Source organism: Spinacia oleracea, chromosome 2 (genome assembly GCF_020520425.1).
Source record: "Spinacia oleracea cultivar Varoflay chromosome 2, BTI_SOV_V1, whole genome shotgun sequence".
NCBI lineage: Eukaryota > Viridiplantae > Streptophyta > Magnoliopsida > Caryophyllales > Amaranthaceae > Spinacia > Spinacia oleracea.
The window spans coordinates 64,317,787-64,389,875 of record NC_079488.1 but is presented as its reverse complement, the minus strand read 5'-3'; the positions used below and the strand labels follow the sequence as shown (position 1 = coordinate 64,389,875).

The 72,089-nt window shown below is 35.4% G+C and overlaps 4 protein-coding genes and 1 pseudogene across 5 annotated transcripts in view; 2 read left to right on the top strand and 3 right to left on the bottom strand.

Annotated features, from left to right (window-relative positions):
- The window catches only part of LOC110780137 (thioredoxin domain-containing protein PLP3B-like), a 21,617-nt gene extending 13,687 nt beyond the window's left edge, over positions 1 to 7,930 (bottom strand). The window contains exons 1-4 of one of the 2 annotated variants that reach the window (XM_056836901.1): positions 7,738 to 7,930; positions 7,502 to 7,617; positions 6,303 to 6,412; positions 5,982 to 6,124 (exon numbers count right to left, since the gene is read on the bottom strand). In XM_056836901.1, coding sequence (XP_056692879.1) covers positions 5,982 to 6,124; positions 6,303 to 6,305 — 146 coding nt within the window. In that variant the 5' untranslated portion in view covers positions 6,306 to 6,412; positions 7,502 to 7,617; positions 7,738 to 7,930. Of the gene's footprint in view, positions 1 to 5,981; positions 6,125 to 6,199; positions 6,249 to 6,302; positions 6,413 to 7,501; positions 7,618 to 7,737 lie in introns of both variants that reach the window. The other variant, XM_056836900.1, reaches the window with a different exon arrangement.
- A 38,900-nt stretch (positions 7,931 to 46,830) lies between these two features.
- On the top strand, positions 46,831 to 53,756 carry LOC130467897 (protein FAR1-RELATED SEQUENCE 5-like). Its single transcript, XM_056836898.1, has 6 exons — positions 46,831 to 47,317; positions 48,072 to 48,530; positions 49,101 to 49,612; positions 49,898 to 50,456; positions 50,806 to 51,336; positions 53,292 to 53,756. The coding sequence occupies exons 1-6, from the start codon at positions 47,128 to 47,130 to the stop codon at positions 53,657 to 53,659; spliced, it is 2,619 nt and encodes an 872-aa protein (XP_056692876.1). The 5' UTR covers positions 46,831 to 47,127; the 3' UTR covers positions 53,660 to 53,756.
- A 101-nt stretch (positions 53,757 to 53,857) lies between these two features.
- Positions 53,858 to 59,373, bottom strand: LOC130467470 (uncharacterized). The gene is made up of 9 exons (XM_056835979.1): positions 58,332 to 59,373; positions 56,802 to 57,762; positions 55,914 to 56,298; positions 55,461 to 55,806; positions 55,206 to 55,383; positions 54,990 to 55,112; positions 54,210 to 54,347; positions 53,923 to 54,114; positions 53,858 to 53,869 (listed from the first exon to the last, which is right to left on the bottom strand). Exons 1-9 carry the CDS (start codon positions 58,691 to 58,693, stop codon positions 53,858 to 53,860), a joined length of 2,697 nt encoding a protein of 898 aa, XP_056691957.1. The 5' UTR covers positions 58,694 to 59,373.
- Positions 59,374 to 59,701: 328 nt separating this feature from the next.
- On the top strand, positions 59,702 to 62,931 carry LOC110796819 (uncharacterized oxidoreductase At4g09670-like; annotated as a pseudogene).
- A 30-nt stretch (positions 62,932 to 62,961) lies between these two features.
- Positions 62,962 to 71,275, bottom strand: LOC110796805 (isoamylase 1, chloroplastic). The gene is made up of 18 exons (XM_056836897.1): positions 70,756 to 71,275; positions 69,646 to 69,828; positions 69,387 to 69,479; positions 69,076 to 69,228; positions 68,611 to 68,702; positions 67,794 to 67,935; positions 67,610 to 67,717; positions 66,935 to 67,020; positions 66,524 to 66,595; positions 66,290 to 66,416; positions 65,613 to 65,699; positions 65,199 to 65,291; positions 64,730 to 64,888; positions 64,444 to 64,527; positions 63,976 to 64,056; positions 63,809 to 63,891; positions 63,601 to 63,718; positions 62,962 to 63,476 (listed from the first exon to the last, which is right to left on the bottom strand). The coding sequence occupies exons 1-18, from the start codon at positions 71,119 to 71,121 to the stop codon at positions 63,207 to 63,209; spliced, it is 2,397 nt and encodes a 798-aa protein (XP_056692875.1). The 5' UTR covers positions 71,122 to 71,275; the 3' UTR covers positions 62,962 to 63,206.
- Between the last annotated feature and the right edge of the window lie 814 nt (positions 71,276 to 72,089).

Here is a 72,089-nt window from a genome sequence, read left to right as displayed (position 1 = left end):
TGGATTTTTACCTGATGGATGGCATTGTTCATTGCTGCATCTTGATCTGTAAAGATTGATATTGGACTTTTTCCCCCCATTGACTTTTTGAAAGTTTGTAGAAGCCACACAAACGACTCAATCTTTTCATCTCCTATGAATGCACAACCAAACATGCAATTGTTCCAGTGGTTGTTTATTCCAACTATTGGAGCACAAATTAGGTTATACCTGTTTGTTCTATACGTCGTGTCAAAAACCACTATATCTCCAAAAATTCCATAGTCTTCCATCATCATAGAGTCCCTCCAAAACAAACTCCTCAATTTACCTTTTTCATCCAATCTAAATCTAAAAAAGAAGTTTGGGTCACCTTCAAGCTCTAAATACATTATGTCAGTTACTGCTTGTGCATCACCTCCTTCTATTTGCTTCATTTTTAACCTCGTGCAGTAATTTAGATGGTCTTTCTTCGAGTGTCCCAAATTTTCTTCACCTCCAGCTTCAATTGCCATGTAGTTAAAGGAAGCCGTGGATGACAGACCTGTCAGTTCAGCATAAAAGAATGTAAATAAAATAATAGTTTCGGCAAAATGTTTAACTTTTACTTCTTCAGACCTGACTTTTAGTACAAAAAGGCTAACTTTAACTTTTAAAACTTTAATTGTCAATAACTTAACTTTAACACCTTATAGTTAATTTTCTGTGTTAAAGTTGTTGTTATTTAGGTTAAAGTTAAGGAAATCGTTGTCAAAGTTAAAGACAGTCTTCATTCTACTCTAACCTAACTTTTACTTTAAAAAGCTTAACTTTAACCTCTAAAACTTTAATTGTAATTAACTTAACTTTAACACCTTATAGTTAATTTTTGTGTTAAAGTTGTGGTTATGTAGGTTAAAGTTAAGGAAATTGTTGTCAAAGTTAAAGACAGTTCTCATTCTACTCTAACCTAACTTTTACTTTAAAAAGCTTAACTTTAACTGAGATGAGTGTGACTTTTATATTTCCAACTTTTTTCATCTTAGAAGGTGATTGCAGTAACAAAAGGATGAGTATCAAAACAATAACTTTTACACAGAACATAAAAGTTTAACTATCAAAATGTAACTATTACCAGATTTTTGCATAGTTTCAATTGCCTCCCTCTTCTCTTCCGTTATTTGCCTTTCAGATCTATGCAAGTAGTGCCATTGACTTCTAGTTAAATCATGGTTGTGCATTATCACATGATTAACAACCTCATATCTGCCTTCAGAATTCATTTTCACTCTCAAGCAAGCCCTACATTGCGTTCTCGTGATCGAAACTTGCCTTGGTTTTCTCTCTTTTTTGGGCACTACAGGAACAACTGTTTGCACTTTTTTCTTTTTGTTCTTTCCATTGTTTGTTACTCCTGCTGCTGAACAAACATATGTCTTTTCAAGCACGATTCTTGTCCCAACTTTGAATCTCGTGTTTCCTTTCCTTATGGAAAATCCAACCTCACTAGCATGTTTTTCATAGAAACCTAGAAGTTCCTCCACTGTTTCAGCAGTGTATCCCATCAGTGTTCCAACAATATCTTGATCCGGTTCTGTTATTGCAATTACCAAAAATCAGCAGAAATTTTTATTATTAAACCCTAACTTTTACGCATAATACTATAACTTTTATTAAAACAAGGCCAACATTTACTAAAACAAGTTTAACTTCTATGCATAGAAATTTAACTTTTACTAAAACAAGGCTAACTTTTACTAAAACAAGCCTAACTTTTACGCATAAAACTGTAACTTTTACAACAATAAGTCTAACTTTTATGGATAACACTATAACTTTTACTAAAACAAGCCTTATATCTATTTAAACAAGGCTAACTTTTATGCATCAAAGTATAACTTTTATGCATAAAACCATGTAAATTCTTTATTAAAATCATGTTAAAAATCTAAGCAAATATTCTAAACTTTACATTTTACATACTTAACTTTTACTCTGAAATCCTCAACTTTAACTTTGATATCTGTAACTTTTTCAAACACCTATTTTTCAGCCAAACCAACACATTTACATAACTTTTACAGGAATATCTCTAACTTTTTCATTCATAACTATAACTTTAACTTTGAACGTATAAACTATAACTTTTATGCATAACTATATCTTTACATTTTACATACTTAACTTTTACTCTGAAAACCTCAACTTTAACTTTGATATCTGTAACTTTTTCAAACACCAATACTTCAGGCAAACCAACACATTTACATAACTTTAACAGGAATATCCCTAACTTTTACGTTTATAACCATAACTTTAACTTCAAACATATAATTAATTATTCATACCTTCAGAATCAGAAATAATATGTTGTTCTTCAGCTTCCATTGCCTCCTCTTCTTCACGTTCCTGTGCCAAAGCATTGTTTTCGATGCAATTGTTGAGAACGTCCTCCATTGTTGCATCTTGAATATCAGGTTCAACAGGAACTTGAATTCTTTGAGTGGATTGAATCACACTCCTAATTAGGTTTTCCATTATTTATCGATTTCACAATTTCGATCTCCTTGCTGCGTTGTTCTTCCTCTTCTTCAGTTTCGATTTCAATGTCGATCTCTTCCTTCCTTCTGCGTCCTTCTTCCTTCTTCAATGTCAATCGATTTCAATGTCGATCGATTTCAATGTCGATCGTTTTTGTTCTTCCTTCTTCCTTCCTTCTCTTTCTGCGTTTTTTTTTCTCTCTCCTTTTCTGCGATTTTTTCTGCGCGATTTCTCTCTCCTCTTTCTTTCTTTCTTTGCGTGATTTTTTTTCTTTCTTTTCGTGATTTTGCTGCGCGTTCACACGTGTGACAACTTGGTGCACATTAATATTAATGTGCACCTGTTGCACACAAGACCTTTTATTGTACACCAAGATAACTTTTATGAAGTTTTTTTGTAACTTTAACCTATTTTTTTGTAACTTTAATATTATAAAATTAAAAAGTTGATAGATAAATATTTTAAAGGGTTAAATGATTAATTTATACATTATTAGTGATTTTGAAGAAATAAATTTTATTCAAATGAAAAAATTTATCATTAAAAAATAGATAACTTTTACATATATAAATGTAACTTTTAAGCATTTTGAGTCAACTTTTACTCCGGTGTACAATATTTATTGTACACCCATTATAAATAAGAATTTGTGTATAAGAGGTCTTTTTGTTAAGGGGGTCTTACACAAAGTTGTCGTTTTTCTTGTTTCACAAAAATTTAGATTAGTGTTTGATTTTGGATTGACTTTTATTTTAGATTTTATTTTTTATTATTAGAGTTTTTGATTTTGGATAGAGTTGTATATATTAGTAATTAATTATTTAAAATATCTACCTGGCATACCCACTTTTTTTTTTTGGGACAATACTAAAAGTCTTGTATTTTTCAAGTAAATATGAAGATTTGTGTTTTTTTGGGGATTTTTTTTTTTAAAAAAAAAGATTAATATTTGATTTTGGATTGAATTTATTTTAGATTTTTTTTATTTTTTATCATTAGAGTGTTTTGATTTTGATGGATTGGTATAACTTGTATATATATTAGTAATTAATTAATTAAAATATCTACGTGACACGCACATTTTTTAATTCTAAAATAAATTAGAAATCTTTCTTTTCATTGGTCGAAACCATTAGATTTCCTACGCGGCTCTCTAAGAGCTCAGTAAATATGCATGGTCGTTTTTCAATGTGTTCTTTGAAAAATAAAATCAAAGATAATGTATGCCAAAATGAGATAAGCTCACTTATAATGAATGTGGCAGTTAAGGGTCTTATATTTTTAGTAGCGCTACACGATATATTGTATCAAGAGAATATTTATATATGATTTATGTAGTACAAGCTTATAAACTTTAAGTATGAATAAATAAATAAATAAGAGTACGGATAATAAAATACTACCATCTTCTAACGTCTTAGTTTGCTTGACTCTACCTAAATAATTTTGTGTATCCTTTATTTTATTAATTATCTCCATAATATCTAGAGTAAGTATTTTGATTATAAAATTTGTAATTCAATGTTTAAAATATACGGAGTATGTAGTAGGAGTTACTAAATATCATTAAGTAATTACAACTCTATAGGTTTCCGTATAACAATTATAAATCTATCTTTTGTTGTTCTATAATTTTACTAAAATATAAATATACCGTGAAGTTTCACTCCACGAAGTGTTTGTTGAAGAGTAAAAATAAATAAATTATACTACATAGTACCTAATGTGATAGGATAACGTAGAACATGTTATATTCTAAAATATTATGTTAATTTTACCACAAGCTTCTTAATATATATCTAGATATTTGATTAATTTGCTCAACATCTTAATACAAATGAAAAAAGTATTAGAAAAAATTTACAAAAATATAAATACATACGAAAAAAAAAGTTCTAGATTTCTATCACCTATCTTGATTCTGTAAAATATACTTCTGTCTTAAATTTTAATGTTAACCAAATCACTTACTATCACTGCATATATAGTTACATATTTCTATCTTAAATTTAATGCTAATTTTTTATAAAAATACATGAAAACCAAACGCACGGGCTTATATGTAGTACAAAGTAATTGGAACTTTTAAGATAAATTAAAAATTAAATTTTGAATACGGAGTAACTAATTTCGATTATTTTTCCTCAAATTCTCTTATGAAATTGTTATTCAAAATAGAAATAATTCCTATCGGTCTAGGCTTCATAAAAGAGGTGGATTAACCTTAAAGAGTTGAGAAGAGGGTGTGCTTTGACTTTCTTGTTGTCTCATTTATCCATGCATGATGCATGTTCGCAGCTTTTGAACAAATAAAATTAATCACAATTAGTAATTCCATAAGTACTCCGTTTTACATAGAATGAAAAATCATTTTGCAACAAATGAAAGTGGAAATATTGAGAAACAAATGCAAAATAAATCTATGAGTACTTTACGTTAATATTTAAAAAATTAGGTGTGGTAGAGAAGATTAGTACTATATATATCTATATATAGAGAGATGTTTATATGCGATATAAATTAGTGAATTTAATCTTATCCCAAATCAAATTCAATCTTCAATCTTATTCTTTTTTATTTGTGTGGAACTTAAATTTCAAAGGTCCAATTTCTTCTCTTACTACTCCGTATTCTCTAAAAGATACACTGAATTAATAGGTTTCTTTATTGTTGTAGTCTTCTAGATAAGTAGAGGAACATATAGACTTCCATTTTTTTTAAATACGTTGATATTGGTGTTAGTCTATCTTTTTACTTGCTTTGTAATTCCAATACAAGAAATTGTATCATTAATGACGAGAAATCCCGTCGCTAAAGATCAATAGTGGTGGGATTTCCAGTCGCGAACCCATTATAAAAGGGGATGAATTGATGAAAATCATCGTTAGCCTGTCGTAAAAGGGATTTGCGACGGTTGTTCCCGTCTTTATTTGATTATTACCCCCGTCGCAAAAGCCTTTTGCGATGAAATTTTTAATCCGTCGTTATTGGGTTGTCATGATACAAATTCTTGTGGTGCCCTTTTTTATTTATTAATCCTCTCTTATTTATATTGTTTTGCATATTCTTTTGAGACAAATAAGAAGAAATGCTCGAATATATTCTTGTTTTAACATAATCATGGTTGAATTAGGATGCAAGTTTATTTTTATCTATGACTTATGGGGTTGGTAATATATAATGAGTATCTTTTCTATATTGGATTTTGTACAGTACGTAGAGTACATGGAGAGGTTTGAGAATTAAAAGGAAAATCAGTTTAAATTGTTATGTTAATGAGATATTGATGGAGTATTTTTTTTATGTATTTTTCCATATTAGTTATTATTACCATAAAATACAATAAGTTAAATATGACAAAAAAAATTATATATTAATTAATTGATATTAAAAGAGAGGCCAATCAATGAGTGACATTTGTCATCACCACATTGATTTTCTCTCTTTTAGTATAATATATAGATGTCAGATTAGGGTTTTACTTGCATCGATAGAACTCCCAATGGTAGAAATGGCAGATAACTAGTTCGCTTGCAGTAACTTCACCCAAAAAATCCCCTTCAGTTATGTCTCTATATTCTCCATGGCCCTGTTTCTTCATTTCTTGTCGCTTCTCAGCTTCTTTCTGAGAAAATATATCACGCGGTGAATACTTTAAGGACTTCACATATCAGAAGCCAATATTGAAGGAGAATTTAACCCTGTAGTGCTGCAATTCTCTCAGCATGTAGTCTCTCTAGCTCTGGATCCTGGCATTACAGAAAGAAACATACACTCGAGCATTAAAGAAGATGCATAAGTACCATGCAACCAATAAGAAAAGTGTTCTACGACTTGCATCCATCAACTCATCAAGATCAATCTCTTCATTAGCTGAACTTGATGCCTGTGTCTTCTCTTGAACTATCATTTTCTGTAACACCAGTTAAGTGAACTGTTTACATGCCATACAAACATCAAAGAGAAGGAGGAACATGATTCTCCAACTAATAAACCATCGAGGCTTGAAACATCATCCCTAATTAACAAACTGCTTAAGGTTAAAGATATAGTATTGAATTTGTCTCTTATATCCGACTATAACGGGACTGTTATAGCATATCCACTGAAGATCGCGCTCTGAAGTACAACTCTCCTAAACCCAGGCCCATCAATTTCAAAACATGGATGTAAAATTAGAAGTCATAACAGCAAGGAGCATCTCTTTTAAGAAATCAAGCACAATGATATCTAGAATATGATAGTACTACACTATAAGTTTATTAGTAACACTAAAATACAAAGGCAAAACATCATACTCTTTAGATGACTACAATCCCAGCATTTCACAAAAGCAGATATGTAATTAGTTGTAAAAATCCATACTAACTAAACAACATTCGCAAATTAGATCACAGACACATATCCATGGACATAGTCCACACTTTTAACAACATTTCCATGGCCGAGCATGATAATTCAGTAAAAGCCCCCATGGTTTTGAACATACTATCCACCTTTAAAAACCCATGTACATGTTTCTAATTCATGTAACACTTTGAATAACATTTTCATGGCCGAGCATGGTTTTGAACATACTATCTACCTGTAAACACCCATATACATATTTCTAATTCATGGGCATGTCACTCTAACTCTTCATTTCATCTCAAGTCCAGTTAAATGCTCGGACATTGGTATTACACCTAGACAATTCATTTTAGGCATAAATCTCATAAAATGGTCTTGTCTAACACTTGGACACGCACCCATGTCTGGTATTTGAAGTCGCGTCTGAGTAACATACTTCATAGCTACAATGTCCAGTTGAAAATTATAACTACAACCAATATTCCATAAATTAAAAAAGCAGGCACTCACTAATCGATCAAAATTCAAGCTAAAAAAAAAAAACATTTACATGGCCAAGCCCTAGTTCAATAAAATTCCCTCGATATCACGAATACTACCAGCCTTTAATTGAATGATGAACAATTTAAAAGGGCAGAGAGAGTAAAATTACCTTCTGAAGATTGCGAAATTAGAGAAAGTTGATTTCACTTCATCTGGATCCTTTTTTTTTTTTTAATTAACTCAAAATCAACTCAATTGGCTTGTGCTACTATTGTGTGTGAGATCCTGAAATTCAAGTTTCAATTCTTTTGTTAAAATCTAAATCAAATTTCACAAAATAAGATGAGTAACCCTAATTTTTAAGTATTGACAAATAATTTATAGGGGATCAAATGGAAAACGTACTCTGTGATTAGTAGTACAAAGTTCAGATTGAAAGTGCAGATGAGAAATTGCTGAGCTTTAATTTACAGCAGCAATGGCTTTTCCCTTTTTTTATTTTGAGAATTTGAGTTGAAGTTGAAGGGGTTGTTTGGGCTGGGCTCATCTCTAGCGAGAAACTAAGCTCATCCCATCTATAGCATAAGCCTAAGTTTGATCTTACTTCGTATTATACAATCATACACTCATGCGATCATACCGTACCCTATATTGGGTGGAGCCGGCAAAATCTGAAACAATACAACATGACATGAATCGGACACGAGAAATGCGCGTTATTATCAAGGATTTACGACATGTCAACATGTTTAATTAAATGAATTAATACGCCACCACCCAACACAACACTGACACAATTATTTTAACGGGTCAAGTAGTATTGAGAATCCCAACGAGAAACTAACTCAACTTAACCCCACCTAGTAAAATAACCAATAACTTTACGCTGCTGGTGGTAAACCCTTAGACAAAGTCAAACTTTATTGGACAAACGTGACAGTACGACAATAAAAAAGAGTTAGTTTGATAATTTATGACATATTTAATTTAACGGGTCAACACAACATGACACGAAATGTTTAATTAAATAGGTCGAGTTAGTGTTAAGATTTTTAAACTATTTATATTCGACACGAACACGAGCCGACCAACCCAACCAGATATAATACGTTTTATAGCTCTAGCTATTACACTATGTTCAATTCTAAAAATGAGAAGAACAAAATCATCATCGGATGCACCTATCTTTAGGGACTCGAGGCACGCGGGTGTCAAATAGATTTGGTAGTAAGGGTACGTTGTTCTATCCCAAAGGCTAAATTGTATCTAGTGAAAATTGAATCCCCAATCATAAAGTTGAAAGATACAATCCTTATCATTAGACTAAATTTACCTGGTTAACCAAGTATATGGGGGTAACGCGTAACATCTATACCTATACTAAAACAAAAGTTCCTCTCTCCTCTTCTGTCCACATGTCGCTACCACAATTTTTGTACTTTTTTTTATTTTAATTTAAGGAAAATTTGTCAGAAATGACTTTTAAAACACAAAAATTGTGAGAAAGGACATTTTAAAAAAAAGTTGTGAAATAAAGCCCAATTGGAATTTTTTGTTGTGAATCAGGACCAAATGTGATTTTCCGGTAGTCAACGACTACTTTCCAGCGTTGACCGCCACGTGACACGCACGTGTTTCATTTGAAACGATTTTTTTAATTTATTTTAACAATATCCCTCTAATTTTTTTTCCCACCCCAACTAACTTATTAACTTTTTAAAAAAAAATTGAATCTCTCTCTCTCTCTCCTGCTCTTCCCCCCATTTTCTTCTTCATTCCAAGCACAAATCTCTTCTCCTCAGTTGAAATCAATCAAATACGCACAACCCAATTGCTTTTCGGCCCTTTTCGTACGAGGTAATACTAAAAGCCCCAATTTTTTTGCTGCCATTTCTCCAATTTTGGAAATCTTGAAATTAAGGTTCTTTAATAAGCTATGAACATAGCATTGTAGGACCAAGTATTTCTGTGAGGAATTTCATCGAACACCTTACGTGCATGAATGATGTTACCGGTTTTACCGTAGAAATTGATGAGTTTTGAAGCAAGGAAGTTATCCAGGGTAAAATTGAAGAGGATAATACGACAATGGAGTAGTTTTCCTTGGCGTATGAGACGATTGTTTGCGCAGAACTGAAGAAGATGGCCAAAATCGCCATTGGAGAGGATGGGTCGTTAACTAGGGTTTTAATGGCGAGTTGGATGGGGTTAAAACGTTTGATTAGTGAAGATGAGTGGGTGTATAATGGTGGGATTAAGATCTTTATACATTCTGCAATGTATGCTTCAAGTTTGCTGTAATGGATCGATTTTCATGATGGGTTTGATTAGGGTTCACCAAGAGTACTTGCCATTAATGAGGTGAAGAGGAAGGAGAAGCAACAGAGTAGTGAATAGAAAGTCCAAGCTATTTTTTTTTTGGGTTTCTGGGTAGTTTAAAGGGGTGGGGGAAAAAAGGAGGGAAGTGTTAAAAAAAAACGTTTAAAATAAAATATATGTGTGTCACGTGGCGGTCAACGCCGGAAAGTACTCGTTGACTACCGGAAAATCTCATTTGGTCCTGATTCAAAACTAAAAATTCCAATTGGGCCTTATTTCACAATTTTTTTTTAAAATGTCCTTTCTCACAATTTTTGTGTTTTAAAAGGTCATTTCTGACAAATTTTCCTTAATTTAATTACAAAATTTTAATTACAAAATACATGCATGGATTCTTATGTTGACAGCCGTATTCGTATATTGAAAATATATTAACTAAATCTTTGACATTGAAAACATTATGACTAAAGTTTCAACCGTTACCTTTTCCATTACTTAGAGAAAGGAACTTTAATCCAAAGAAGGAATGAAATAACCCACAGAATATTGACCACTACAAAATATCAAATTTATACCTACTTACCATATTCAATTTATTAAAAGTGAAATCGTTAAATATTTTGTTGATATTTTCAATAAAATAAAGTACCTGTAAACTGGTATACTTTACCGAAATGCAACTGATTCGAAAGATTTAATCAATATTTTACAAGTTTGTTATAAAAACATCTAGAGAAAATATAATCATCCAAAAAATGGAATCAAAATGTTCGCGAAGACCATATATATTACACCCATTACCCACCTTTCCAATACAATGGCGGCTTCTCTTCAATCTATCTATCTATACAGTAGAGAAGCCCTAGATGCAAAACTGACACTGTCGCTCTCACATTGATTTTTTTCCACTCTTTTTTCTTTCCTTAAATAAATGGGCTACAATTACATAATTAATTTAATAATATTATGTGTGTATCTTTTCCAAACTAAAATATTATTTGATTTGCGTATAAATATTACTTCAGGAAATATTATCATATATAAACTTAATAATAGAAATAATCTAATACGGAGTATGCATATACTAAAAGAGACATACTCCATAACAAAAATTGACATAGAGTATCTTTTCCAACATTATATCATAATATAAATAATACTATTTTATATTTAGGTACAGTAACTTCAAACAAAATTTTATCATGATCTAATATCATTTAATTTATAATAGAAATAATTATTATACCTATACTAAAAAAGTTATAATAAAATTGGCAGTGTATCTTTTCCAATATTATATCATAATATAAATAATATCATTTTTATATTTAGGTATAATAAATTCGAACGAAATTTTATCATGATCAAAGTATCATTTCTATTATAACTTCGAACGAATTTCTCTAAATGCTCTTTTAGATCATGGTAATTTTAAATTATTTTCTAGATCATGGTAATTTTTAGATGACTATGATCAACAGATTCTACTTTGAATGAAGTTTAAAGCAGAATTTTAAATCATATTATGATTTTTATGCTTAGGTACAATAATTAGATAATCTACGTATACACTATTTAGTGCATTATATAATGAGGATTATAAGCTGCTAACGATAATAAACAAACAACTAACTATTTAGGGTAACTATAATGAGGAAAGTTAACGATCTTCGCAAGAAGTAATATTTAACTAGAAATGGCTCTCGATTAAGATGATCCACGTTATATGTACATATCTCATTGCCATAGTGTATAATTAAGTTGTGGAGTATAACAACTCTTGACGAGTCTATTGTTGATATTTATAGGCATATAACATAAATCTTTTATATATCTATCTATATACTATACTTTGTACTAAAACGCACGAGGTACCTTCAACTAGAACTAACATACGGAGTATATCGGTTTCACATAAAAAAATCCTCCTGCCACCAGTTTGCCTACGTACTTCTAAATAAGACAATTTCACATCTCATTTTCTTATACTGCATATATAATTATAATTATTGTATGCCACATTGTTACAGTTTATACAATTTATTACTCCTCCATCACATATTAGTTTTATACGTTTTTCATTTTATTTGTCCCAAATTAGTTTTTATACTTTTTATTTTGGGAAAGACTCTAGCTATAACTATTTTAATACCGATCTTTTCCCACTAACAAAAATTTAGGGACCATTACTCTCTCACATTCAAATTGTATTAAAAAAAATGATTGACTATCTTCTATCAGATCTACTTTTCAATAACATAATATTGTGTTATCTTCTTAATTTTCATAAAACAAAATTTGATGAATAAACAACAATTTTTCTACTTAACTTTGTATCCTGATAAGTGTCAAAACTAATTTGACGGGGGAGTACTTAATACTACGTATGCCATGATTATAGAATCAATATTATATTCTTAAAAGAAATTAAAAGAAATAAGGTTTATTACTAACCTATCTATAGTAAAATTTGATTATATATAAGAAATAGTCTTTACATTTCAACTTCAATTAAAGAAATAAGATCTTCTAAGAAACTTCATCTTTGAAACTAGAAGTTGTAGAAGATATACGTAGTATATCTTAGTCAATATTATAGTTATTGTAATCCCTAATATTACTCCTTGCATTTAGGTTATTTGTCAATGTAAATCCCTAATTGTTAGTCAAAGAATATCTCTAATTCCTAGGATTAAGCTAGGTTAGTTGTTACTATTATAGCTATATAATGTAATTCATACAATGCAATATATTCAAGCTTTCTCATAACTCTATCATGGTATCATGAGCTATAGATCCATTTTTTTTGCTTCCGCTATCCACCTCCTTTCTCAAGACTCTCATCTTTTCATGGCGACACCATCAATCACCATTGTCGACACCGACAAATTAATGATGGTGACCATAATAGTTCCCTCTCCATGTCTATCAAACATCATTTCTACCCTATTCTTCTTCCTAATGACATGAAAATGGTGTTAGGTTATGATTCATATGACAGTTCATAAATCATGCGGAAAAACCATAAAGCCAGGAAACATATTATTTACACATAATCATTTAGCATAGTTTAGATGCATACTCTTTGTTGCGTGCCTTCCCTAGCTGCGCCCGAACCGAACAAGAACAAGTCTTTAGGACTCCAAGTGTCGTCCCTCCGTAGATAGTCCACAGCACGTCCGGATCCGCCTTAAGATTGACCAACTAGAATCGCCCTTAAGGTTCTAATATTTTCGGTTGGGTAGGCAAGAATATTGGCTGATTTTTCTGCTTAAAAATCTTAGTTTTGAATACTTAAAAACTTGTATGTAAATAATGACCCCTAGGCCTTTATTTATAGAGTTATGGAAAAGGAATCGCAATCCTAGTAGGATACGAATTAATTGAAATTAGAATCCTACATGAATTCTATTTAATTAATTTATCTAATTAGGAATAGGAATTTAATCACACACTAACTCTTGCAGTTTTAGGAATCACGCATGAGCACAAACTCACACACACACACGGCAGCCACAAGGGCTGCCCATGCGCATGCGAGCAGCAGCCCATGCAGCGCGGCCCACGCATCCGTGGCCTTGGTGCGCGCTGGGCTTGTGGCGTGCGTGCTTGCTGGGCGATGGCCCGGCTTCGTGCTGGGCCTTCGTCCGGCAGGCCTCGTCCGATGCTAATTCGTACGATACGCTTCCGATTAAATTTCCATTTCCGGAATCTATTTCCGATACGAACAATATTTGATATTTCCGATTCCGGAATTAATTTCCGTTTCGAACAAATATTTAATATTTCCGTTTCCGGAATTATTTTCCGATTCCGGTAATATTTCCGATTCTGACAATATTTCCGTTTCCGGCAATATTTCCGATTCTGGTAATATTTCCATTTCCAATAATATTTTCCGATACGTACCATGTTTCCGTTTCCGGCAACATCTACGACTTGGATAATATTCATATTTCCGACACGATCCATATTTCCGTTTCCGGCAATATCATCATTTCCGGAGTATTCATTTCTTGCCTGTGACGATCTTAGCTCCCACTGAAACCAAGATCCGTCGGTTCCGAATATTCATAGATGGAGTATTTAATGCCATTAAATACTTGATCCGTTTACGTACTATTTGTGTGACCCTACGGGTTCAGTCAAGAGTAAGCTGTGGATTAATATCATTAATTCCACTTGAACTGAAGCGGCCTCTAGCTAGGCATTCAGCTCACTTGATCTCACTGAATTATTAACTTGTTAATTAATACTGAACCGCATTTATTAGACTTAACATAGAATGCATACTTGGACCAAGGGCATTATTTCCTTCAGTCTCCCACTTGTCCTTAGGGACAAGTGTGCATTTCCTAATTCCTTTGTCGCTCGATGCTTGCTCTTGAACATAAGGTAAGAGTTGTCATCCTTATTATGTCCAGAGGTGTTCCTCGGTTTCAGAGTTCAACTGATCAAATAAACAGATAATCATAGCCTATGATTCATTCGAGCACGGCCATGCATTTCACAGTTTCTAGCTCTCCGAGTGGCCTTGTACAACTTTTAAGCATCTCTTCCCGATTTATGGGAGGACAATCCCAATCTTGCGATCTTGAGATTAGACTTCGTTTGATAGGTGATTACCTGAGCGTTGCCTTTATAGCCTCCTTTTACGGTGCGACGGTTGGTCAACGTCAAAGCAACCAGTTCTCAAACAAGTAATCTCAAATCACTCAGGTATTGAGGATTTAGTGTCTAATAATTTAATGAAATTTACTTATGACAGACTTTCATCTCTTACAGTAAAGTTTCATAGGTCTTGTCCGATACTAGTCTTCCCAAAGTAAGTATCTATGCAAATGATTATGACATTGCCATGTCCACATAGTTCAAGAAACAGAACTACTAGTCATCTTGCATTCTAATCGTCTAACGTTTTCTATGCGTCCAATTTTATAGAAAACTCCGATTAGGGACCATTTTCAACCTTTGACATTCAAGTTCACTTGATAGACATTTCTTAGTCACAGGACTGGTCCTGACAGTCTATCTTGAATATATCGTCAAGTTGAAGGGACTCATCATTTAATAAACCACAAATTAAATGGAAAAATGAATTTCTTTCATTTATTGTGAATGATTAACCAATAATGTTTTACAAAGATTTAAACTCTAAAACTTTAAAACATTAAACAGAGACATCAAAGCCATTCTCCAATATGCTTGATTCCCATAGCTGCAGTGTGCGAGTTGTGCTTCGCTTGCGGCAGAGGTTTAGTTAATGGATCTGATATGTTGTCATCAGTTCCAATTTTGCTTATCTCGACTTCTTTTCTTTCAACGAACTCTCGTAGAAGGTGAAATCTACGAAGTACATGCTTGACTCTCTGGTGGTGTCTAGGCTCTTTTGCCTGTGCAATAGCTCCGTTATTATCACAATACAGGGCTATTGGTCCTTTAATGGAGGGGACTACACCAAGTTCTCCTATGAACTTCCTTAGCCATATAGCTTCCTTTGCTGCTTCATGTGCAGCAATGTACTCCGCTTCAGTTGTAGAATCCGCAATGGTGCTTTGCTTAGCACTTTTCCAGCTTACTGCTCCTCCGTTGAGGCAGAAGACAAACCCAGACTGTGATCTGAAATCATCTTTGTCGGTTTGGAAACTTGCGTCCGTATAGCCTTTAACAATTAATTCATCATCTCCACCATAGACCAGGAAGTCATCTTTGTGCCTTTTCAGGTACTTCAGAATGTTCTTGGCAGCAGTCCAATGCGCCTCTCCTGGGTCTGACTGGTATCTGCTCGTAGCACTGAGTGCGTACGCAACATCCGGGCGTGTACATATCATAGCATACATTATTGAACCAATCAATGATGCATATGGAATCCCATTCATTCGTCTACGCTCATCAAGTGTTTTTGGGCACTGAGTCTTGCTTAGAGTCATTCCATGAGACATGGGTAGGTAGCCTCGCTTGGAGTCCGCCATCTTGAACCTATCAAGCACCTTATTGATATAAGTGCTTTGACTAAGTCCAATCATCTTTTTAGATCTATCTCTGTAAATCTTGATGCCCAATATGTACTGTGCTTCTCCTAGATCCTTCATCGAAAAACATTTCCCAAGCCAAATCTTGACAGAGTTCAACATAGGAATGTCATTTCCGATAAGCAATATGTCGTCGACATATAATACTAGGAAAGCAATTTTGCTCCCACTGACCTTCTTGTATACACAAGATTCGTCCGCGTTTTTGATGAAACCAAAGTCACTGACTGCTTCATCAAAACGTATATTCCAGCTCCTGGATGCCTGCTTCAATCCGTAGATTGACTTCTTTAGCTTGCATACCTTTTTAGCATTCTTTGGATCCTCAAAACCTTCAGGCTGTGTCATAAACACAGTTTCTGTTAAAACGCCGTTTAAGAAGGCAGTTTTGACATCCATCTGCCATATTTCGTAATCGTAATATGCAGCGATTGCTAACATTATTCGAATAGACTTTAGCATTGCAACTGGTGAAAAGGTTTCATCGTAATCCACACCGTGGACTTGCCTGTAACCTTTTGCAACCAATCTAGCTTTGAAAACTTCAAGTTTCCCATCCTTGTCCTTTTTCAGTTTGAAAACCCATTTGCTTCCAATGGCTTGGTAGCCATCTGGCAAATCGACCAAATCCCATACTTGGTTTTCAGACATGGAGTCTAATTCAGATTGCATGGCTTCTTGCCATTGCTTGGAGCTAGGGCTCGTCATAGCTTGCTTGTAAGTCGCAGGTTCATCACTTTCAAGTAATAGAACGTCATAGCTCTCGTTCGTCAAAATACCCAAGTACCTTTCCGGTTGAGATCTATATCTTTGCGATCTACGCGGGGTAACATTTCTAGATTGACCATGATTCTCACCAGATTCTTCTAAAGATCTCTGAGTTTCATCCTGAATGTCATCTTGAGCATTCTCTAGAGTTTGTTGTTCGACTCGAATTTCTTCGAGGTCTACTTTTCTCCCACTTGTCATTTTGGAAATATGATCCTTCTCCAAAAAGACACCATCTCGAGCAACAAACACTTTGTTCTCAGATGTATTGTAGAAGTAATACCCCTTTGTTTCCTTTGGATAGCCCACAAGGATACATTTGTCAGATTTTGGATGAAGTTTGTCTGAAATTAATCGTTTGACGTATACTTCACATCCCCAAATCTTAAGAAAAGACACATTTGGAGGCTTTCCAAACCATAATTCGTATGGAGTCTTTTCGACAGCTTTAGACGGAGCTCTATTTATAGTGAGTGCAGCTGTATTTAGTGCATGTCCCCAAAATTCTAATGGAAGTTCGGCCTGACCCATCATTGACCTGACCATGTCTAGCAAGGTTCTGTTCCTCCGTTCTGACACACCGTTCCATTGTGGTGTTCCAGGAGGAGTCAATTCTGATAGAATTCCACATTCTTTCAGATGGTCATCAAATTCATAGCTCAGATATTCACCGCCTCTATCAGACCGCAGTGCCTTAATCTTCTTGCCTAATTGATTCTCTACTTCACTCTGAAATTCCTTGAATTTGTCAAAGGATTCAGACTTATGCTTCATTAGGTAGACATAACCATACCTACTGAAGTCATCAGTGAAAGTGATAAAGTAGCTGAAACCACCTCTAGCATTTGTACTCATTGGTCCACATACATCTGTATGGATTAAACCCAATAGTTCATTTGCTCTTTCTCCAACTTTAGAGAAAGGTTGCTTTGTCATTTTGCCAAGTAAACATGATTCGCATTTACCATAATCCTCTAAGTCAAATGGTTCTAGAATTCCTTCTCTTTGAAGTCTTTCTAAGCGTTTCAAGTTTATATGGCCTAATCGACAATGCCACAGATAGGTGAGATCTGAATCATCCTTTTTGGCCTTTTTGGTATTTATGTTATATACTTGTTTGTCGTGATCTAATAAATAAAGTCCATTGACTAATCTAGCAGATCCATAAAACATCTCTTTAAAATAAAACGAACAACTATTGTCTTTTATTATAAAGGAAAATCCCTTAGCATCTAAGCAAGAAACTGAAATGATGTTTTTAGTAAGACTTGGAACATGGAAACATTCTTCCAGTTCCAAAACTAGCCCGGAGGGCAACGACAAATAGTAAGTTCCTACAGCTAATGCAGCAATCCGTGCTCCATTTCCCACTCGTAGGTCGACTTCTCCCTTGCTTAACTTTCTACTTCTTCTTAGTCCCTGTGGATTGGAACATAAGTGTGAGCCACAACCTGTATCTAATACCCAAGAAGTTGAATTAGCAAGTATACAGTCTATAACGAAAATACCTGAAGATGGAACGACTGTTCCGTTCTTCTGATCTTCCTTTAGCTTTGGACATTCTCTTTTGTAATGGCCTATTCCATCACAATAAAGACAGCTTGATGTGGACTTGTCCTGCTTTGATTTAGCATTGCCCTTGGACTTTCCACCTTTCTTGAATGGTCTCTTTCTAGCCTTGAGTAAATCTTTGGCTTCACAGTCCAGTACTATTTCAGCCTTTCTGACAAGGTGAATAAATTCTGCAACTGTTTCTTCTCTTGGTTCACTTAGGTATAGTTGCTTGAAGCGACCAAACCCACTGTGTAGTGAATTGAGCAAGACAGAGACTGCCATCCTTTCGCTTATTGGTGTTCCTAGTAGACTTAGGCGATCAAAATATGAACACATAAGATCCACATGGAACCTCAGTGGGACGCCTACCCTCTGTTTAGTGCGAAGGAGCTGAACATGTGTTTCTTGGACCTCCATCCTATAACACCTGTTGGGAGAACTAACCTTTAGACCAGACATTGATTCAATCAACTCATGGACGTTCAGGTCCCTGTCCTCCGTACTTCCACGACAGATATCCCTCAGATTCTTGATGAGCGTAAAAGGTTCATAGGCTACAAACCTTCTAGCCCAATCATCAGGGATATTGTTCAGCATGAGACTCATAACCTTTTTGAGATCCGCATCCCAGGCGTAAAATCTCTCAGGGGTCATGTCTCTGGCATAGTAGCTTGGCATGGGATGTGACAGTACATACTCAAGTCCATTGAGTTTGACTATTTCAACTAGCTTAGCTTCCCATTCAAGAAAATTTGTCAGGTTCAGCTTGACCATAAGCTCAGAACCCATGATGATGTTTTGATTGTTGTTTGCCATATTAAAACTACAATTGAAAAGAATAAACAAATAAATAACCATTCACAGTTTCTCTTAATAAACTTAAATTCTAGCATACATGCACAATTCAGCGTTTATTAAGCATTTTATTCAAATTATGTGTTCCGGCAGGTGTGAATAAAATGATTCCAAGATCCTAAAATCATTGAAGAACTAAGCACAGTTTGTCGACTTAATCCTAGAACATCTTAGGTAAGCAAAAGCCTTTTGCTAATAGTCTAGAAACTATTCTTGGTTGATAGGTACGTCTAAGAACTTATTAGGTAAACCTATCGAATTTGCCACGACATAAAAGGACTCCTTACTTATATCGTTGAGTTTCACCAAAACTAACATGTACTCACAATTATTTGTGTACCTTGCCCCTTTAGGACCAATAAGTAACACCTCGCTGAGCGAAAACTATTACTAGATTGATGTAAAGGATATCCAAGCAAGTGTATATTTTGGCATGGCACCTTTTAACTCAATTTTTAAGTTTGGAACTTAAGGCTCTTACTATGTTGGTTAGATTTTAAGTGAACTAAAATCCTTAATCATGCAACATAATCAAGCTTTTGATCTCATGCATTTTAAGACATATTTAAAACAATAAATAACTTAAAACATGCATAAGATATTTGTGATCTAGTATGGCCCGACTTCATCTTGAAGCTTTGACTTCAAAGTCCGTCTTGAAAATCTCCGTGGGAGGCACCATTTTCTTCAAATAGGATAAGCTATAACTAATTACAACTATTTGATGGTACGCAGACCATATTTGAATTGAAAAATAACTTTGGTGCTTTAGACCAATTACATTCAAATTAATGGTACGCAGACCATATTTTCTATCCTATTTGGGCCATACTAGTCACTTCATAACCTGCAAAACAGTACATATACAATATATACCATTCACCCATTCATTATCATGAATGGCCCACATAGCTGGTTAGTAAAACACATTATGCATCACGTAAACATTTGCAGCAATTAATCAAGGGCACCAATAATCTACCAATTATTCAGTCCTTATTAATTCTAATCAAGTTGTTTTAACCTTAAGGATTTGTAGACCTAATCAAGAGTTTATGACTAAAAAGCGCTCCCACTTAAACCAATAAATTCATATGCTTTACTAATTTTAAACATAAAATTGTATTTCTAGTCTAACCGGAAACATAAAAATTTAATTAAAATTTAAAGCTCATATAAATTTATAATTGAATCCAAAAATTTAATTTAATTTCAGTCGTATTTAAATTAATTCATGAATTTAATTTTAGTAAAATAATTAGAATAAATTCCATTTATTATAATTATAATATTCAAAATTAAAATCCAAGAAATTAATTCAAATTATTAATTTTAAAATTAATTAAAATTACGTGAACTGAAATTTTCAAATTAAACATTCAAAACGATCTAATCGTAACGCAAACACCCTACGCGTTGCACGCCCATGGGCCGTACGCACACAGCCATTGCTGGCCATGTGCGCGCAGCCCATGCGCTCGTCGCATAGCTGCTGCTGTCCTATCGCAAGCCTCCGCACAGCGCCCCATCGCACGCGAGCTATCGCTCGCAGTGCGCGCGCGCGAGATCGCTCGCTGGGCGCGCTGGCTCGCTCGCTGTGCGCGCGAGCCATCGCTCGCTGGGGTGCGACATCGCTCGCTGGGCGGGCGACATCGCGCGCTGTGCGCGCGAGCCATCGCTCGCTGGGGCGCGACATCGCTCGCTGGGCGAGCGACATCGCGCGCTGTGCGCGCGAGTAGTGCTGGGCGCAGCGCTCGTGGCACGCGAGCTTGCGCTCGCTGCGCGCGAGGCTGCGCGCACTTGTGCGAGGCAGCGCGCGTTGTGGCGCAGCTCGCTTGCTGCCCACACGCGACTGCCTTGGCTCGCCCCTCGCCCATGCCCATTCGTTCATTGCTCGTGGCACACGACACAAGGCAGGGCTGCTGCCTTGTGCTCGTGCACTACGCCCTTGCTCATTGCATTCGTGCCGCACGGGCGACGAGCTCCCTTGCTCGTCGTCGCATGCCCGCATTATACAACACCCCTTAAGGGTAACACGAAGCGTCCATTGCTTCGTGCGTGCAAGTTATTTGAACGAATCGCATAAAAATTTAAAATTTATATTTAAAATTAATGACAAATTAATAAATAATATTAATTTCATAATTTTAGGGCGAAAAATCGAAAATTTATTATCCAATTGATTTCCGATTGATATGGATTCAAGTCTAGGTCATAAAAATTTAAAATTTATCGTAAATTTACAATTTTTATGGTGGTTTTTAATCATAGGTTTCTAATTAAATTACAATTAATTATGAAAATCAAATTAATTCTAAATTATTCTAATTTTCAACAAATTAATCATAATTACAAATTAGATTGCATAATTAACAAGACTAGGCATTCAAACTTGTTAAACATATGCAGTAGGTCAATCAAAAATTCAAGATTTATCAACAAGAATCGCAAATATTTAATTTAACATCTTAAATTTACGAAATTTTGCATTCGAAAAACTAAAACCTTCGAAAAGTCATAGTTAGGCTTCGAATTTGAGAATTCTGGGTTCGGCAGAAAAATACTTTTTTTGTCAAAATTTTAGAATGCCTTTTACATGCGGAATTGACACAAAAATCACTCAATTCGGATGAGTAACGAAGAAACTGCCGAAAAACTGCGTACGTATTATTAAATAAACGCAATTTGCAATTAATTAACAATTACGAAAATTAATCACCCCTTTTAATTCTTGCAAATTTGTAATATTTAACCATGTTCATGCAATTTAGATTATGAAAATAATAAGGGGCTCGAGATACCACTGTTAGGTTATGATTCATATGACAGTTCATAAATCATGCGGAAAAACCATAAAGCCAGGAAACATATTATTTACACATAATCATTTAGCATAGTTTAGATGCATACTCTTTGTTGCGTGCCTTCCCTAGCTGCGCCCGAACCGAACAAGAACAAGTCTTTAGGACTCCAAGTGTCGTCCCTCCGTAGATAGTCCACAGCACGTCCGGATCCGCCTTAAGATTGACCAACTAGAATCGCCCTTAAGGTTCTAATATTTTCGGTTGGGTAGGCAAGAATATTGGCCGATTTTTCTGCTTAAAAATCTTAGTTTTGAATACTTAAAAACTTGTATGTAAATAATGACCCCTAGGCCTTTATTTATAGAGTTATGGAAAAGGAATCGCAATCCTAGTAGGATACGAATTAATTGAAATTAGAATCCTACATGAATTCTATTTAATTAATTTATCTAATTAGGAATAGGAATTTAATCACACACTAACTCTTGCAGTTTTAGGAATCACGCATGAGCACAAACTCACACACACACACGGCAGCCACAAGGGCTGCCCATGCGCATGCGAGCAGCAGCCCATGCAGCGCGGCCCACGCATCCGTGGCCTTGGTGCGCGCTGGGCTTGTGGCGTGCGTGCTTGCTGGGCGATGGCCCGGCTTCGTGCTGGGCCTTCGTCCGGCAGGCCTCGTCCGATGCTAATTCGTACGATACGCTTCCGATTAAATTTCCATTTCCGGAATCTATTTCCGATACGAACAATATTTGATATTTCCGATTCCGGAATTAATTTCCGTTTCGAACAAATATTTAATATTTCCGTTTCCGGAATTATTTTCCGATTCCGGTAATATTTCCGATTCTGACAATATTTCCGTTTCCGGCAATATTTCCGATTCTGGTAATATTTCCATTTCCAATAATATTTTCCGATACGTACCATGTTTCCGTTTCCGGCAACATCTACGACTTGGATAATATTCATATTTCCGACACGATCCATATTTCCGTTTCCGGCAATATCATCGTTTCCGGAGTATTCATTTCTTGCCTGTGACGATCTTAGCTCCCACTGAAACCAAGATCCGTCGGTTCCGAATATTCATAGATGGAGTATTTAATGCCATTAAATACTTGATCCGTTTACGTACTATTTGTGTGACCCTACGGGTTCAGTCAAGAGTAAGCTGTGGATTAATATCATTAATTCCACTTGAACTGAAGCGGCCTCTAGCTAGGCATTCAGCTCACTTGATCTCACTGAATTATTAACTTGTTAATTAATACTGAACCGCATTTATTAGACTTAACATAGAATGCATACTTGGACCAAGGGCATTATTTCCTTCAAATGGAAACCCTCTATATGCAACCTCCCTCCTCTCTTCCCTCTCTTCAATAGAGAAAGCTTCAAAACTCCATCTTAACTTTTCGGCATCACCCCGTAGTTAGACTACCAAGAGCATTGCCGAATGTAAATCTCCTTCATCCAACCCCTAGGGAATACCTCCTCTGTGGCAATGAAAGTATGAAACCCTACCCCTCCTCATTCTTATGGAATATGGAGAAACATAAACTCATACCATACCCTTTTACCCTCTCCTTCATTGATGGTAATTGGTAATGGAACTTTCTATGGCAAATTTAAATATGCATCAACACTCCCTTCATTCCCCTCTTTATTTTTAAAATTATCTTTCTCTCACAAAAAAAAAAAAAAAAACGAAAAGAAAAGAGCAGTTGATGATTTTTTTTTTCGCACATCTCTTTCTCATGTAGCAAATTTGGTGGCTTTCTTTGTTCTCAACCAACAAGCTAAACCCCAACATCCTGGAGCACGCTCTACTCATCATGTTTTTGGTCGCTCAACCTTACGCTGGAGCTCCGACAACTTCTCCTATGGTGAAACCGTGCAACCCACATCTTCGGTGTTCGCTACCTCCTCTACTTCGATCTGTTCAAGACTGGTCTCTCGTCCCGGCCGTCCGTCTTGCGGGGGCATGTAGAAGATATACGTAGTATATCTTAGTCAATATTTGAAGGAAATAATGCCCTTGGTCCAAGTATGCATTCTATGTTAAGTCTAATAAATGCGGTTCAGTATTAATTAACAAGTTAATAAATTCAGTGAGATCAAGTGAGCTGAATGCCTAGCTAGAGGCCGCTTCAGTTCAAGTGGAATTAATGATATTAATCCACAGCTTACTCTTGACTGAACCCGTAGGGTCACACAAATAGTACGTAAACGGATCAAGTATTTAATGGCATTAAATACTCCATCTATGAATATTCGGAACCGACGGATCTTGGTTTCAGTGGGAGCTAAGATCGTCACAGGCAAGAAATGAATACTCCGGAAACGATGATATTGCCGGAAACGGAAATATGGATCGTGTCGGAAATATGAATATTATCCAAGTCGTAGATGTTGCCGGAAACGGAAACATGGTACGTATCGGAAAATATTATTGGAAATGGAAATATTACCAGAATCGGAAATATTGCCGGAAACGGAAATATTGTCAGAATCGGAAATATTACCGGAATCGGAAAATAATTCCGGAAACGGAAATATTAAATATTTGTTCGAAACGGAAATTAATTCCGGAATCGGAAATATTAAATATTGTTCGTATCGGAAATAGATTCCGGAAATGGAAATTTAATCGGAAGCGTATCGTACGAATTAGCATCGGACGAGGCCTGCCGGACGAAGGCCCAGCACGAAGCCGGGCCATCGCCCAGCAAGCACGCACGCCACAAGCCCAGCGCGCACCAAGGCCACGGATGCGTGGGCCGCGCTGCATGGGCTGCTGCTCGCATGCGCATGGGCAGCCCTTGTGGCTGCCGTGTGTGTGTGTGAGTTTGTGCTCATGCGTGATTCCTAAAACTGCAAGAGTTAGTGTGTGATTAAATTCCTATTCCTAATTAGATAAATTAATTAAATAGAATTCATGTAGGATTCTAATTTCAATTAATTCGTATCCTACTAGGATTGCGATTCCTTTTCCATAACTCTATAAATAAAGGCCTAGGGGTCATTATTTATATACAAGTTTTTAAGTATTCAAAACTAAGATTTTTAAGCAGAAAAATCAGCCAATATTCTTGCCTACCCAACCGAAAATATTAGAACCTTAAGGGCGATTCTAGTTGGTCAATCTTAAGGCGGATCCGGACGTGCTGTGGACTATCTACGGAGGGACGACACTTGGAGTCCTAAAGACTTGTTCTTGTTCGGTTCGGGCGCAGCTAGGGAAGGCACGCAACAAAGAGTATGCATCTAAACTATGCTAAATGATTATGTGTAAATAATATGTTTCCTGGCTTTATGGTTTTTCCGCATGATTTATGAACTGTCATATGAATCATAACCTAACAGTGGTATCACGAGCCCCTTATTATTTTCATAATCTAAATTGCATGAACATGGTTAAATATTACAAATTTGCAAGAATTAAAAGGGGTGATTAATTTTCGTAATTGTTAATTAATTGCAAATTGCGTTTATTTAATTATACGTACGCAGTTTTTCGGCAGTTTCTTCGTTACTCATCCGAATTGAGTGATTTTTGTGTCAATTCCGCATGTAAAAGGCATTCTAAAATTTTGACAAAAAAAGTATTTTTCTGCCGAACCCAGAATTCTCAAATTCGAAGCCTAACTATGACTTTTCGAAGGTTTTAGTTTTTCGAATGCAAAATTTCGTAAATTTAAGATGTTAAATTAAATATTTGCGATTCTTGTTGATAAATCTTGAATTTTTGATTGACCTACTGCATATGTTTAACAAGTTTGAATGCCTAGTCTTGTTAATTATGCAATCTAATTTGTAATTATGATTAATTTGTTGAAAATTAGAATAATTTAGAATTAATTTGATTTTCATAATTAATTGTAATTTAATTAGAAACCTATGATTAAAAACCACCATAAAAATTGTAAATTTACGATAAATTTTAAATTTTTATGACCTAGACTTGAATCCATATCAATCGGAAATCAATTGGATAATAAATTTTCGATTTTTCGCCCTAAAATTATGAAATTAATATTATTTATTAATTTGTCATTAATTTTAAATATAAATTTTAAATTTTTATGCGATTCGTTCAAATAACTTGCACGCACGAAGCAATGGACGCTTCGTGTTACCCTTAAGGGGTGTTGTATAATGCGGGCATGCGACGACGAGCAAGGGAGCTCGTCGCCCGTGCGGCACGAATGCAATGAGCAAGGGCGTAGTGCACGAGCACAAGGCAGCAGCCCTGCCTTGTGTCGTGTGCCACGAGCAATGAACGAATGGGCATGGGCGAGGGGCGAGCCAAGGCAGTCGCGTGTGGGCAGCAAGCGAGCTGCGCCACAACGCGCGCTGCCTCGCACAAGTGCGCGCAGCCTCGCGCGCAGCGAGCGCAAGCTCGCGTGCCACGAGCGCTGCGCCCAGCACTACTCGCGCGCACAGCGCGCGATGTCGCTCGCCCAGCGAGCGATGTCGCGCCCCAGCGAGCGATGGCTCGCGCGCACAGCGCGCGATGTCGCTCGCCCAGCGAGCGATGTCGCGCCCCAGCGAGCGATGGCTCGCGCGCACAGCGAGCGAGCCAGCGCGCCCAGCGAGCGATGTCGCGCGCCCAGCGAGCGATCTCGCGCGCGCGCACTGCGAGCGATAGCTCGCGTGCGATGGGGCGCTGTGCGGAGGCTTGCGATAGGACAGCAGCAGCTATGCGACGAGCGCATGGGCTGCGCGCACATGGCCAGCAATGGCTGTGTGCGTACGGCCCATGGGCGTGCAACGCGTAGGGTGTTTGCGTTACGATTAGATCGTTTTGAATGTTTAATTTGAAAATTTCAGTTCACGTAATTTTAATTAATTTTAAAATTAATAATTTGAATTAATTTCTTGGATTTTAATTTTGAATATTATAATTATAATAAATGGAATTTATTCTAATTATTTTACTAAAATTAAAATCATGAATTAATTTAAATACGACTGAAATTAAATTAAATTTTTGGATTCAATTATAAATTTATATGAGCTTTAAATTTTAATTAAATTTGTATGTTTCCGGTTAGACTAGAAATACAATTTTATGTTTAAAATTAGTAAATCATATGAATTTATTGGTTTAAGTGGGAGCGCTTTTTAGTCATAAACTCTTGATTAGGTCTACAAATCCTTAAGGTTAAAACAACTTGATTAGAATTAATAAGGACTGAATAATTGGTAGATTATTGGTGCCCTTGATTAATTGCTGCAAATGTTTACGTGATGCATAATGTGTTTTACTAACCAGCTATGTGGGCCATTCATGATAATGAATGGGTGAATGGTATATATTGTATATGTACTGTTTTGCAGGTTATGAAGTGACTAGTATGGCCCAAATAGGATAGAAAATATGGTCTGCGTACCATTAATTTGAATGTAATTGGTCTAAAGCACCAAAGTTATTTTTCAATTCAAATATGGTCTGCGTACCATCAAATAGTTGTAATTAGTTATAGCTTATCCTATTTGAAGAAAATGGTGCCTCCCACGGAGATTTTCAAGACGGACTTTGAAGTCAAAGCTTCAAGATGAAGTCGGGCCATACTAGATCACAAATATCTTATGCATGTTTTAAGTTATTTATTGTTTTAAATATGTCTTAAAATGCATGAGATCAAAAGCTTGATTATGTTGCATGATTAAGGATTTTAGTTCACTTAAAATCTAACCAACATAGTAAGAGCCTTAAGTTCCAAACTTAAAAATTGAGTTAAAAGGTGCCATGCCAAAATATACACTTGCTTGGATATCCTTTACATCAATCTAGTAATAGTTTTCGCTCAGCGAGGTGTTACTTATTGGTCCTAAAGGGGCAAGGTACACAAATAATTGTGAGTACATGTTAGTTTTGGTGAAACTCAACGATATAAGTAAGGAGTCCTTTTATGTCGTGGCAAATTCGATAGGTTTACCTAATAAGTTCTTAGACGTACCTATCAACCAAGAATAGTTTCTAGACTATTAGCAAAAGGCTTTTGCTTACCTAAGATGTTCTAGGATTAAGTCGACAAACTGTGCTTAGTTCTTCAATGATTTTAGGATCTTGGAATCATTTTATTCACACCTGCCGGAACACATAATTCGAATAAAATGCTTAATAAACACTGAATTATGCATGTATGCTAGAATTTAAGTTTATTAAGAGAAACTGTGAATGGTTATTTATTTGTTTATTCTTTTCAATTGTAGTTTTTAATATGGCAAACAACAATTCATTCAACATTCGATCAATTCTCGAAAAGGAGAAGTTGAACGGGAAAAACTTCCTTGACTGGCAAAGGAACTTGCAAATAGTTCTTATGCAGGAAGAAAAGGAGTATGTCCTAGATGAGGCGATGCCCGAAGCTCCAGGCGACGGGGTCACTCAGGCAGCCCTCAATCGTTGGATTGATGCCAACAAGGATGTGAAATGTCTAACGCTCGCCACCATGAGTGCGGATCTGCAGAAAACGTTCATCAACTCAGATGCTTTCACAATCATCAGTGAGTTGAAGAACATGTTCCAAGATCTGGCTCGAGTCGAAAGATTCGAGACTCATAGGCAAATTCTTGAGACCAAGCTTAAGAAAGGCGAGCCCGTAAGTCCACATGTTCTCAAAATGATTGGACTCATTGAGAATATGAGTCGGCTGGATCAGCAATTTTCTCAGGAAATGGCTATAGACACCATCCTCCATTCTCTTCATAGCGGGTATGATCAGTTCAAACTGAACTACAGTATGAATAGTCTGGACAAAACGCTCACTGAGCTTCACGGTATGCTGAAGACCGCTGAAAAGACGCTCAAAAGTGATAAGCAGGATGTGCTTATGGTGCGTGGGGGCAAGTTCAAGAAATCTGGAAAGAAGAGGAATGCTAAGAAAGGTGGCAACAAGGCCAGCCCAACTAAGCAAACTGGCGCCAAATCTGCAAAGAGGAAGGTCAGTCAACCCACTTCTGAATCCGAATGCTTCTACTGCAAGAAGAAGGGGCATTGGAAGAGAGATTGCTTGAAGCTAAAGGAAGATCAGAAGAACGGAACAGTCGTTCCATCTTCAGGTATTTTCGTTATAGACTGTATACTTGCTAATTCAACTTCTTGGGTATTAGATACAGGTTGTGGCTCACACTTATGTTCCAATCCACAGGGACTAAGAAGAAGTAGAAAGTTAAGCAAGGGTGAAGTCGACCTACGAGTGGGAAATGGAGCACGGATTGCTGCATTAGCTTGTGAGGTTATGATTCATATGACAGTTCATAAATCATGCGGAAAAACCATAAAGCCAGGAAACATATTATTTACACATAATCATTTAGCATAGTTTAGATGCATACTCTTTGTTGCGTGCCTTCCCTAGCTGCACCCGAACCGAACAAGAACAAGTCTTTAGGACTCCAAGTGTCGTCCCTCCGTAGATAGTCCACAGCACGTCCGGATCCGCCTTAAGATTGACCAACTAGAATCGCCCTTAAGGTTCTAATATTTTCGGTTAGGTAGGCAAGAATATTGGCTGATTTTTCTGCTTAAAAATCTTAGTTTTGAATACTTAAAACTTGTGTATAAATAATGACCCCTAGGCCTTTATTTATAGAGTTATGGAAAAGGAATCGTAATCCTAGTAGGATACGAATTAATTGAAATTAGAATCCTACATGAATTCTATTTAATTAATTTATCCAATTAGGAATAGGAATTTAATCATACACTAACTCTTGTAGATTTAGGAATCACGCATGAGCACAAACTCACACACATACGGCAGCCACAAGGGCTGCCCATGCGCGTGCGAGCAGCAGCCCACGCAGCGCGGCCCACGCATCCGTGGCCTTGGCGCGCGCTGGGCCTGCCTTGCGGTAGGCCTGGGCGCTGCCTTGGCTGGGCTTGTGGCGCGCGTGCTTGCTGGGCGATGGCCCGGCTTCGTGCTGGGCCTTCGTCCGGCAGGCCTCGTCCGATGCTAATTCGTACGATACGCTTCCGATTAAATTTCCAGTTCCGGAATTTATTTCCGATACGAACAATATTTAATATTTCCGATTCCGGAATTAATTTCCGTTTCGAACAAATATTTAATATTTCCGTTTCCGGAATTATTTTCCGATTCCGGTAATATTTCCGATTCTGACAATATTTCCGTTTCCGGCAATATTTCCGATTCTGACAATATTTCCGTTTCCGGCAATATTTCCGATTCTGGTAATATTTCCATTTCCAATAATATTTTCCGATACGTACCATGTTTCCGTTTCCGGCAACATCTACGACTTGGATATATTTCCGATACGATCCATATTTCCGTTTCCGGCAATATCATCGTTTCCGGAGTATTCATTTCTTGCCTGTGACGATCTTAGCTCCCACTGAAACCAAGATCCGTCGGTTCCGAATATTCATAGATGGAGTATTTAATGCCATTAAATACTTGATCCGTTTACGTACTATTTGTGTGACCCTACGGGTTCAGTCAAGAGTAAGCTGTGGATTAATATCATTAATTCCACTTGAACTGAAGCGGCCTCTAGCTAGGCATTCAGCTCACTTGATCTCACTGAATTATTAACTTGTTAATTAATACTGAACCGCATTTATTAGACTTAACATAGAATGCATACTTGGCCCAAGGGCATTATTTCCTTCAGTCTCCCACTTGTCCTTAGGGACAAGTGTGCATTTCCTAATTCCTTTGTCGCTCGATGCTTGCTCTTGAACATAAGGTAAGAGTTGTCATCCTTATTATGTCCAGAGGTGTTCCTCGGTTTCAGAGTTCAACTGATCAAATAAACAGATAATCATAGCCTATGATTCATCCGAGCACGGCCATGCATTTCACAGTTTCTAGCTCTCCGAGTGGCCTTGTACAACTTTTAAGCATCTCTTCCCGATTTATGGGAGGACAATCCCAATCTTGCGATCTTGAGATTAGACTTCGTTTGATAGGTGATTACCTGAGCGTTGCCTTTATAGCCTCCTTTTACGGTGCGACGGTTGGTCAACGTCAAAGCAACCAGTTCTCAAACAAGTAATCTCAAATCACTCAGGTATTGAGGATTTAGTGTCTAATAATTTAATGAAATTTACTTATGACAGACTTTCATCTCTTACAGTAAAGTTTCATAGGTCTTGTCCGATACTAGTCTTCCCAAAGTAAGTATCTATGCAAATGATTATGACATTGCCATGTCCACATAGTTCAAGAAACAGAACTACTAGTCATCTTGCATTCTAATCGTCTAACGTTTTCTATGCGTCCAATTTTATAGAAAACTCCGATTAGGGACCATTTTCAACCTTTGACATTCAAGTTCACTTGATAGACATTTCTTAGTCACAGGACTGGTCCTGACAGTCTATCTTGAATATATCGTCAAATTTGAAGGGACTCATCATTTAATACTAAACCAAGATTAAATAGAATATGAAAATACATTTCATATATGATAAATGTTCAACCCCAATGTATTATAACCATGGGCCTCAAACCCATCTTCTAAAACAATTCATGGAATTCAAAGCTATGCTTGATTTCCAGTGCTACAACGTGAGTGTTGCTTCTCACTTGTTGCATAGGTTTAGTTATCATGCTTTGCCAATCTTAATATCCTTTTCATCGAATGTTCTTCGAGATATGATGATAAGATCTTTTCGAGTTTGTTTATTATGTGATCTAGTCTCTCTTACTTCGATGGTGGTATTACTCATTTTGCAATGAAGAACCATCAAGTTAGCAGACGTTTTTCTTGCTTCAAGAGTGGTTCTACGCATTTTTCAATGAAGAACCATCGAGCCAGCAGACAGGTGATCTACCCAAGTTCAGTGAAGAACTTTAAACAACCCTGTTTTATTGCTTCTTAGGCAATAATTTCTTTTACTTCAACTGTTTAGGTTGCTAGTGATGCTTTGTTTGGATTTACTTATCCAAGCAGTTCACAGATATGTGGAAGACTTTCCAGCTGTATCTTAGAACATAGAAATTAATATTTTAATTTCCCACGCAACAACTCATGGTCTCCAACCCATGTTGCCATTTCAAAACACGATGCTCTATAGCTCGTCCTTATCAATGGTTAACTCCAAAGGGTCTTGCTTGATCCTTTGCCAGTGTTTATGCGTGTAGCATCAATATTTAGCATATCTTTATTTCCTTGAATCAAGAACTATTCCTATGTACCTTTTCAAGTACCATAAGTATTCTTGATCTCAATCTAGTTGATCTTCACTTAGATCAATAGAGACTGGTATATGTTCGTCATGCCTAAAGTCATACGATACGTTTTTGGCGATCCTCATATTATATCTTACATGATAAATTCTTTTGGAGAATAATTCCCAATTGAATTCTATTCATGTAACTTTAGCTTATCTAGTTTCAGTAGATACTAAATCCAGCTAAATTCTTTGACATATAATATAGGTTAAGAATCTTATTTAGATCCTTTGATGTTTAACTTAGTAAATGCTTATACATAGTTCAAACATCCTTTACTTAGATTTATTCACATGGGTCGAATATCTCCAATGGAGACTTTTGATTTAGTAAATGCCATTTACTTAATCCAAAACAATATCATAAGATCTTTGTAAATAGGTCTTAATACCCAGTATGTACTAAGTTTCGCCATGGTCCATCATTGATGAATAATTTCAAATCTAAGTCATTAGCATTTGAATGTTGTTTCACAATAGAGAGATATGTGTGTAATACACATAGGACCAATTAAGTTTTAAGTACTCCCACTAAACTTCTTATATATCTATAAGAATCATGTATATTTTATGAAACTAAAATGCTTATTAGCTTCACTTAAAATACAGTTCCAATTCCCAATTGCTTGCTTAAATCTGTACTTAGATTTTATAAGCTATCTTTCCTTTTCAAGCATTTATTTGGATCCACAAATCCTATGACATGCCATGTACATAGTTTATTCCAACATTTGATTGAGGAATACTTTTGTCATCCAATTGCCATATTTACCAATATGCAATCATTGCTTGAATTATAGACTTGAAGCATTACGATTTTGCATGAGGTTTCAACACAATCCATGCCATGAATTTGCTTGTAACCTTTAGCAACTAATCTAGCTTTGTGTGTGAACACAATTCCATGTTTGATGGTTTTTATCCTTAAAACAAACTTGCAACCAATAGGTGTGAAACTATTCTTGCAAATCAACAAAATTTTAGTTTTGTCATCAAAACGTTGAGTATGTTTTATGGCCTTTAACCATTTAAAACATTTGAGTCTATATATGGCCTCTAACCATTTTAGGGAATCTAGGTTTCGTCATAGCTTTCTTACAAGTCACAAACTCATTAATCTACATGATAATAGTTTGACTGCAAGTTGTAGGTTTCTTCACTATCTAATGGAAGAATTGCATAGTTTCAGTGACCTGAACTCCATGTTTCTTCACTATCTAATAGAAGAATCTCATAGTTCCAGTGACTTGAACTCTATGCCTACTAGGGTATAGAACATCAAACAATAGAATATCAATAGCTACTTGAAAGTCCTTTGAATATTCTGTTCTCTTTGAAGCACTTGTAAAGTTTTCTAAGAGATGTCTATTCTTTAAAGCCACTTCTAAAGTCCTTAAAGAATAAGTTCGGATTTTCTGAAGCACTTCGAAAAGCCTCGGAATGTCCGTTTATGTTTGTTGTTCGCCTCGAAGACTTTCGAGGTCTATTTTCTCCCACTTGTCATTTTGGAAACGAATCTCCAAAAGGACATTATTTCGAGCAAACAAACATTATGTTCTCAAAAATTCGTGGTAGAAACAATACCCTTGTGTCTCATTTGAATAAATCACAATGAAACATATATCTAGACTTGGGCCTTAGTTTGTTGAATAACAAACACTAAGCTCCCACTGAGTTTAGCAACTCTTTAGATATATATAATTGAAAAGATATCCTGAAATTACTTTTCAATAGCTTTGACGAATTTGGTTTAGTTTGGTGGTAGTTGAGCATTTTGTTTTAGAAATTATAGGAAAAGTCTTTATGATCCATCATTGATCGAATCAAGTACTAATTGACTTCGATTATTCCAACTAAGATATGCCATATCTTATGGACCTAGATTGTGAAATTACACCACACAATCATTGATGATCATATTTGGTCTCAAGTAATCATCAACATGATCTAACCTAGATCTTTATGATTTCTTACCAAGTGGATTTTATACTTTGAATCTTTGAACTAGCCAAACAGATTCAACTTATATCACATTTGAGTAAATAAAACTATATTCACTCAAATCCATGTGAAATAATAAAATCATAAAACCTTTCTTTAGCTTTGAACTCTATCGTCTAGGCGTTCTAACAATAGTTCATATTCTTTGTTACTTTCAACAAGTAAGACTACCTTGTCTTAAGTTGATCTAGAAATCAACCAACTTTCAAAAGTCCATTAAAATAGAGCTTTTGAATGTTAACTTGTTGATATGGTCTAAGCAACAATGCCAAAGATTAGTGGAACTCAAATCAAGAAGTTGATTTGAACCTAGTAAAGTTCTTTAAAGAGTTGTTTGTTTTAATCAAGCATATTGACTCAATCTGTAATTGACCATTTTATTCAAATAAACCAACAAACATTGTTTTTGTTTTTCTTGAATGTGAGTCTTTCTGTGTTTGAAGCAGAAATTTAGGTATGCTGATTATGGAACAAAATAGCCATTAAGTTCCAGCCTTTGAAAGGACTTAAAACAAACTTAGATGACCCTACAATTAATGTAGCAATGCCATGCTTCATTTCCCACTTGTAGGTCATTAGTGTATCCTAGCTTCCATTGTTTGAGTTATTACCGAAGTAAGAACCTCAAGCGGTATATGATACCAAGGAAGTTTGATTGCTAGGTCACTTCTCTTTAAACATAAACTTATAGGTAGAAACGGAATCGTAAATTCCTCTCATTTGTTCCTCGTTTTCCTATTTCTTGTACCTTTTCTTATAGTCTTAAGAATTGAATTCTTTAGTGTTGACTTTTATACTTTGTTAGACATGTCCAATGTCACCAACAAGGTTCTTTACCATTTTAATTTATGTTGAATATTTGTTTCAACTAGATGATCTTACCAGAAGCTTCTAAAGTTCTCTAAGCATCGATCTATTCGAATGTCTAGGGACTAGACTCATTCGAGAATTAAATGGACAAAGATATTAGGTTGTTAACCATTGGTAAAGCTGAGCGTATTAAACTCAATGCTTTATGATCTCAAAACTACATTGTATTTTGAATTCACAAGCACCAATTGGTTTGCCATTCGATTTTGATATTCGAAAACAACCATAAAAGTCGCTATAAGAAACGTACATTTTAAATTGCTCACTTTCTCTCATTTCCGTGAATCGTTCTTGGATTCACTACCAATCGAGGAAATTTACTGTTACCTTTCTAAAAGGATTTATTGCAGTGCAAGATATTTAATTATAAACAATAATTAAAACATACATTGAAGCATGCAAAGTCTAAACATTTATCATGAATAATAACTTGAAATTAAAGCAACCATGCAATTCAAACAAGTTATTAGCATTTTATTCGATTTTATTGTTCCGGCAGGTGTGAATAAAATGATTCCAAGACCCTAAAACCATTGAAGAATTAAGCACAGTTTGTCGACTCAATTCTAAAACATTTTAGGTAAGCAAAAGCCTTTTGCTAATAGTCTAGAAACTACTCTTGGTTGATAGGTACGTCTAAGAACTTATTAGGTAAACCTATCGATTTTGCCACGACATAAAAGGACTCCTTACTTATATCGTTGAGTTTCACCAAAACTAACATGTACTCACAATTATTTGTGTACCTTGCCCCTTTAGGACCAATAAGTAACACCTCGCTGAGCGAAAACTATTACTAGATTGATGTAAAGGATATCCAAGCAAGTGTATATTTTGGCATGGCACCTTTTAACTCAATTTTTAAGTTTGGAACTTAAGGCTCTTACTATGTTGGTTAGATTTTAAGTGAACTAAAATCCTTAATCATGCAACATAATCAAGCTTTTGATCTCATGCATTTTAAGACATATTTAAAACAATAAATAACTTAAAACATGCATAAGATATTTGTGATCTAGTATGGCCCGACTTCATCTTGAAGCTTTAACTTCAAAGTCCGTCTTGAAAATCTCCGTGGGAGGCACCATTTTCTTCAAATAGGATAAGCTATAACTAATTACAACTATTTGATGGTACGCAGACCATATTTGAATTGAAAAATAACTTTGGTTCTTTAGACCAATTACATTCAAATTAATGGTACGCAGACCATATTTTCTATCCTATTTGGGCCATACTAGTCACTTCATAACCTGCAAAACAGTACATATACAATATATACCATTCACCCATTCATTATCATGAATGGCCCACATAGCTGGTTAGTAAAACACATTATGCATCACGTAAACATTTGCAGCAATTAATCAAGGGCACCAATAATCTACCAATTATTCAGTCCTTATTAATTCTAATCAAGTTGTTTTAACCTTAAGGATTTGTAGACCTAATCAAGAGTTTATGACTAAAAAGCGCTCCCACTTAAACCAATAAATTCATATGCTTTACCAATTTTAAACATAAAAATGTATTTCTAGTCCAACCGGAAACATACAAATTTAATTAAAATTTAAAGCTCATATCAATTTATAATTGAATCCAAACATTTAATTTAATTTCAGTCGTATTTAAATTAATTCATGATTTTAATTTTAGTAAAATAATTAGAATAAATAACATTTATTATAATTATAATATTCAAAATTAAAATCCAAGAAAATAATTCAAATTATTAATTTTAAAATTAATTAAAATTACGTGAACTGAAATTTTCAAATTAAACATTCAAAACGATCTAATCGTAACGCAAACACCCTACGCGTTGCACGCCCATGGGCCGTACGCACACAGCCATTGCTGGCCATGTGCGCGCAGCCCATGCGCTCGTCGCATAGCTGCTGCTTCCCTATCGCAAGCCTCCGCACGCATTGGTGCTCGCTGCGCGCGCCAGCGCTCATCGCACGCGAGCTATCGCTCGCAGTGCGCGCGCGCGACATCGCTCGCTGGGCGCGCGACATCGCTCGCTGGGCGCGCGAGCCATCGCTCGCTGGGCGCGCGACATCGCTCGCTGGGCGCGCGACATCGCTCGCTGTGCGCGCGAGCCATCGCTCGCTGGGGCGCGACATCGCTCGCTGGGCGCGCGACATCGCTCGCTGTGCGCGCGAGTAATGCTGGGCGCAGCGCTCGTGGCACGCGAGCTTGCGCTCGCTGCGCGCGAGGCTGCGCGCTCTTGTGCGAGGCAGCGCGCGTTGTGGCGCAGCTCGCTTGCTGCCCACACGCGACTGCCTTGGCTCGCCCTTCGCCCATGCCCATTCGTTCATTGCTCGTGGCACACGACACAAGGCAGGGCTGCTGCCTTGTGCTCGTGCACTACGCCCTTGCTCATTGCATTCGTGCCGCACGGGCGACGAGCTCCCTTGCTCGTCGTCGCATGCCCGCATTATACAACACCCCTAAAGGGTAACACGAAGCGTCCATTGCTTCGTGCGTGCAAGTTTTATGAACGAATCGCATAAAAATTTAAAATTTATATTTAAAATTAATGACAAATTAATAAATAATATTAATTTCATAATTTTAGGGCGAAAAAATCGAAAATTTATTATCCAATTGATTTCCGATTGTTATGGATTCAAGTCTAGGTCATAAAAATTTAAAATTTATCGTAAATTTACAATTTTTATGGTGGTTTTTAATCATAGGTTTCTAATTAAATTACAATTAATTATGAAAATCAAATTAATTCTAAATTATTCTAATTTTCAACAAATTAATCATAATTACAAATTAGATTGCATAATTAACAAGACTAGGCATTCAAACTTGTTAAACATATGCAGTAGGTCAATCAAAAATTCAAGATTTATCAACAAGAATCGCAAATATTTAATTTAACATCTTAAATTTACGAAATTTTGCATTCGAAAAACTAAAACCTTCGAAAAGTCATAGTTAGGCTTCGAATTTGAGAATTCTGGGTTCGGCAGAAAAATACTAATTTTGTCAAAATTTTAGAATGCCTTTTACATGCGGAATTGACACAAAAATCACTCGATTTGGATGAGTAACGAAGAAACTGCCGAAAAACTGCGTACGTATAATTAAATAAACGCAATTTGCAATTAATTAACAATTACGAAAATTAATCACCCCTTTTAATTCTTGCAAATTTGTAATATTTAACCATGTTCATGCAATTTAGATTATGAAAATAATAAGGGGCTCGTGATACCACTGTGAGGTTATGATTCATATGACAGTTCATAAATCATGCGGAAAAACCATAAAGCCAGGAAACATATTATTTACACATAATCATTTAGCATAGTTTAGATGCATACTCTTTGTTGCGTGCCTTCCCTAGCTGCGCCCGAACCGAACAAGAACAAGTCTTTAGGACTCCAAGTGTCGTCCCTCCGTAGATAGTCCACAGCACGTCCGGATCCGCCTTAAGATTGACCAACTAGAATCGCCCTTAAGGTTCTAATATTTTCGGTTAGGTAGGCAAGAATATTGGCTGATTTTTCTGCTTAAAAATCTTAGTTTTGAATACTTAAAACTTGTGTATAAATAATGACCCCTAGGCCTTTATTTATAGAGTTATGGAAAAGGAATCGTAATCCTAGTAGGATACGAATTAATTGAAATTAGAATCCTACATGAATTCTATTTAATTAATTTATCCAATTAGGAATAGGAATTTAATCATACACTAACTCTTGTAGATTTAGGAATCACGCATGAGCACAAACTCACACACATACGGCAGCCACAAGGGCTGCCCATGCGCGTGCGAGCAGCAGCCCACGCAGCGCGGCCCACGCATCCGTGGCCTTGGCGCGCGCTGGGCCTGCCTTGCGGTAGGCCTGGGCGCTGCCTTGGCTGGGCTTGTGGCGCGCGTGCTTGCTGGGCGATGGCCCGGCTTCGTGCTGGGCCTTCGTCCGGCAGGCCTCGTCCGATGCTAATTCGTACGATACGCTTCCGATTAAATTTCCAGTTCCGGAATTTATTTCCGATACGAACAATATTTAATATTTCCGATTCCGGAATTAATTTCCGTTTCGAACAAATATTTAATATTTCCGTTTCCGGAATTATTTTCCGATTCCGGTAATATTTCCGATTCTGACAATATTTCCGTTTCCGGCAATATTTCCGATTCTGACAATATTTCCGTTTCCGGCAATATTTCCGATTCTGGTAATATTTCCATTTCCAATAATATTTTCCGATACGTACCATGTTTCCGTTTCCGGCAACATCTACGACTTGGATATATTTCCGATACGATCCATATTTCCGTTTTCGGCAATATCATCGTTTCCGGAGTATTCATTTCTTGCCTGTGACGATCTTAGCTCCCACTGAAACCAAGATCCGTCGGTTCCGAATATTCATAGATGGAGTATTTAATGCCATTAAATACTTGATCCGTTTACGTACTATTTGTGTGACCCTACGGGTTCAGTCAAGAGTAAGCTGTGGATTAATATCATTAATTCCACTTGAACTGAAGCGGCCTCTAGCTAGGCATTCAGCTCACTTGATCTCACTGAATTATTAACTTGTTAATTAATACTGAACCGCATTTATTAGACTTAACATAGAATGCATACTTGGCCCAAGGGCATTATTTCCTTCATAGCTGTAGGAACTTACTATTTGTCGTTGCCCTCCGGGCTAGTTTTGGAACTGGAAGAGTGTTTCCATGTTCCAAGTCTTACTAAAAACATCATTTCAGTTTCTTGCTTAGATGCTAAGGGATTTTCCTTTATAATAAAAGACAATAGTTGTTCGTTTTATTTTAAAGAGATGTTTTATGGATCTGCTAGATTAGTCAATGGACTTTATTTATTAGATCACGACAAACAAGTATATAACATAAATACCAAAAAGGCCAAAAAGGATGATTCAGATCTCACCTATCTGTGGCATTGTCGATTAGGCCATATAAACTTGAAACGCTTAGAAAGACTTCAAAGAGAAGGAATTCTAGAACCATTTGACTTAGAGGATTATGGTAAATGCGAATCATGTTTACTTGGCAAAATGACAAAGCAACCTTTCTCTAAAGTTGGAGAAAGAGCAAATGAACTATTGGGTTTAATCCATACAGATGTATGTGGACCAATGAGTACAAATGCTAGAGGTGGTTTCAGCTACTTTATCACTTTCACTGATGACTTCAGTAGGTATGGTTATGTCTACCTAATGAAGCATAAGTCTGAATCCTTTGACAAATTCAAGGAATTTCAGAGTGAAGTAGAGAATCAATTAGGCAAGAAGATTAAGGCACTGCGGTCTGATAGAGGCGGTGAATATCTGAGCTATGAATTTGATGACCATCTGAAAGAATGTGGAATTCTATCAGAATTGACTCCTCCTGGAACACCACAATGGAACGGTGTGTCAGAACGGAGGAACAGAACCTTGCTAGACATGGTCAGGTCAATGATGGGTCAGGCCGAACTTCCATTAGAATTTTGGGGACATGCACTAAATACAGCTGCACTCACTATAAATAGAGCTCCGTCTAAAGCTGTCGAAAAGACTCCATACGAATTATGGTTTGGAAAGCCTCCAAATGTGTCTTTTCTTAAGATTTGGGGATGTGAAGTATACGTCAAACGATTAATTTCAGACAAACTTCATCCAAAATCTGACAAATGTATCCTTGTGGGCTATCCAAAGGAAACAAAGGGGTATTACTTCTACAATACATCTGAGAACAAAGTGTTTGTTGCTCGAGATGGTGTCTTTTTGGAGAAGGATCATATTTCCAAAATGACAAGTGGGAGAAAAGTAGACCTCGAAGAAATTCGAGTCGAACAACAAACTCTAGAGAATGCTCAAGATGACATTCAGGATGAAACTCAGAGATCTTTAGAAGAATCTGGTGAGAATCATGGTCAATCTAGAAATGTTACCCCGCGTAGATCGCAAAGATATAGATCTCAACCGGAAAGGTACTTGGGTATTTTGACGAACGAGAGCTATGACGTTCTATTACTTGAAAGTGATGAACCTGCGACTTACAAGCAAGCTATGACGAGCCCTAGCTCCAAGCAATGGCAAGAAGCCATGCAATCTGAATTAGACTCCATGTCTGAAAACCAAGTATGGGATTTGGTCGATTTTCCAGATGGCTACCAAGCCATTGGAAGCAAATGGGTTTTCAAACTGAAAAAGGACAAGGATGGGAAACTTGAAGTTTTCAAAGCTAGATTGGTTGCAAAAGGTTACAGGCAAGTCCACGGTGTGGATTACGATGAAACCTTTTCACCAGTTGCAATGCTAAAGTCTATTCGAATAATGTTAGCAATCGCTGCATATTACGATTACGAAATATGGCAGATGGATGTCAAAACTGCCTTCTTAAACGGCGTTTTAACAGAAACTGTGTTTATGACACAGCCTGAAGGTTTTGAGGATCCAAAGAATGCTAAAAAGGTATGCAAGCTAAAGAAGTCAATCTACGGATTGAAGCAGGCATCCAGGAGCTGGAATATACGTTTTGATGAAGCAGTCAGTGACTTTGGTTTCATCAAAAACGCGGACGAATCTTGTGTATACAAGAAGGTCAGTGGGAGCAAAATTGCTTTCCTAGTATTATATGTCGACGACATATTGCTTATCGGAAATGACATTCCTATGTTGAACTCTGTCAAGATTTGGCTTGGGAAATGTTTTTCGATGAAGGATCTAGGAGAAGCACAGTACATATTGGGCATCAAGATTTACAGAGATAGATCTAAAAAGATGATTGGACTTAGTCAAAGCACTTATATCAATAAGGTGCTTGATAGGTTCAAGATGGCGGACTCCAAGTGAGGCTACCTACCCATGTCTCATGGAATGACTCTAAGCAAGACTCAGTGCCCAAAAACACTTGATGAGCGTAGACGAATGAATGGGATTCCATATGCATCATTGATTGGTTCAATAATGTATGCTATGATATGTACACGCCCGGATGTTGCGTACGCACTCAGTGCTACGAGCAGATACCAGTCAGACCCAGGAGAGGCGCATTGGACTGCTGCCAAGAACATTCTGAAGTACCTGAAAAGGCACAAAGATGACTTCCTGGTCTATGGTGGAGATGATGAATTAATTGTTAAAGGCTATACGGACGCAAGTTTCCAAACCGACAAAGATGATTTCAGATCACAGTCTGGGTTTGTCTTCTGCCTCAACGGAGGAGCAGTAAGCTGGAAAAGTGCTAAGCAAAGCACCATTGCGGATTCTACAACTGAAGCGGAGTACATTGCTGCACATGAAGCAGCAAAGGAAGCTATATGGCTAAGGAAGTTCATAGGAGAACTTGGTGTAGTCCCCTCCATTAAAGGACCAATAGCCCTGTATTGTGATAATAACGGAGCTATTGCACAGGCAAAAGAGCCTAGACACCACCAGAGAGTCAAGCATGTACTTCGTAGATTTCACCTTCTACGAGAGTTCGTTGAAAGAAAAGAAGTCGAGATAAGCAAAATTGGAACTGATGACAACATATCAGATCCATTAACTAAACCTCTGCCGCAAGCGAAGCACAACTCGCACACTGCAGCTATGGGAATCAAGCATATTGGAGAATGGCTTTGATGTCTCTGTTTAATGTTTTAAAGTTTTAGAGTTTAAATCTTTGTAAAACATTATTGGTTAATCATTCACAATAAATGAAAGAAATTCATTTTTCCATTTAATTTGTGGTTTATTAAATGATGAGTCCCTTCAACTTGACGATATATTCAAGATAGACTGTCAGGACCAGTCCTGTGACTAAGAAATGTCTATCAAGTGAACTTGAATGTCAAAGGTTGAAAATGGTCCCTAATCGGAGTTTTCTATAAAATTGGACGCATAGAAAACGTTAGACGATTAGAATGCAAGATGACTAGTAGTTCTGTTTCTTGAACTATGTGGACATGGCAATGTCATAATCATTTGCATAGATACTTACTTTGGGAAGACTAGTATCGGACAAGACCTATGAAACTTTACTGTAAGAGATGAAAGTCTGTCATAAGTAAATTTCATTAAATTATTAGACACTAAATCCTCAATACCTGAGTGATTTGAGATTACTTGTTTGAGAACTGGTTGCTTTGACGTTGACCAACCGTCGCACCGTAAAAGGAGGCTATAAAGGCAACGCTCAGGTAATCACCTATCAAACGAAGTCTAATCTCAAGATCGCAAGACTGGGAATCGGGAAGAGATGCTTAAAAGTTGTACAAGGCCACTCGGAGAGCTAGAAACTGTGAAATGCATGGCCGTGCTCGGATGAATCATAGGATATGATTATCTGTTTATTTGATCAGTTGAACTCTGAAACCGAGGAACACCTCTGGACATAATAAGGATGACAACTCTTACCTTATGTTCAAGAGCAAGCATCGAGCGACAAAGGAATTAGGAAATGCACACTTGTCCCTAAGGACAAGTGGGAGACTGAAGGAAATAATGCCCTTGGTCCAAGTATGCATTCTATGTTAAGTCTAATAAATGCGGTTCAGTATTAATTAACAAGTTAATAAATTCAGTGAGATCAAGTGAGCTGAATGCCTAGCTAGAGGCCGCTTCAGTTCAAGTGGAATTAATGATATTAATCCACAGCTTACTCTTGACTGAACCCGTAGGGTCACACAAATAGTACGTAAACGGATCAAGTATTTAATGGCATTAAATACTCCATCTATGAATATTCGGAACCGACGGATCTTGGTTTCAGTGGGAGCTAAGATCGTCACAGGCAAGAAATGAATACTCCGGAAACGATGATATTGCCGGAAACGGAAATATGGATCGTGTCGGAAATATGAATATTATCCAAGTCGTAGATGTTGCCGGAAACGGAAACATGGTACGTATCGGAAAATATTATTGGAAATGGAAATATTACCAGAATCGGAAATATTGTCGGAAACGGAAATATTGTCAGAATCGGAAATATTACCGGAATCGGAAAATAATTCCGGAAACGGAAATATTAAATATTTGTTCGAAACGGAAATTAATTCCGGAATCGGAAATATTAAATATTGTTCGTATCGGAAATAGATTCCGGAAATGGAAATTTAATCGGAAGCGTATCGTACGAATTAGCATCGGACGAGGCCTGCCGGACGAAGGCCCAGCACGAAGCCGGGCCATCGCCCAGCAAGCACGCACGCCACAAGCCCAGCGCGCACCAAGGCCACGGATGCGTGGGCCGCGCTGCATGGGCTGCTGCTCGCATGCGCATGGGCAGCCCTTGTGGCTGCCGTGTGTGTGTGTGAGTTTGTGCTCATGCGTGATTCCTAAAACTGCAAGAGTTAGTGTGTGATTAAATTCCTATTCCTAATTAGATAAATTAATTAAATAGAATTCATGTAGGATTCTAATTTCAATTAATTCGTATCCTACTAGGATTGCGATTCCTTTTCCATAACTCTATAAATAAAGGCCTAGGGGTCATTATTTATATACAAGTTTTTAAGTATTCAAAACTAAGATTTTTAAGCAGAAAAATCAGCCAATATTCTTGCCTACCCAACCGAAAATATTAGAACCTTAAGGGCGATTCTAGTTGGTCAATCTTAAGGCGGATCCGGACGTGCTGTGGACTATCTACGGAGGGACGACACTTGGAGTCCTAAAGACTTGTTCTTGTTCGGTTCGGGCGCAGCTAGGGAAGGCACGCAACAAAGAGTATGCATCTAAACTATGCTAAATGATTATGTGTAAATAATATGTTTCCTGGCTTTATGGTTTTTCCGCATGATTTATGAACTGTCATATGAATCATAACCTAACAATATTATAGTTATTGTAATCCCTAATATTACTCCTTGCATTTAGGTTATTTGTCAATGTAATTCCTAGGATTAAGCTAGGTTAGTTGTTACTATTATAGTTATATAATGTAATTCATATAATGCAATATATTCAAGCTTTCTCATAACTCTATCACTTCCTTCTGCATCCACTGCCCATTTAATCTCCCTTTTTCGTCTAGTAACTCGTTTTGTGTTGAGAATGCCTCGGCTTTCTCGAGTGATCGGCTAGCAATGGCGTGCAGGGTGGCGTTTGGGGCTAGCTTTATGGCTCTACTTATTTTTCTAGCTATCCTTGCACATCCCATTATGCCAAAATGTACTGGTTTTGTTTGATTTTGTTCCATTTTTGACTTTGGTTTTGGAGTTGTGTGTGTTTTTTCCTTTTCAATGATATCAACTTATGAAGTGATGGATAAGAAAACGTGGTCTAGCTTGCATCCAAACGATTTTGATGGTGTGAGGAACTCCTCATGCGCAAATTAGATTATAGCTTCATGTCCAATGTACATTTGTACATCCTAAAGTTTGTACTTTTCAAATGTAACTAGTATAGAACCCGTGCAATTGCACGGTTTTATAAGTTTATACCAAGATTAAATATAAACTAAATAATTTGAATGAGTGATGTTATCTAACTCTTTCATTTAAAAAGTTACAAATTGCATTTTACATAAGTTGTCTTCTCTTTCTTTCTCTTTTTTCTTTTTATAATTTACCATAGCACTATCTAATTTTTTTTTCGATCATCAACATCAAGGTTGTAGGAAATAGGGTACTATACTCAATGATTAATAACTAATTGAAAAGTTTAGATCGACCTAATTGGTCGTACACTCTATCGCACAAACACGGGCCTCATAACCATATATGGGATGTGTGTGGCATGTTGGCCACAAGGTTGCATGCACGCTACGCAACAACCTACGCGCAAGCCCTATCGCGCACAAGCACATGCGACGGCGACGGCGACAACAACAACAACCACAACAACAACAACCCAAAAGCTTGGGATTTGGCGCGCACGGGACAAAAATGTCTGTCAAAGTGTGGCAACGTACATGGCATGTCTAGGCCCATGCGCAAGCGTGCCCTAGTGTGAGCGTGTGTGCGGGATGACCGACCAAAGAGTTTCACTTTTTTTCTATGACATTAATTTTTCATACGAATTAATACTCACTTTTTTTTATTATTAATTTATTACTATGTAGATTTCTTGGTATCTTTATATACTACACTAACTAATCAATTTCATTTTTAGTGATCGAGAGGAAGATGTAGGAAGTGATCTACATCATTTAGTAATTTACTCTTATTAAAATTTCTAACTGCAACTTGATAGCATACAATCAAATTACACATGCGAAATAATTAAAAATAATTATTCATCAACTAAGACCACGATATGCAATATCGTCGCTCGTGATCTAAATGAGAAAAGTAGACATGCAGTATCGTCATCAGAATTTTAGAGAGAAATACAATTTTGGTGTCTAACATAGTATTTTGGAATTAGTATATTAGTCATTTATCTATATCTGATCTATAAAAAGGAAATTATCACCTTTATATTCCAATTTTTTTTATTAGGGTTGATATCACTGATCATAGTCATAATTAATAAACTAAATATAATAAAGGTTTAGATTATGTTTAGAAAAATAAAAAAGTATAATAAAAGAAAATATTGTAACGTGAAAAATTTGCACAAAAATTTCATCTCTAAAGACATTCTTATTTCCAAGCCCGTATTATAAAAATGAGATCTTTGGTTTGCCAATGCAAATTTTTTTCTTCTTATTAAGGTATACTTTCTCTGTTTAGAAATAGTTGCATCACTTTGGCTTTCACGTTTGCTGACGCACAACTTTGACCCTTAATATCTCTAATTATCCATTAGTAAAAATAATTTTTTTTGATAATTGAAAAGTAGACATTGAGACTAATCCAACCATATTTTTATATAATAACATTTATATTTTATATATGTGTAATAAGAGTGTCAAAGTTAATATATGAATAGTGCATAAAGTGAAAGTGATGCAACTATTTCTAAACGGAGGAAGTATATATTTTCTCATTTAGATCTTCTTTTACATGGGGTGTTGCTGATTAATGGTAGAATATTTGACGTAAAATATTTAGGAATTAGGATTGGGAATTCTAAATACTTGCAAGATTTTGTGAAATCAAAAGGTCTTGTGTGCAACAGGTGCACATTAATATTAATGTGCACCAAGTTGTCACACATGTGAACGCGCAGCAAAATCACGAAAAGAAAGAAAAAAAATCACGCAAAGAAAGAAAGAAAGAGGAGAGAGAAATCGCGCAGAAAAAATCGCAGAAAAGGAGAGAGAAAAAAAAACGCAGAAAGAGAAGGAAGGAAGAAGGAAGAACAAAAACGATCGACATTGAAATCGATCGACATTGAAATCGATTGACATTGAAGAAGGAAGAAGGACGCAGAAGGAAGGAAGAGATCGACATTGAAATCGAAACTGAAGAAGAGGAAGAACAACGCAGCAAGGAGATCGAAATTGTGAAATCGATAAATAATGGAAAACCTAATTAGGAGTGTGATTCAATCCACTCAAAGAATTCAAGTTCCTGTTGAACCTGATATTCAAGATGCAACAATGGAGGACGTTCTCAACAATTGCATCGAAAACAATGCTTTGGCACAGGAACGTGAAGAAGAGGAGGCAATGGAAGCTGAAGAACAACATATTATTTCTGATTCTGAAGGTATGAATAATTAATTATATGTTTGAAGTTAAAGTTATGGTTATAAACGTAAAAGTTAGGGATATTCCTGTTAAAGTTATGTAAATGTGTTGGTTTGCCTGAAGTATTGGTGTTTGAAAAAGTTACAGATATCAAAGTTAAAGTTGAGGTTTTCAGAGTAAAAGTTAAGTATGTAAAATGTAAAGATATAGTTATGCATAAAAGTTATAGTTTATACGTTCAAAGTTAAAGTTATAGTTATGAATGAAAAAGTTAGAGATATTCCTGTAAAAGTTATGTAAATGTGTTGGTTTGGCTGAAAAATAGGTGTTTGAAAAAGTTACAGATATCAAAGTTAAAGTTGAGGATTTCAGAGTAAAAGTTAAGTATGTAAAATGTAAAGTTTAGAATATTTGCTTAGATTTTTAACATGATTTTAATAAAGAATTTACATGGTTTTATGCATAAAAGTTATACTTTGATGCATAAAAGTTAGCCTTGTTTAAATAGATATAAGGCTTGTTTTAGTAAAAGTTATAGTGTTATCCATAAAAGTTAGACTTATTGTTGTAAAAGTTACAGTTTTATGCGTAAAAGTTAGGCTTGTTTTAGTAAAAGTTAGCCTTGTTTTAGTAAAAGTTAAATTTCTATGCATAGAAGTTAAACTTGTTTTAGTAAATGTTGGCCTTGTTTTAATAAAAGTTATAGTATTATGCGTAAAAGTTAGGGTTTAATAATAAAAATTTCTGCTGATTTTTGGTAATTGCAATAACAGAACCGGATCAAGATATTGTTGGAACACTGATGGGATACACTGCTGAAACAGTGGAGGAACTTCTAGGTTTCTATGAAAAACATGCTAGTGAGGTTGGATTTTCCATAAGGAAAGGAAACACGAGATTCAAAGTTGGGACAAGAATCGTGCTTGAAAAGACATATGTTTGTTCAGCAGCAGGAGTAACAAACAATGGAAAGAACAAAAAGAAAAAAGTGCAAACAGTTGTTCCTGTAGTGCCCAAAAAAGAGAGAAAACCAAGGCAAGTTTCGATCACGAGAACGCAATGTAGGGCTTGCTTGAGAGTGAAAATGAATTCTGAAGGCAGATATGAGGTTGTTAATCATGTGATAATGCACAACCATGATTTAACTAGAAGTCAATGGCACTACTTGCATAGATCTGAAAGGCAAATAACGGAAGAGAAGAGGGAGGCAATTGAAACTATGCAAAAATCTGGTAATAGTTACATTTTGATAGTTAAACTTTTATGTTCTGTGTAAAAGTTATTGTTTTGATACTCATCCTTTTGTTACTGCAATCACCTTCTAAGATGAAAAAAGTTGGAAATATAAAAGTCACACTCATCTCAGTTAAAGTTAAGCTTTTTAAAGTAAAAGTTAGGTTAGAGTAGAATGAGAACTGTCTTTAACTTTGACAACAATTTCCTTAACTTTAACCTACATAACCACAACTTTAACACAAAAATTAACTATAAGGTGTTAAAGTTAAGTTAATTACAATTAAAGTTTTAGAGGTTAAAGTTAAGCTTTTTAAAGTAAAAGTTAGGTTAGAGTAGAATGAAGACTGTCTTTAACTTTGACAACGATTTCCTTAACTTTAACCTAAATAACAACAACTTTAACACAGAAAATTAACTATAAGGTGTTAAAGTTAAGTTATTGACAATTAAAGTTTTAAAAGTTAAAGTTAGCCTTTTTGTACTAAAAGTCAGGTCTGAAGAAGTAAAAGTTAAACATTTTGCCGAAACTATTATTTTATTTACATTCTTTTATGCTGAACTGACAGGTCTGTCATCCACGGCTTCCTTTAACTACATGGCAATTGAAGCTGGAGGTGAAGAAAATTTGGGACACTCGAAGAAAGACCATCTAAATTACTGCACGAGGTTAAAAATGAAGCAAATAGAAGGAGGTGATGCACAAGCAGTAACTGACATAATGTATTTAGAGCTTGAAGGTGACCCAAACTTCTTTTTTAGATTTAGATTGGATGAAAAAGGTAAATTGAGGAGTTTGTTTTGGAGGGACTCTATGATGATGGAAGACTATGGAATTTTTGGAGATATAGTGGTTTTTGACACGACGTATAGAACAAACAGGTATAACCTAATTTGTGCTCCAATAGTTGGAATAAACAACCACTGGAACAATTGCATGTTTGGTTGTGCATTCATAGGAGATGAAAAGATTGAGTCGTTTGTGTGGCTTCTACAAACTTTCAAAAAGTCAATGGGGGGAAAAAGTCCAATATCAATCTTTACAGATCAAGATGCAGCAATGAACAATGCCATCCATCAGGTAAAAATCCAAGATTTATCCTTTTCAGAGCCCTTAACTTTAACTTCATATTCCTCAACTTTAAGTTCATAGTCCTTAACTTTAACTTCCAAATCTTTAACTTTAAGTTCAGAATCCTTAACCTTAAATTTAGAAATCTTAACTTTAATTTTAGAATCCTAAAGTTTAAATTTAGAATACTTATCCTTAACTTTAACTTTAACTTTATAATTCTTAACTTTAATTTCAATTTTCTTAACTTTAACTTCAAAAATCTCAACTTTTAACATTGAGTTGTATATGCAGGTCTTTCCAGATTCAAGACACAGATTATGTGTATGGCATTTGCATCAGAATGCTATTACCAGATTTGGGGCATTGAAACGAGATCCAACTTTTAAGAAGACATTCAACTATTGCTTGTATAAGTGTGTCACAGTAGTTGAATTTGAAACCAATTGGAGATCAATGCTGCAACAATATGAGTTGATAGGGGAAGAGTGGTTTACAAATGTATACAATTTGAGAGAAAAATGTTGCCCTGCGCTAAGCAAAGACTTCTTTTCAGCTGGGATTTTGTCTTCACAACGAAGTGAAAGCACTAATCACGCCATCGGATTTAGAGCAAACAGAACAACCAGTTTAACTGATTTCTATAGATTGTTCAAAGGTACAATACAACGTTGGAGAAGTACAGAAAAGCAAGCTGAGTTCTCTTGTAGTAAATCGGTTCCATCCTCGGCTTTACCACTATCTGGATTGTTGAAACATGCATCAGAAGTTTACACGTTGTCACTATTCAGAGACTTTGAGGAGGAATTTGGATATTCAATTGCAACAACAGCAAAATTAATTTGGAAACAAGGTAAATATCAGAATTTAAAGTTAGTCTTTTTACTGTAAAAGTTATGCCTTTTTTTAATAAAAGTTGATAAACTGAAATATAAAGTTTATTAACTTTTAATTCACCAGGGCTAACTTTTATACATATTTTCATAACTTTAAGTAAAAAGTTTAGGTTTTTTGTTTTAAAAGTTAAGATTTTGAAAAAGTTTAGGCATCTGAAGTTAAAGTTTAGAATTCTGAAGTTAAAGCTAGGTTTTTTATTTTTAAAGTTATGTAACCTGAAAAATTAAGTTTCATAACTTTAAGTACACCAGGGCTAACTTTTATATTGATTTTCCTAACTTTAAAACATGGTACTACTAATGCAGAAAATACTGAGTTCTATGCTGTGTCCATTGATGAAGAACCTTGGTCTGCACAGAGAGTAACATACATCCACGAGAGCCAAACAGTATCATGTACGTGTAAAAACTTTGAAGCTTCAGGATGGTTATGCTACCACTGCATTAGGATATTGCACCTTCATTCGGTTAACCGGATTCCAGAACAGTACATCAAAAAGAGGTGGACAAAATCTGCCAAGTCATCAGTTTGGAACAAATTAGAAAATGAAAAACCAGAAGAGGTGCAGTACACACCTTGGCGCCAAACCATGGCTAGGAAATACTACAACCTTATCTTGAAAAGCCAATCAAATGAGGAGACAAGAACCCTTATGGAGGATGGTTATGCCGCTAGTGTGTCTCTGGTTGATGAACTTCTAGCGTCATTAAATCTTTCAAACACTGACGACGCTTCAACCACAGAAACAAGTGCAACAGCAGCACCTGAAACAAGTGCAACAGCAGCACCTGAAACAAATGCAACAGCAGCATATGAAACAAACTCAGCACCAGCAGGTAAAAGTTAATTGTTTTTTGGTTAAAGTTAAGATATTCCTTGTTAAAGTTAAGTTAGAGATGATGAAAGTCTGTCTTAACTTTAGAATAAATTTCATAACTTTAACCTACAGAACTACAACTTTAAACCAAAAAAACTATAATGTGTGAAATAAAAACAGATTGGAACTCACATTTTCTTAAAAAGGAAAATATGTAAAAGTTACAATTTTATAAGTAAAAGTTAGGGTTTTATATGTTAAAGTTTGGGTTTTATAAGTAAAAGTTATGATACAGTATGTTAAATGTTTGTAGGTACTCATGCAACAACAACAAGTGATACAAGTGTACAACAAGCAACAAGTTCTGAACCTGCAACAAACACAGCAACTGAACCTCCTATGGTATTGGATCCTGAACGTTGCACAACAAAAGGAAGGAACAAAAGACCACGAGGACCATTTGTCAAAAAGAAGAAGGGAAAAACTGCAGCGCCTCCAACAGCAGACTTTGGAACAATAACTCCAAATTTGAGATTATTTTGATTATTTTAATGTTTTATATCAAAAATAGAATTTAATTTTTTCTTAAAGTTAAAGTTAAGGTTTATGAAGTTAAAGTTTAACATTCTGAAGTTAAAGTTTACTAGACTTGAGAACTTAGTAAAAGTTTCTTTACATTGAAAGTTTGAATATATACATTAAAATTTAGTGAAGTATAATATTTCTCTGAAGTGTATATATCTTTTAATCTGTCTTTTGTTCAAAAATGTAAAAGTTGGATTTATATATTAAAAGTCAGGCTAGATATAGTAAAAGTTGAGGTATATTTGCTTAACTTTTAGCATTAAATTAACAACTTCTAATATGTTACGTAACTTTTTCTAAACATCGCCAAAACCCATGTTACTTGGACTGACTTGGATACGTGTCCAAGTGTCTAAGATAAATTGTGAATTTTTTTTTCGGATTTAAGTTGAAAATAAAGTTTCAAAGTGCATTGATACTTAACGTACAATGAAGAATTGAAGTTATATACCAAAAACCAATATTATACTTAAAGTTGAGAGTTTTGTACTTAAAGTTACCCTTTTTGTAATAAAAGTTAGATAAACTAATATTAAATTTTCTTAACTATTTCAATAACAGGGCTAACTTTAATGGTGATAATCTTAACTTTAAGCATAGAATCAACAACTTTAAATACATGTTTCAGAATCCTAAACTTTAACTTTAGAACCCTCAACTTTAACTCAATTATCCTAAACTTTAAGCCAAAACTTTAACTTTAGATCCCTCAACTTTAACTCTAAAACCCTAACTTTAACTCTATAATCCTCAACTTTAACTTAATTATCCTAAACTTTAACAGCAGAATCCTAAACTTTAATTTTAGAACCTTCAACTTTAACTCTAAAACCCTGACTTTAACTCTATAATCCTCAACTTTAACTCAATTATCCTCAACTTTAACTCAGAATCCTAAATTTAACTTTGGATTCCTTAACTTTAACTTCAAATGCCTAAACTTTAACTTTAAAATCTAAGTCTTTAAGTTCAGAAACCTTAATTATAACTTCAGACTCCAAAACTTCAACTTCAGATGCTTAAACTTTAACAACAGAATCCTAAACTTTAACTTAAGAACCCTCAACTTTAACTAAATTATCCTAAACTTTTACAGAAACTGAACATTACCAAAAACCAATATTATTCTTAAAGTTGATCTTAACTATAACAATAACAGGGCTAACTTTAAAAATAATAATCTTAACTTTAACCATAGAATCAACAACTTTAAAAATACATGTTTCCATGTTCTACTGAACATCACCAAAAACCAAAATTATATGCCATATATACACAAAAATGGCATTATACTCTAGAGAAATATTTTTGTGAAAATGTAAAAGTTAAGATTATTGTACTTAGAGTTTTGATGAACTTTAAAACTAATATTAAAATTTCATGCTGCAGGTTTCTTTGCCGTCCGTTTGGTAGGAGCTTGCTTCTTCTCTGGTGGTCCTACATTTTCGGGGACAGATGCATCTGCTACATTCCTTTTAAGACGTTTTCTTGAAGTAAAAGTCTTCAACGGTTGTTCGTTGCCCTCTGCCGCATTATCATTCACATCTGCCACATTGTTATTCATCTCTGCCATATTACCCTCTGGTTTCTCGTTCTCATTGGCATTCTCCTGTGCAATTTTACCCTCTGGTTTCTTGTTCTCATTGGCATTCTCCTCTGCTTTCTTTTCAACTTCCTTCTCCTTTTTGGCAGCTTCTTTCTTCAACTTCCTATCATTTGCCAATTTTTGCTTCCTCCTGGTTACCACATGTGGATAGACATCTACTCGTTTGGAATTGAAATCAGCAAGTTTATTGAGAACTTCTGCCCGTTTGTCATTCATGTCAGATAACACAAGTGTGGTACATATTTCGGCACGCAGAACAATCCTTTTACGGGGCTGTATTATTTGAAAAAAAAAAGAATAACATTATCAACATCATTTTAAATTCCAAAATAAATAAGGCTAATAAAAGTTAAGCAAATTGCTGTAAAAGTTAGGAATTTTGACTTAAAAGTTATGATTCGAAAAAATTCTAACCTCTTTCAAATCAGGACAGCTACATTTGATTCCTTCAAATGTCAACATAATAATCATTGTATAAATTCCACAATCAAGGTCAGAACCTTTTGCAGTCTTCCAATCAAACTCAATCTCCTCCATGGGGTACGTTCCAATATCACCTTCATGATTATTGCCTCTATCATCAAGGAAAGTACCCAGGAGATCACACTGAAAACAATATTAAACACATTTATTGGTTTGTAACAGAAAAAAGAAAGTTGAACCGGTAATTCAACATTCTTAAATTGACTAGAGGTAATTACCAGAGTTGTTGAAAAACTTTCCAAATCAATGATTTGAGCTTCATCATACACAAGATTGTCCACGTGTTGCATCGTTTTGGTTTTCAAATTCAACACAAATAGGAAAAAGTGGCGTTCTCGAAAAAAAGGAACAAAAACCTACAAAAACAAAACATATTGTGATGTTAATAGATACACAAAAACAAAACTTAAACTAGTGAAAGTAAACTTTAACTTCAGAATCCTAAACTTTAACTTTGGATACCTTAACTTTAAGTTCAAATGCCTAAACTTTAACTTTAAAATCTTAAACTTTAAGTTCAGATACCTTAATTACAACTTCAGACTCCAAAACTTTAATTTCAGGTCTAAACTTTAACAACAGAATGCTAAACTTTAACTTTAGAACCCTCAACTTTAACTCTAAAATCCTCAACTTTAACTCTAAAATCCTCTACTTTAACTCAATTATCATAAACTTTAACTTCAGAAACCTTAACTTTAAATTTAGAATCCTTAACTTTAACTTCAGAAAAATTTAATGTTACAAGTTGAATTTTAGGATTCTAAACTTAAAGTTAAGGTTTCTGAAGTTAAAGTTAAGGATAATTCAGTTAAAGTTGAGAATTTTAGAACCCTCAACTTTAACTCTAAAATTCTCAACTTTAACTCAATTATGGTAAACTCTAACTTCAGAAACCTTAACTTTAACATTAGATCCTAAACTTTAACTTCATAAAACTTGACTTTAAATTTAGAATCCTTAATTTAATTTTGAGGTGATGCCAAGTAATAACTGACCAGATCAACACAGGTGATGTCAAAGCCATTGTTGTAAATATCAATCCACTCTTTCCAACAAATTAGAAGCTGATCCATAGCAGCCTCGTTAGTTGAATCTTGCCAAAGAAGTTCCAAAATTTCCTACAAGGGAAAACAAACAAATTAGTACAACACAAACATTTCCTAAAAATATGTTAACTTTTACTAAACTACTACACAATTTAAGAAACTCACACTTTGGCGGACACCAAAACAGAATTTTGAAGGCGGTGAGGCATGTTGCATTTCATTTGCATTTATCATTAATGCCCAACACTCAATAATAGACAAATAGATCTCTTGATCTTCAGCAAGTGACAACATATCCTCTCTTTGAATCATATGTACGGTATCAAACCAGACCAAAGTTTCCCTAAAAAAAAAAGTTAAGATTTATTAAGTTAAAGTTAAACCTTTTGTACTTAAAGTTAGGACAATTAAAAGACTTACTCTGCCTTCACTACGACAGGATCATCCAGAAGGCAATAATCAGCAACTTCTTGATACAACTCGGGCAAACGTTTCATGTTCCTCTTGTAGAAACGCATGAAATGTCCGACAAGGAATGGTTCAGTGTTAACCTTTCCACATGGAATTCCAATTTTAGCCTTGCCATCAGCTAAAGAAGAGTGTATAATGGAATGATAACCGACAGTAGGCTCGTAAACTTTTAATTCTTTTGGAGCAGTTTCAGCACTTGCAAGAGGTTCAACACTTGGAAGAGGTTCAACAATTGGAAGAGGTACAACCAGCTGCTCAGATAAGCTTGGCTGTACATCAACCTCCAAAGTTGCGCCTGTAGTAGAATAAATGATTCCTTATCATTTAATGTGAAAAGGTTAAAGTTTTTTAGATATTTCTAAGTTTGAACATATAGTAAACTGAAATAGAGTAAAGTTGCACCTTGATTGGTCTGCTGAGCTGGATCAGTGGTAGCATCAACAATACGAGGTTCTTCACACTGTACAGCAGTCTTGTTAGCAGTTTCATTGACATTAATTTCATCAAGAACTCCTTGGATCTTTTTATTTGGACTATCATCTTGAGGTATAGCATTAGGTTTTCCATCACAATATATGTTCTCCAAACCTCCTGGCATAGACTGAACTGAAACTACCATCTCAGCCAATTCTTGCATCATGGCATAATACCTTGGATCCAAATCATCATCCGGCAGCGATGGAGATGAACGTCGCCTCAGTGCTGCTACAGCTTCAAGTTGTTTCAAATGAAAATTTGAAACAATTTCCAAGTTCCTCTTCATTCTCAAAAACTCCGCATGCATTTCCTTCAAGATTCGGGAAAAGTTAGACTTTTTGAATTAAAAGTTAGACTTTTGAACTTAAAAGTTAGACTACTGAAACCTAAACTTTAACTTCAGAAACCATAACTTTAAATTTCGAATCCTTAACTTTAACTTTAAAATCCTAAACTTTCAAGTTCAGAATCCTTAACTTTAACTTTAATATCCTAAACTTTAAGTTCAGAATCCTTGAAATAATTTTAGAATTCTAAACTTTAACTTTAGGATCCTTAACATTAACTTCAAAATCCTCAACTTTAACATTAAAGTCCTTAACTTTAAATACATAATCCTTAACTTTAACTTTAGAATCCCTAACTTTAACTTCAAAATCCTCAACTTTAACATCAAAGTCCTTAACTTTAAATACATAATCCATAACTTTAACTTTAGAATCTTTACCTTTAATTTTAGAATCAAATCTCAAAACTAGAATAAAAATTTTAATAAAAGAGAAATAACTATAAAAATGTTGAGAAGAAACTTACATCAGTTGAAATTGATTGAATTGCTGAATTTGACAATTGCCCATCAGGAATGACGAACCGTATATGGTTCTCATCATCGTTCACAGCATCATGCCTACCACAAATCTTGGCAAAACCTTCTTCAAAACCCAACTTTTGACAAACAGGGTAGGTCACTGTATTTAATAAACCACTGCCAAAGCAAGCTGAATCCTTTTCCAAAACAAGCCTTTCATGAATTTTAGTACCAGACCAATGCTTCATCAACGGAAGACTACAACTCTCTGCAATGCCTCTAAATTGAAGGCGATGAAAATAGACAACTTGTAAAACCCATAAACAACCACCAACGTTACCCTGGCAGCCTGAAGTTTTATGCTTCCTAATAGCCCGACAAAGTCTCTCGTGGACATATCCACACCAATCAAGATTCTTTATTTCATCTACATCCTCAAGAACTTTAACTAAACCCAAATCAGCAGTCCTATTAGCTATAGGATCTAAGAAAACAGAGAATGCAAACATCACAAATATTCGCTTGAACATTTCTCCACCTTCCACTAATTCACCCATCTTAATCTCCAACAGACGCAATGGAATGGTTGCATTTTTTTTAACTTTAAAGTAGTCTCTCCACTGATTTTTCAAACCTACATCCTTAGTCCTAGTGCTGCTATCTACAATAGGATTGTCAGAATGTAATGGGAGAAGAAACACATCATGCACATCACATGGACTAAATATGAATTCCTTTCCAGCTTCAATTTTAAACAACCAACTAACAGGATCAAAATGATCAATCAACCAGGGAAATAATGTTGTATCTAACTTTGAAGTTTGCGTAGGTAAAGATAACAACCAACCGAATCCAATTTCTGAAACAGACTTAATTTGATTTGAATTGAATGTTTCTATGACAGCTAACAAAGCAGTTGGTCTACACTGGGTAGTCAAGTTTGAAGTACTGCAACCCCCATCCAAGCTGAAAAAAAGTTAAACAGGTAAAAGTTAGACTTTTAGCAGTTAAAGTTTGGTAATTAACAGTAAAAGTTATGTTTCTGATGATGGAAGAATTTCTTAATATTTACAACAAATACCATAACTTTAACCTACATAAGTACAACTGTAATATTTAAAAGGAAAAAGTTGACTTTTAGCAGGTAAAGTTAGGAGAAAAAAGTCAAAATCCTTAACTTTATATTTAGAAATCTTGTTTGTAAGATTTGACTTTAACATCAAAATCCTCAACTTTAACTTCAAAATCCTTAACTTTAACTTCAAAATCCTCAACTTTAAGTTCAGAATCCTTAAACTTTAAATTTAGAAATCTTAACTTTAACTTTAGAATCCTAAACTTTTAATTTAGAATCCTTAACTTTAATTTCAAAATCATAAACTTTAACTTTAGGATTCTTAACTTTAACTTTAACTACAAAATTCTTAACTTTAACTACAAAAATCTCAACTTTAACTTCAGAGTCCTTAACTTTATAAAACAACTTTAACACAGAAAAGTTCAAATTGAGAAATAAAACAAATTGTAAAACTCACATCTGGACATCATTTTCAGCATCAACAGGAACATTAGCATCAACCTCAGCCTTAATCCTTGCCTTCTTCCCTTTGGTTTTTATTTCAACCAACTCACTCTTAACCATGACTCCCGGCTTCTTCTTCCCTTTGCCTGTCGGTTTAACCAAGCCAGCATTAACATCCTCGTCCTCGTCCTCGTCCCCGTTCTCATCCTGTTCCCAGTTCTCGTCCTGGTCCTCATCAGTATTAACATCCTCATCATCTTCATAAACAACATCGTCATCATCGTCATCATATTCAATATTTTCTGAATCTGGATATTGAATGTCATCATCTTCTTGTAAAATCTCCTTCACATTAACAGTTTTACTTCTCGGCATGATTCAATGATGTCAAAAATCACTGCAAAAGTTAAACTCCCATTAGATGAAAAATTTGTAAATATAAAAGTAATAGATTTAACTGTTAAAGTTAAGATATTAATAGAAAAGTTAAGTCTTAAATGATTGAAAACTGTCTTAACTTTTATGCCAATTTCCATAACTTAATTATATAAAACTATAACTTTAACACAACAAAGTACAACAGTGAAATAAAACAGATTGAAAGACTCAATTTAGTTGTAGAAAGGTAAAAACGTGAAAGTTAGACTATTACCAATTAAAGTTAAGTTATTCACAGTTAAAGTTAACTCAATTATCCTAAACTTTAAGTCAATTATCCTAAACTTTAACTACAGAATCCTCAACTTTAACATTAGAACCCTCAACTTTAACATTAGAACCCTCAACTTTAACTCTAAACCCTCAACTTTAACTCAATTACCCTAAACTTTAACTACAGAATCCTAAACTTTAACTTTAGAACCCTCAACTTTAACTCTAAAATCCTAACTTTAACTCTATAATCCTCAACTTTAACTCAATTATCCTTGCAACTTTGATACAGATTCAATGATTCACGTGCTTGCAACTTTGAATTCAAATGTTCTTCACTATTAGGTGAATAACCTTAACTTATTAACAGATTTATAAACTTTAACATTTATATAACAGAAATTAAAGCACAAAATTGAAATCACAGCAAAGAAACAAAATCGCAGCAAAGAAGCTATCTGTGCAAAGGAACAAAATCGCAGTAAAAACAAACGATCGTTGAAGAAAAACCTAAATCAATACACACAAATACAAATTCGAAGCAACACAAACAAAACGTGACATAATTGGAAGAATAATTCAAGTAGAACAACTAAAATAATTAAACCTAATTATCAAAATACGAAAAATCAAAGAAAATAAGTAGAAAACTAACATGGATGAACAGTCGAGGTAAATGTAGCCAAATCGCGAAGAAATTGCAGAAGAAATCACGAAGAAGTTGCGGTTGAGATGCAGAAGAGAGAATTTCGGTTGAAATCGCGAAGAAAATGCAGTAGAAATCGCAGGAGAAATCGCAGAAGAGAGAGAGAGGAGAGAGAAAAGAGAGATCAGGGAAGAAGAGAGATCAGAGAAATCGCAGAAATTGAACTAACTCACTTCACACGTGCCAGTTATTTCGAAATGCCTAATATGGGCTTGGTGTACAATAATTTATTGTACACCCATTTTAAACAAGATTTTGTGAAATACTTGTGAAACATTAGGAAAGTTATGTTTTAAGCAATACGTCATTGACTTGTAGCATGGATAACTATTTGATACAATTAGACTTTAGATATGTCGTGAACATTTTAGAATTAATTAGAATTCTTTATCATCAATGTCTATTATTCTTAAATTACAGTGTGACTTCTGATAGAGTTATGAGAAAGCTTAATTGTATTGATGTTTGCAATGAAGTATTTATACAAGCCTAAGAATATTACAAAGTCAACAATAATATCAATTGCTAAAATAACAAAGATATTGTACATAATTAGAAGATATTATAAAATCAAATCTATCACTAATATGTTAAGTATATTTACATAATCAGTAATAATATAAAGGATATATTATCCTTTACATTATGATATTATCTCAATACGCCCCCGCAAGATGGACGTCCGAGAAGGGAAAGTCCAATCTTGAGAAATGGTAAGTGGTGATTGATTGCTTGAATGGCAATTGCTTGACTTGCTTCGAGGAGACAAAATGATGTGGATGATGATGATTGATGACCATACATGAAGTTATGATATTGATTTGGGTTGTAAAACCCAAAGTAGTGAGAAAAGAGAGAAATTTGACATTGTTTTGTGCTAATTGCACATGCCAAAGGTGAAGGTAGTTTTGATTGCATCAAATGTTGTAGAAGAAAAGAGCATTTTTCTCTATATATATATATAAGGTATATTAGAGAATATGCGTAGAGAAAACATGGAATATTAAGGGGGGGTTTTTTTTTTAAAAAGAAGAAAAGATGCGTGAAAAAAAAATGGAGGTTTTTTTTTTTTTTTTTTTTTTTTTTTGTCTAAAAATATAGAAATAGTAAGGGGAAAATTGGCTTAGTGGTTGGTTTTCACGATTATTGAACCCGTAAACCACTGATAAAAAAAAAACATTAAAACAAAAAAAAAATCATATTTTTAAAAATTTGTTTGGAACATCCATATTAAAAGCATTAGATATGAGTAATTTTTTGCTACCGTGTGCCGGCAACATATTAAAAAGAAAAAAAAGAAAAGAAAAGAAAAAGGTTTCATTGCCACCATTGAAGGAGAAAATAAGGTTGTCACGGTGGTGATGGTAGTTTTGAGACATTTAGTGCTTCTCCATACCGTTTTATAGGAGATACGAGATTATTGAAGTTTGACAACACTTGGTAGGTAAACTACAGGGTGTCAAAAAGTTGAGCGGAAGTCTTAATTTGAAGCTTTCTATAAATTTTCGGCTTGTTTGGGTGTGAGAACAACACAACCACACCATTAATTAGAGGAGAAAAAGAAAGTTCAGTATTATCCATGCACCATTTGTCAATGGTGGTCGACATGGGTTATGATGCCATGGAAGAAGAGGAATAAGTGGAAGGGAAAAAGGGAGAAGACGGATCAAGGCTGTGATACCATGATAGAGTTATGAGAAAGCTTAATTGTATTGATGTTTGCAATGAAGTATTTATACAAGCCTAAGAATATTACAAAGTCAACAATAATATCAATTGCTAAAATAACAAAGATATTGTACATAATTAGAAGATATTATAAAATCAAATCTATCACTAATATGTTAAGTATATTTACATAATCAGTAATAATATAAAGGATATATTATCCTTTACATTATGATATTATCTCAATAGGAAGCTACATTGAGTTACTAGACGATTCAGATTTCAGAAGTGGATGCAGTTTATATGCCATTGCCAACAAGTCTACATGTTAAATGAGCAGTACGTGTTGGCTGCTTCTAAGAAGAAGCATTTGCTTCTTGAGAAGCCTGCTGCCTTAGACTTACCTCAACTTGATCAAATATTGGAAGCTTGTCAAGTTAATGGTGTTCAATTTATGGATGGAACTATGTGGTATCATCACCCTAGGACTGTTAAAATGAAACAGATTATCTCTAATTCGGCTAATTTCGGACATTCTCTCGGTAAATTCTTCCCACTCTTATACATATATATACTTGCTCCGTTTCACAATACATTCAATAGTTTGACTTTTATGTATAGAAAAAAAAAACGCAGTGATTGGATAGTTGCAAACTTGAGGAGGGTATTTTAGTCATTTGACATCCGTAGTATAGGTCAAATTAGGGTTGTGGTTATTTTTGGCATTTTAGGACAAGTAATTTCATATTTTCCTAATACCCAAAACCTATGGGAAATTGGGAAGTAAATCAAGGTTGTGGTTATTTTTTGCATTTATTACAAGTAATTCCATATTTCCCTAACATCCCAAACCCCTTGCAAGTAAATTAGGGTTGTAGTTATTTTTGACATTTACGGATATTTTGGTATGAGATGGGATAGGGATAGGGATATGGATAAGGATAAAGAATTTATCACGGAGAATTAAACAGTTTAACTATGTTCTTCTTTGGTAAGAATTGGGGAAAAGATTGGGAAACTAGCAAAATTATTAAAATAGCCTTACTAAGTTTGATATTCTTTCCTCCTTCAATTCCTTCCTTTTCATGTATTTATTTATCTCTAAATTGTTGCAATATCATATGAATATTTGAAGTTTCCCCTGAATGTTTCAGATAAGTTGTACATCATCATTTCGAGCAGACTCAGGATTCCTAGACAGCAACATAAGGGTAAATCCAGAATGTGATGCACTTGGAGCACTTGGTGATTTAGGTTGGCATTGCATTGGACTTATCTTATGGGCATTGAGCAGTCAACTTTAAACTACCTACCTTTGTAACAGCTTTACCTGGAGTTACCCTTAATTCATTGGGAGGAAGAACCCAAGACAAATGCAACATTTTATTGCTCCTTTCTTTCTCATGTGGAGTCTCAGCTTCCTCAACAAGGTCTCATGGTCCAAGAATTCTCTCGCCTTGTAAAGGAAATCAAAAGTTCTACAAGATGCTCTGATCAAATGTGGCCTGAGATTAGTAGGAAGACTCAGTTGGCTTTAGATGCAGTTAGGAAATCTATTCATCATGGTTACAAACCTGTGTATTTATAGTAAGGATTTGCAAAATAAAACACATAAAAATAAATTGTAATCAAGCTTTTTATTAATCCACTATGAAAGAGATGAGGTCTGAATATCATGAGATTGTTTCTAAAGCCTATAACCACAGCATGTTTACAGTAACAGATATCAATTCATACTCATCCCTTGCTACTGTCACTTGTATTGCACCCAAACTTTACGTGCAAGCGTTATTTACTGATCTAGATATAGAAAGCTACATGCTGTAAAATGTACATTGTATATGTATGGTGTTACTGTGTGAACTATGCGTCTGCGTCAACATCAGGCTTCAGCAACAGAATAATGGAAGAGTAACTCAGCATTGGGTAGAAATTCGCTTCTAGGAAATGCCGATACTGCTGAATAGCTCTCTCTCTTTGTGGTACATCGTCAGAGAAAAAGTCGAATGGTGTTGGCTTGCTGGTGTCTACTAGTGGCTCCCATTGGTAACCAGGGCGATCAGGCAAAGTTACATTCGCCGGTAAATGACTAGTGTTGAAAGCAACATACATTTCTCCCTTTACCAAGTCTTTCTGCACATATCAATTATAATAAAATCACTGCAAAGTAGATATATATGTACCCTGCAAAGTGACAATAACTGCAAGGAGATAGGACTTGACCGCAAAAGAATAAAGACTGGGAAATTAATCTCACCAAAGTAAATGCCACAAAACGGCTCGTCTCTGACCAATCTGGACGGTCTGGGAGGTGGCCATGCCATTGCAGTCTCTCAGATGTTGGAAACTCATTTAAACCAAGTGACTCACATTCACTTTATAGAGTAAGCATGCAAATCTATTAGTGGCTGGTGGTAAAAAGATATAACCAACTCACAATAAGTTGCTCTACAAGATTTACTCACCTGCGAAACTTGGTCATCAGATGGCAGAATCTGAAAAAATCAGAAGAAGCCGCCTCCTTCTTATCCCAGCGAAAATAGTTGATCTGCATTTTAAATAAAATTTTGTTATAAGGGTCACAAAAATAATGCACCTTTTCAGGTTAGACTCATTGGGGAGCAGTTGTTACATCGTTATCATGGCAATATGAGTTGTTGTTTCCTCCTTTTGTGTGTCCGTATTCATCACCCATGTAGATCATAGGGACACCCTGCCAATGTAAAGGAAAAGTAAGAGAGGATTCACATAGGAATATATCTATAGGCATCAATACTGAGAAGCTCCATTACACAAAATAAGGACAAACAGTAAGCTCCTAGAAAGTTTAGTCAACTATTCAATCCCTATTTATCAGGACAAGTAGGAAAGCATGAAAAGAATATATGTTGTAAAAGTCATCAATACCACGATTACTACCTATACATCATGTTAGCCTCTATTTATGGATTAATTTAAAGAGCAGTGGCCTTCTAAGGTTTTTTTTGTATCAGAGTAAGATAACTAGATTCACTTATGCTGAAGAAATGGGAATTACTAACTCAAAGCTGAATATTTCAGAGAGTAGAGCACTCTTGTTCATATTTTACTCTATTTTTACCTGGGAAACCATGAGGGTAAGGAAAAAGTTGCGCATCTGTCGCTTCCTCAATTTCTTCACAGAAATGCTGGCAGGTTCACCCTCCTGGAAAACAGCATGGTGTAAATCAAGATGGGAATGGGATACATACAGGAAGGAGACATGTGAATATCAAGATGTGACCTTTTCTGTACTAACTCGAAGTTACTTATTGAAACTTTTCCCAGTATTACTTTAACGCAATGGAGCAACTAGAAAAAAAAAAAATGTAACGGAATAATGTTTAAAAGTGCACATGATTGCATACCTGCCCACAGTTCCAGCTGTTATTGTGATTCTCACCATCCTCATTGTTTTCCCCATTTGCCAAGTTATTTTTATCATTGTACGTCACCAAGTCAGCCAAGGTAAAACCATCATGAGCGCAAACAAAGTTGATACTGTGCCATGGTCTCCTTCCTCCGTCCTGAGGAGCAAACCAAAAGAAGGTGGCAACATGGTTATTTTATGATCCTCTCCCATCACAAAATATTTGGAAAGTAAGTCAAATAGATATTTTGATAAAGTAACTAAAATGTGTTCAACTCCAACAACCTAGAGTTCAGATTAAAAAACTAACAAAATAAAGTTACCAAAAACTAAAAGCAAATAAGCAATGTTATTATTGACCAAGGGTTGCTGACATGAAAGTAATAGGATAGGCAGGAAACAAGAATATCAAAAGAAAATTCTGAAATAGCATTCTATGTTCCCCTAATTTCAAGGACAAAGGATACCTTGTACAGATTTGGGCTACCACACAGGCATTCAGCAAAAGCACCAGCAAATCCATCCGTTCCTTTGATAAATAGCCGCACCATGTCACGATACTGAATAGATAGATATTTTCAATCAAATGCAACTTCATTGAACTTGAATATTATAACTAATAAGTCCCCTACCCCCTCTAGCACCATTCTTTTGGACCGCTTGTCCCTCTTTCTGAACTATAGGGAACTAGAGGTTATTAGTTGCCAATTATTAGTTGTGAAACTCTGTAAATCATAACACTCAAAGAGCTCCACAAACTAGGTTCATAAGCTTAAACAGTGACAGATTGCAAGGAGAATAAAATAATACTTGTACGTAATTAACACTTACATAGAAATCTTACATAGGAAATCTACTAGAAAAAATGATAATAAACGAACCTTTCCATTCCATTCTGACCAAATTCCCCAGTGAGGAAAAACACCAACTTGATAAAGCCCTCCACAGTCCCATGCTTCCGCAATGAGCTGAAACAGGAGATCATCAAATAGGTATTCAGTTTCAAGAAAATATATGGAAAGTTGTTTAAATCAGATCAGACATTGATGATGATCATGTTTGATTCAAAGAACTTTGATTGTAGCACATGAAGCTTGCTCATTGAAAGTAGAATCCTGTTTTAGAATATTTAGATGCCACAATTTCACCTGTTCAACCACATGTGTGCTATTCACATACCACACATACATGTAGTTGGGTCAAGCTCTACGTGCTTATTGGTTCCCAGAAATCCCAGGATATCCGTAAGTGAGGCCAAGAACCATCACACAACCATGTGAAGCGAGACTTAGAAGCTAAGGACTTAGAACCATCACACAACCATTTGTATCCGTGCTTATGGCATCGCCATGGACTAAGATCTGCCTGTATTTAGAAATGGAGGAATTATATGCCTGTGAGGAGATAAAAAGGCTAAATCCTCTGATAGCTACAAGCAGATTAAAAAAAGCAAATCCTAATAAACCCAAGAAAGATATAAATGAAGGGAAGTCATTCTACTGAAAGCGTGAGGAGAGGTGCAAGAACAGCAAAGTTGAAAAAGATAGTTAGTATTCACCTTTACTCTACGAAGTACAGGATCATTGCTGATCATTTCAAGGACTGGGGGAACGCCCAATGGTGTGCCAGTTGTAAGCATGCCACCTTCCGCTGTACTCACATATACATTCTCAGCATTCCATAGACTTGAACAGAAAATAAAACAGGAAGTGAGTATATGTCAGTTAGATGATGCTTTTACAAATAAATGAATCAGACGAGGAGTTTCTGTCAGTATATGGAAGAAAATAACCTGTTGCTCCTAGTCAATATAGAAGCCAGATCAAAGCGAAAGCCATCCACGTGCATTTCTGTGACCCAGTATCTGTTGCATCAAAAGAAAACAGTTCATCATAACATATAGGAAACTGAAAAGGAAAACATGAAAGCCTTAGATGATGAAGGTACATAAGTTATCAGCTGCTTGGCCTCTGGGTCAAACAAAACTTTGCTTTTGCCACGATGCAATACTTCCGGTAAAGTAACAACAACCAAAGAGATTATAAGATAAACTAAGTGTACTGTAAAGAAAAGTTCACATATTACATGAAGTACCCTTTAAATTATCATCATTTATATGAGGTACTATTTCCTTCTTATCCTTCACAAAATAAAAACCACATCCAATATAGACTTATAATATGAGCAAGTTATTGAAACTTACTTTAAGGAGTCCACAATGAATTGGCTTACAACATCATGATTGCAATTGAAAGTGTTTCCACAACCTGAATAGTTGTAAAACTGACCCTGCAATTTAGGCATTGGAAATTTTTAGGGCATCACAATTAAGTGCAACAGAAATATAGAACAAGTTTACACCAGAGCAAAACTATAAGCAAGAGATATAAGAATTTAAGGTTGCACAGGCCACTTTTTAAGTGATTTTCACAATGCTACAAACTTGGACCAACCTATGCAAGTAACAATTCTACATCTCAATATGGAGTTTTAAAGGCATATACACAATCAGAAACTTGGTAGCTGGTGGTCCATCAATCTGTCAGTTACATCTGGATATGTTAAAATACGAGACTGATAAAATAGCAGAAACCATGTATGACTTTCCATCCATATTCTACTTACAATTGTGGTATCTAAAAAAGTCCATCACCAGCTACTGATTTAAAGAACACAGCATGATCATCTACTAATGAACTACCCATGTTTACTCTTGAAAAGTTAAAAAAGAAAGCTGAACTCTCCTTGTTTAAAGGTCTAGGAAACAGAAGCAGCACAGAACTAAAGAACCAACAGAAGTACAGAACTAAGAACCAACTGACGCACAGAAACCAACTGAATTACTGTCTGATAAAACATGACAAACACTAAGACATACCTGGGGTGCGAGCATATAGAAAACACGGTTATCAGTGCCTCTGAAAGAAAAAATTGGACCTTTCTCATTTCCTTCAGCTGTGTGATTAAAGACTACATCCATGATTACCTGTCAAATTAGAAAGAACAAGTAAACTTACCGAAATCTACAGAAAAGAAATAAGCATGTTAGCTAGATATTGCACCTCAATATCCCTTTTATGTGCTTCTCTAACAAGAAGTTTGAACTCATTTATTGCTTCACGCCCACAATTGCGTATTCCGGAAGATGCATATCTTATCATGGGTGAAAAGTAATTGATAGTAGAATAACCCCAAAAGTTCATCCTGTAAATGACATTGTATTTTGTTATTTCAAAATAACATAAGTCCTGATCACAAATCTAATTCATCCTTAAAGAAGGAGATCTGCTCGTAGTAGTAATGAAGGAAAAATTAAGGGGTATGATACAGATAGAACTCATGGTGGGGTGGGATGGAGGGTGGGGGTGATAATCATATACAGATGAAAAGAGAAAATAAAATGAACAGGAAAAGCAAGCATAAAGCGTGTAGACAACTGATAGAGCTTTTCCATTTGGGTACTACTAAAAAATCAACAGTATTAAGTGATTCCCATATCATAGTATAATAAGACATCTTACACACCTCAGATAACTACTAATATATGCCCACTTCTAGATGCATATATTACACAAGAACAAAAATCTCAGTATTTTATCATAAAAACTTGGCATGCGTAAATCATTCAGTTACAAGGATCTGTACAAATCATTTGCAAACGAACATGTAAACCTTAAAGTTTAATGTGAAAAAGTATATATTTGAGGATAGAGAGTGGTGTTCCCCCTCACAATCTAAACAAGAATAAGAAGACTTGAGGGTTTATGTAAAGATCATGTGGCAACCACTTCAAATCACAGTCAACATAGGACAACTCACAAAACCATCATTGCTCATTTCATTAAAAATATTTTCTACGAGGACAAAGAGGATTTATACTTGTAATCACCCACAGCAGAGTTGTAGCTGTAATACTCTAGCTCATTGAACTCATGACATGGCATTAACTCTAAGCAGTTAATCCCAAGTTCCTGCACAAAATAGCAAACATAAAACAACTCAGCAAGCCTACTACCTCATAAACAAGCAGCTGCCGCGATTAATGGCCCACTTCTCTATTTCGTTTTGACCTCACAAACAGGATGTTTCATGCTAAACAGTTTAACATGAGTTCCTTAACATCAACCACTATACGGATCAAAATGCCACAGACTGAAAGGAAGCCAAAGACCTTTAACAGGCGGCATAGAGCTCTGAATCTAATCCGTGCAATACACAGACTTGTAAAAAGCACACTTCAGAAGCAAAGTTTTGGAGGAACTCATTTGCAGAATTGCAGTGAGTAATATATATTTCAGATTATAATATGCTTACAGTAACTAACTAAAACTCAAAGAACAGTACCTTTAAGTGGTCAAGTTTTTCTATCATACCAAGGTATGTACCCGGGCATTCAGTCCTGCTTGATTCGTGCATTGTAAAACCACGGACATGAGTTTCATATATTATTAGTTCTCTCTGTGGGTGCTCAAGATGTCGATCTTCTTGCCAGTCAAACTGAAATCATCAAAAACACGTAAAGAATTTAGAACATCCAAAGAATCAGTAACGATAAAGACATCGCTGTAGTCCTCCAGCAATGGTCTCTTCCAAAATGCAAGATACAGAAAACGGACCGTCAGACATTTGATTTTATTTTACTCTTAGGTTGCTACCTCATCATTTGGAGACGGAATCATGCCAGCCATTTGAGGCCAACAATTACCTTCTGGTCCTAGCTCACCATAGTTTCCCCTGCTGATAACCGCCTAGACAAAAAATGAAGAAAATTAGTTGATAGTAAAAAGGCTTAAGGAATTAAACACCATCAAACAAATAGTCCTCGACGCTTTTCCTGATCAAGGAAATAGGATGCTTTCCTGACAAACACAATTCCATGCATCAAAAGACTACCATAATGATGTAGCTACTAACTTTTGCATAAGGGTCCAATATTATCCGAGAAGAATCGTAGTAGTGTCCTTTTTCTGGCATATATGGGCCATCAAATTTGTAACCATATAGCATATCATCAAAGTTTCCCTTCAAAAACACATGCCATGTATCTCTAGTCTTGTTAATCAAAGGATCAAGAGAGATCTGCTCAGTTATTATATTCTGCATTACAGAAAAACAGTAGAGATTAGACTTAGATACAGAAGGTGCTCAATAAGATTATTCAAAACGGATATAAATGTCAGCTTCCACCATTGCACTATCATGAAAGCATAAATACAAGAATATAGGTTAAACAAAAGGCGAAACTAATCCATAACAGCTAGTCTCTTAGTTGAGACAAACCCAGTATGGGATTCACATGTTTTCCATCACATCAAGAGTCTCTATGATAATTTAAATAGCATGAAATCTCACAATTTGTACTGTCTCACTTCTTAGTGGAAATTTTCTCCTCTGGGTTCACAGTCTGGGTTCACAGGATTATGGAGTTAAGATTTGTTAATTTCTTAAATATAAGGCTTAACAAGGGTCCATAGGAAAAATGTTCAAAAACTAACTCTAATATCCAACAGCAACAGTCCCAAGTTTAGGTAATATGCTCTTAACCTCATCTTATTCATGCACAACAAGAATTGATTGAATGCAACAAATGATTTGGACGAACGGGATCAAGCGATGTCACGGCTACGAAACGGAAATTTAATCTTTCCAATTCCCTCAAAGATTATCATTGGAAACCAAAATTCCAGACGTTCGAATTGTTAGAAATCATAGCAATTGTTAGAAACACGGGAATTCTTGACTAAACAATCAATAACCTAAAAGAATCACCAACACCCAGTAGAAGGGAAAATCCAACACCCAGTAGATTCCATACCAAATTCTCACATCTAATTATTTCAATCTTATTTTCATACAAATAAACCAGAGAAGAACATGGAAATACCCATTTGCAATACTTGAATCAAATTATGCCTAAAAGAAGGCGAAAATCTAAATTACCAAAACCACTAAAAACACTAAACAGCAATTTGATACAAATAAAGAAAATCCAGAAAACATTAAGAACAACCAAGAAAATTATACCTGCTGGAAGTCAGAGAGGGTGATCAAGCAAAGAGTAGCAGAAACAGAATTCTCAGAAAAAATAGCAAAATTAACACCCCCGTCACGAGCAACTGCTCCAAGTGGCGTCGAGTTTCCTGGAAAAATCTCAAAACGCGTAGTTTGAGGTTGCTTTTCTATCACAGAAGTCTCAATTTCGGCACTAGTTTCTCTTTCATTCGCCATTAACAATCGGGGTGTTCTTGAATTCGGAAGAGACCCAGTTGAGATTGAAGTAGAATGAGGGGAAATGTGGTTGACATTTAAAGAACGAAGAATCTTTTGGGGATTGTTGAAGAGCTTTGGAGAGGAGGAGAGAGAAAATGGAGTGCAGTGAGCAAACGCCATTGGAGTCGTAGTTTGAGAATTGAGAGTGGAAGGAGAGAAGAGAGCAAGGTGCAGAGTATTGTGGAAATGTGGAAATGTGGAAATGTGGAAAAGCGGGAATGTGGTCTTGGAGTTTGTGTAGTAACAAATTCTGTTGGAGGGGTTTTTGTTTCGTTCCCTCAAATATAAAAATGTAAAAATACTCCCGGAAAAATAATATTGTCAACGATGGTGGATAAATAGTGTAAAAGTCTATCTGAAACGGACGAAATAGTGTACTAGTATAGAATCCGGAAGAATGTTAATTTTTGTATCAAAGTTTTGTTTAACGATTGATTATAAAAATATGTGGTTAAATCATAATATATTCGATATATAACTTTTGTACAAAATCATGCAAACATCCACTTAAAAGAAGAAGTAAAGACGTATAAATATTTTCAAGAAATGAGGGTGAATTCATTGGTGAGTTATGTTCTATTCAACTTATTTTGATTTATTTCAGACAAAATAAATTAATGTAAACTTAGTTAAATTCAGAAAGATCGATTATGTCAGATAAATGCTAATTAAGATAAGTTTATAAATAATAAGTTTATTTTAGAAAAATAAGTTATTTTCAAAAAAAAATAAGTTCACATAAACTCTGATAATATAAGTTCGGACAAAATAAGTCGAATAGAACCGAGCCTTATTGAAAATCTTGAAAAAGTGCATTTGTTAATGTAAGGTGGGGATTTGGGTAAAAAAAATATATGGCTCCTTATCGGAAAAAGGCCTTATTTTAAAGTAAACATGTACTCTGTATTAAACCTGAAACGAGGCAGCTAGTACCAGTATAGATATCCAACAAAATATTACTTTGTATCAATTTTTTGTTTGACAATTGATTATGCTTTGTTATCATCTTATTTACGGGTGAGCGGGACCGGGTATTCGGTCAAAAACTAAGGAACCGGAACCGAAATCGATTAGAATTGGGTCCCAAT

What these genes read in the sequence shown, in the direction of transcription:
- LOC110796805 (XM_056836897.1), bottom strand. Translation starts at nt 71,121, where the DNA reads ATGGCGTTTGCTCACTGCACTCCATTTTCTCTCTCCTCCTCTCCAAAG. An exon ending in ATATTGACTAGGAGCAACAG is followed by an intron (nt 66,417 to 66,523) that starts GTTATTTTCTTC and finishes TTTCTGTTCAAG; the next exon opens with TCTATGGAATGCTGAGAATG. An exon ending in ACAGCTGGAACTGTGGGCAG is followed by an intron (nt 64,528 to 64,729) that starts GTATGCAATCAT and finishes GCTGTTTTCCAG; the next exon opens with GAGGGTGAACCTGCCAGCAT.
- LOC130467897 (XM_056836898.1), top strand. Translation starts at nt 47,128, where the DNA reads ATGGAAAACCTAATTAGGAGTGTGATTCAATCCACTCAAAGAATTCAA. An exon ending in TGAAACTATGCAAAAATCTG is followed by an intron (nt 48,531 to 49,100) that starts GTAATAGTTACA and finishes CTGAACTGACAG; the next exon opens with GTCTGTCATCCACGGCTTCC. An exon ending in TGAACAATGCCATCCATCAG is followed by an intron (nt 49,613 to 49,897) that starts GTAAAAATCCAA and finishes TTGTATATGCAG; the next exon opens with GTCTTTCCAGATTCAAGACA.
- LOC130467470 (XM_056835979.1), bottom strand. Translation starts at nt 58,693, where the DNA reads ATGCCGAGAAGTAAAACTGTTAATGTGAAGGAGATTTTACAAGAAGAT. An exon ending in GCTGAAAATGATGTCCAGAT is followed by an intron (nt 57,763 to 58,331) that starts GTGAGTTTTACA and finishes ACTTTTTTTCAG; the next exon opens with CTTGGATGGGGGTTGCAGTA. An exon ending in TTCAATCAATTTCAACTGAT is followed by an intron (nt 56,299 to 56,801) that starts GTAAGTTTCTTC and finishes CGAATCTTGAAG; the next exon opens with GAAATGCATGCGGAGTTTTT.